General features: G+C 39.1%; 6 protein-coding genes and 1 long non-coding RNA gene across 13 annotated transcripts; 3 read left to right on the top strand and 4 right to left on the bottom strand.

Annotated features, from left to right (window-relative positions):
• Positions 1-700: 700 nt before the first annotated feature.
• Positions 701-4,054, bottom strand: mylpfa (myosin light chain, phosphorylatable, fast skeletal muscle a). Its single transcript, XM_039686133.2, has 7 exons — positions 4,001-4,054; positions 3,125-3,223; positions 1,851-1,926; positions 1,664-1,768; positions 1,501-1,579; positions 1,372-1,420; positions 701-1,077 (listed from the first exon to the last, which is right to left on the bottom strand). The coding sequence occupies exons 1-7, from the start codon at positions 4,001-4,003 to the stop codon at positions 973-975; spliced, it is 516 nt and encodes a 171-aa protein (XP_039542067.2). The 5' UTR covers positions 4,004-4,054; the 3' UTR covers positions 701-972.
• A 4,436-nt stretch (positions 4,055-8,490) lies between these two features.
• pheta2 (PH domain containing endocytic trafficking adaptor 2) lies at positions 8,491-11,108 on the bottom strand. Of its 2 annotated transcripts, none has more exons than XM_039686130.2 (5): positions 10,977-11,108; positions 10,852-10,897; positions 10,382-10,504; positions 9,256-9,559; positions 8,491-9,146 (listed from the first exon to the last, which is right to left on the bottom strand). In XM_039686130.2, exons 3-5 carry the CDS (start codon positions 10,460-10,462, stop codon positions 8,683-8,685), a joined length of 849 nt encoding a protein of 282 aa, XP_039542064.2. In that variant the 5' UTR covers positions 10,463-10,504; positions 10,852-10,897; positions 10,977-11,108; the 3' UTR covers positions 8,491-8,682. The 2 variants fall into 2 exon arrangements, with proteins under 2 accessions (XP_039542064.2, XP_039542066.2); XM_039686132.2 differs by having other exon boundaries at positions 10,382-10,563.
• Positions 11,109-11,523: 415 nt separating this feature from the next.
• cd2bp2 (CD2 cytoplasmic tail binding protein 2) lies at positions 11,524-15,688 on the top strand. Its single transcript, XM_039686129.2, has 7 exons — positions 11,524-11,651; positions 12,272-12,347; positions 12,496-12,628; positions 13,875-14,032; positions 14,126-14,693; positions 14,961-15,046; positions 15,400-15,688. The coding sequence occupies exons 2-7, from the start codon at positions 12,273-12,275 to the stop codon at positions 15,508-15,510; spliced, it is 1,131 nt and encodes a 376-aa protein (XP_039542063.2). The 5' UTR covers positions 11,524-11,651; position 12,272; the 3' UTR covers positions 15,511-15,688.
• A 2,144-nt stretch (positions 15,689-17,832) lies between these two features.
• On the top strand, positions 17,833-24,971 carry prr14 (proline rich 14). The gene is made up of 7 exons (XM_089128585.1): positions 17,833-17,961; positions 18,890-18,933; positions 19,025-21,580; positions 22,675-22,810; positions 22,895-23,004; positions 23,133-23,201; positions 24,081-24,971. Exons 1-7 carry the CDS (start codon positions 17,953-17,955, stop codon positions 24,391-24,393), a joined length of 3,237 nt encoding a protein of 1,078 aa, XP_088984711.1. The 5' UTR covers positions 17,833-17,952; the 3' UTR covers positions 24,394-24,971.
• A 1,051-nt stretch (positions 24,972-26,022) lies between these two features.
• LOC148982017 (uncharacterized) lies at positions 26,023-27,643 on the bottom strand. The gene is made up of 3 exons (XR_016155124.1): positions 27,489-27,643; positions 26,647-26,804; positions 26,023-26,049 (listed from the first exon to the last, which is right to left on the bottom strand). It is a non-coding gene; the product is annotated as an uncharacterized LOC148982017 (long non-coding RNA).
• A 444-nt stretch (positions 27,644-28,087) lies between these two features.
• Positions 28,088-34,150, top strand: rusf1 (RUS family member 1). 5 transcript variants are annotated; one of them, XM_039686787.2, is made up of 15 exons: positions 28,088-28,106; positions 30,576-30,731; positions 30,828-30,905; positions 31,840-31,954; positions 32,028-32,073; positions 32,144-32,176; positions 32,270-32,375; positions 32,485-32,586; positions 32,748-32,818; positions 32,892-33,076; positions 33,182-33,239; positions 33,349-33,413; positions 33,535-33,675; positions 33,761-33,826; positions 33,927-34,150. In XM_039686787.2, exons 2-15 carry the CDS (start codon positions 30,576-30,578, stop codon positions 34,010-34,012), a joined length of 1,308 nt encoding a protein of 435 aa, XP_039542721.2. In that variant the 5' UTR covers positions 28,088-28,106; the 3' UTR covers positions 34,013-34,150. The 5 variants fall into 5 exon arrangements, with proteins under 5 accessions (XP_039542721.2, XP_039542718.2, XP_039542720.2 ...); XM_039686784.2 differs by lacking the exon at positions 28,088-28,106 and adding an exon at positions 30,185-30,314; XM_039686786.2 differs by lacking the exon at positions 28,088-28,106 and adding an exon at positions 30,254-30,319.
• A 679-nt stretch (positions 34,151-34,829) lies between these two features.
• LOC120489731 (uncharacterized) lies at positions 34,830-37,344 on the bottom strand. 2 transcript variants are annotated; one of them, XM_089128588.1, is made up of 4 exons: positions 37,164-37,303; positions 36,551-36,748; positions 35,750-35,841; positions 35,487-35,618 (listed from the first exon to the last, which is right to left on the bottom strand). In XM_089128588.1, the coding sequence occupies exons 2-4, from the start codon at positions 36,735-36,737 to the stop codon at positions 35,613-35,615; spliced, it is 285 nt and encodes a 94-aa protein (XP_088984714.1). In that variant the 5' UTR covers positions 36,738-36,748; positions 37,164-37,303; the 3' UTR covers positions 35,487-35,612. The 2 variants fall into 2 exon arrangements, with proteins under 2 accessions (XP_088984713.1, XP_088984714.1); XM_089128587.1 differs by having other exon boundaries at positions 34,830-35,841; positions 37,164-37,344.
• Between the last annotated feature and the right edge of the window lie 32,280 nt (positions 37,345-69,624).

Consider the following 69,624-nt stretch of genomic DNA (forward strand, 5'->3'; position numbering starts at 1 on the left):
TATGCTGGTGATTTACTGCACCATAATCCTGCAGTCTTATGCAGTCTTCCCTTCCCTATCTCACAGTATCATCTTTATGCTCTATAATTGCACCTAAAACAGACTTGTCCACCTATCACACACAGCCAGCAGACATAGCAGTACAAAAAGATGTTTTATTCACAGTTTGTGTCTTTTATTGGTTACAGAAGAGTTTCTGACAGAGCAAAGCAGGCCGAGATGCAGAAAGCAAAAAAAAAAAAAACATGGACAGAGAAATAGTGAGGAGGAGGGGAGAGGGGGAGTGAAGAGGATATGTTTTCTTTCAGTCCCCTCTCACCTCTCTTCCTTGGATGGTCTGTCTCTCTTACTCCCTCCGTGATGAGCTTGGCATCGCTTTTAGGAGGCCCAACTCTCTCGGTACAAAACCCTCATTTTCTCTTTCTCTTTAGTCAACCATCAGGGGAAGAAGCGAGAATGATGATTGGTTCCTCTATTATAGAGCGAGATCACTTCATCTTGCTTCTTCCCCCCACAGAGTGAGCTATCTTCCAGATCTATCTAGAGACGTATTTCAGCCCAAAGCTATAGATGCCTTCATTTCAACCCTCTAGACAGCAGCATAAAATGCAACTTTCATGCATGCTTGATTGTAACGAAAGAGAGGTGGTCATGGGTAATGAGTGAGAAACAGAGAGAAAGAGAGAGTATGTGAGAGATATAGAAATGATCTTCATTTTATTGAAAACAATCCCATGTCCTCACTTGACAGACACTGTGGTCATGAGCCTCTCCACCCTCCCAATTCAGTCTCAGCGAGACAAGTCTTTGGAGAGATAGAGAGAGTAAGTGCTTGAAAGTAACAAAGATGATGGAAAGGAAGAAAGGGGGGAAGAAACACAAAGAGAAGGAGGACAAAGAACAGCCTGGGAGAGTTAAGCAGAGAGATAAACGCGCTCATCTCTTCATTTTCTGTCTTGTTTCCACGGCCGTTTACTCCTCCTCCTTCTCCTCTCCGTGTGTGATGACGTAGCAGATGTTCTTGTAGTCAACATTGCCAGCCACATCTGGGGGGAAGGCGGCAAACAGATTCTTCATCTAATGGAGGAAGAACAAAGAAATTAGGCTTAAACAAACATTAAAATGCTTTCCGAGATTTTAACTAATCTGTGAAAATAGTTGCGATGAAACTCAAGTAGTATCTGTTTTCTGTATTGTTGTGACGGATTTTCCAGACATCCGAGTGAAATGGATTGTCGAAAAAGAAAAAAAGTTCGACAAAAAAAAAAAACGTACATGGATCAAGCGTTTACAATAAGATAACCTGCATTTAGAAAATAGTGTGAATTCTCTTTTCATGCCGACTTAAAGACAAGCAACATCTGATCTCACCTCCTCTGCAGTGAACCTGTCGCACTGAGTGGTCAGAAGCTCCTCGAGGCTGGAGTGAAAGAGAGAGTAGCAGTCAGATATGCATTCTTTCTTTTTTCTGGATTAACATGTCAGTGAATATAGACTCACAATTCCTTCTTGATGGTGCCAGTGCCCTCTGGGTCCAGCACCTTGAAGGCAGACACAATGACGTCTTCGGGGTCCGCACCTTTCAGAGACACAGAGAGTGAATTATGCTAACTGAATTTACAATGATTGGAAAACCAAAGGGGAAAAAGGGACTTTTGCATACCCTTCAGCTTCTCTCCAAACATGGTGAGGAAAACGGTGAAGTTGATTGGGCCGCTGGCTTCCTTGATCATAGCCTCCAACTCCTCATTCTTCACGTTCAGCTGACCTATACAGAGAGATGAGGATGGTCAGCACAGATTCATGGATGTATTCGCAAAGTACACAACTGACACAAATCATAAACGCACCCATTGAGGCCAACACGTCCCTAAGGTCGTCTTTGCTGATGATACCGTCCCTGTTCTGGTCAATGATTGTGAAAGCCTATACAGAAAAAATACAAGAACATTGTTAATGGAGTAGTGACGAAAAATGAGGCTGTTACCAGTTGCTGGTAATCTTCCCCTTGCAGGCTTTCTTTCTTGCCTGACATTAGTAAAATGTCCTTCTGAATCACGTGAAACTCAAGAAGGGGCTTGAATGCTTCACGGCAGCTGTTGCTTCCACCCGGCCCCCATAGAGACCCTCACTGATCCTTCTTTCCATCTGGGAGACGTGTTAAGTCAATCCCAACTGTAATGTCAGACATTCCTGAAGAGGAACTTGAGATGGCTGGATCACTTACTAATAAACTACTCGAACCATTTCACATCCTTACTTAGCTCAATCGCACACTAGCCTGACGCTAATTCCAGTGTGCTCACGTACTCTTTTACTTTTACTCGAGATAATCATGCTAATTTAGATGAATCATGTTTGAGAACCATAACAAGAGACAACTACTGTTAAATATCAAATTCTCTCCAGGTTTTTATTTTGTGCGTGGTTTTATATGTCATTTCTGGGTCCATTTTCTTCAATCACCCTTAAACATGAGCCTTATTAATAATATGGTTTTTTTTTTAACTCACACTTTCCTTGAGTCCAAGATAGAGGGCTGTTATTATTTGTATTTATTAATCTTAATCTCTTTTATCTTGTCTAATATTTCACATACTCTCCTTTCTTTCTGTCTCTCTGGCATGCACTGTGATCTTCAGCTGCTGTCCCATTGGTATCAGAACAGTGTGTGACAGATGGGAGGAGCGTGGAGAGGTAGGCTCTGCTGTTTTTTATAAATATATACAGTATATATAAATTAGCAGACAAGGCAAATTGACTAAGATGATCTGCTGCCCAGTTGCTATACTATACGAGCCTTAATATAGAAACGGCTCGACATTTCTCTTAGTAGGGGTTAAAAATATTAGCCTTTGATCATATTAGCATTAAAAACCAGTTCTAAAGCAACCTTTGTGACAAATCACAGTGGTAATTTATTGCACTGAACTGATGTATGCTGATATTTACCCCCATCAAACTCATTCGACTTTGATAATCCACAATAAAGTGAAAGAATGCAACTTCTAAAATAACGTATAGACTAATGATCTCAAAATATGATGTTTGTGGACCAATGTATCTGACATGACTGAATTAGCGTGCTTTTTGTATTGACAAGAAGATCTGAAAAAATATTTACCTCCTTGTACTCCTGAATCTGGCTCTGCTCAAACATGGAGAAGACGTTGGAGGAACCCTCTCCTCCTCCACCTGCCCTCCTCTTAGCCTTCTTGGGTGCCTACATATGCAAAATAACTTTTTAATAATAAAGTTTTTTAACGGTTAACACAGCAGTGCATGCAAACAGAATAGATGTAGTGCTAATTTTCGACAATAATCCATATCAACATCATTTAAAAATCAGAAAAAAAACAAACTCGCGTAGCAGTGCCACACAAAGCGTAGAGACACCAGACTCTCATTCATAAGACATTTTAACACATTTATTGAAAATAAAAGAGTATGAACAGCTAATGAAACAGACTTATATGAGTGATATAGCCTACATCCAAAAAACTATCTTTGCATAAGTTTACATTGATTATTGACACTTTATTCCGTATTTTTGTAGCTTCAAGGGCATCATAGTCAGCTACTGGAAACTTGGATTGTGTATTGAATTTGTTCCAAAGTACGTTAGAATTATGATTTCGGAAACTATGCTGAAACTTACAACTTTCTATATACAAACATATAATCTTTGTCCACTCAGTACCTTTTTAATAAATTACAAAAAACTGCAGGTTATGGGAAGTGAAAGCAAAACCACTTAGTTTTGCAGCTTAAGTATTAACTTCCTGGTTCCAGTAACACAGGTTCAGAAAACATGCCCAATTGATCACATCCTGTTAAAAGTATTGTAAGTCCACAGTTCAATTATCCAAGAATCAGATGCTGATTCAAAACGCAAGCTCTCATCCACGTGACCCTGCTGAGAGTGAGGCTTATGTCCTTGGTTCCTATGTGTCCAGCTAGATGTTGTGGCCAGGTAACAGCTAAAGTACTGGTTACTCACCATGCTGTGACGGTGTGAAGTCTAAGAAGCTCAAGAAGTGAAGACTGAAGCCGCATTGTGACCTTTTCCTGCAAGCCTTATATACGGCCGAAGGCCCCTTGCTAATTATAGATCCAACCTTAAGTGTGGCTTGGGAAACAGCAGACAGATAGAGGGAAACTATGAAAGGGGCGAGAGATGAGGTAGGGGTAAAGTGATGAAGGAACACAGGGTGGGATGCCCTATCATCTTACAGTGCTTAGAAATAGCTATTAGAGTCTTGGAATGGGATGAATCTGATACTAATGGCAGCAGTCTGCGTGTCACACGTAGACTAATAAGGACATGGAGACGTAAGGGACTGTTTGAGCTTCTCACAATCGCATAACTCAGTTTGAAATGAATGAGCTGTAACCATAGACACTGAGGAGGACACAACTCCCACCACTATATTTAGATTAGCGGCACATCAATATTGGGAGGTTGCAATAATATATACTGATTGATTTAAGTCCAGAGACTTTTTGAGCCAATGATAAACTTGTGCACACGCCCCCATCTGATTTCTAAGAGGTAGTTCTGGCGTCAAATCATAACCCTTCCCATCCCCTCTTTCCAAGTCAGCCCTAATTGAAAATAGGGTTTTAATGCCTTTCCTAGTATAGTGATGCCATTAGATTTGGGCCCATGTCCCCATGCCTCACCCTGCCACATGGCCATGCCTATATTCAGCACTCTCTCTCCCCTTTGCGCTCTTTCACCTCACTTGGCCACTCTACAGTCACTTTGAGGTGCAATTTGTGGTGGCAAATGGGAAGCTGTTCTGTGAATGGGCACATAATTAATCTCTTTTCTTTTAGTCTAAGATGATCAGCACAATGCAGTACAGTGGGGTTGGTAGTGGACACATGAAGATAGGCTTAAAGGGATAGTTCACCCAAAAATGAAAATTCTGTAAGTAATTACTCGTCCCTCATGTTGTTCCGATAAATTAAGATAATTTGGATGAAATCTGAGAGCTGGATCTCTCCTCCATATGCTTCTAAGGGATTGAAACTTGCCGGCCCAGAAAAGTTATAAAAGACATTGACTACGTTTACATGCACCCAAGAACCTGTTCAAAACCGGGATATTAGCAATAACCCGGTCGCGAATGGCCATGTAAACACTGGCAAAAACCAGAATATTGCTCATATCCTGGATTTTAAAAACCGGGATATTATACCTGGGGTACCCCTTTTCTAACACGATTTTTTGGTCATCTAAACGCGTATCGACGTATCCCCTAGTGATTTGTGTTCTGCACATGTTCTATTCGAAAGGAATCTTGGTCTTTTGAGTAGAGAAACTTCTCGGCGCATACAAAAATCCGCATGCAGTATACCGGAAGTAAACATGGCGAGACCGGGCAAGACACAGCAGAGCATACTTTTGGAGTGAACTCAGTAACGTTACCAGCATTAAAGCGCAAACAAAGGCGATCGCTATCTGCCCCGAACTATTCATTATCCGCGTGCTGTTGTTGTTGTTGTCTTTGGATACAGGAAGAAGAATCGGATATGACGCATATTGCATCTTAAGATTGTCCGTACCTCTAGACGCTAACCGTGCGTCGCCGTTTACATCGGGATATTGCAATTCCATACAGGAGAAACTCTCTCTGCTCAAGCATGTAAACGGGTTATTCCTAATGTTTCAGAAACCCGAATAGTGACCTTAACCTGACCATAACCCGAAAATTGGCTGCATGTAAACGTAGTCATTGTTAAAATAGTCCAAGTGACTAGTGGCTCAATCTTAAGTTTATCAAGCAACGAGAATCATTTTTGTGTGCAAAAACAAAACAAAAATAACAACTTTGTTCAACTATTAATATCCTTCTCTGTGGGCCTCGAGTGAGTTCACGTAGTGTAACAGCGCAGCGCTTCTGTGTTATACGTCACACACATCACACACATGCCTGGGGTTAGCCAATAGTGAGCCTACGTGTGACGGACAACACAGAAGCGCTGCTCTGAATTAAAATTTTGGGGTGAACTATCCCTTTAAAACAGGTTCTTTTGGGAAGGCGGAGGCAATGGACAGCTGAGAGTGACCAAAATAGCACAACGAACTTGCTTCTTGTGCTTGCCTTTTCTTCTCTGTTTAATCCATCAGTCATTTCCTCGACCTCTTCTGGAAACTCCACAGCTTGTTGTGCGTTCCTTTCCACTTTTAGTTTCATTTGATATCTTGTGAGTCTGTCCTTTACTTGTGTTCCATGTCTAGATCTTTCATTGTTTTATTTCAGCAATCTTTTCTAATAGAATAGCTCAGCTGTAATTATTTATGTTGCATTTTTAAGAGGTGAATTTTAAGTGTTTTAAAATCAGAAAGTCATGTAAGTAGTGCATTTGTATCATTGATAAATATTTGATAAATTATATATATGCATTAAATGATTACATATAATTATTAAAAATATACTAAATTATAATATTGTTCATTATTAATTATCTTGAAAAGGAAATACATAGCCTACATATACACATAAAGTATTTAATTTTTCTGCATTTCCTGTAAATAACTGTGTGTGCATATATATATATATATATATATATATATATAGAGAGAGAGAGAGAGAGAGAGAGAGAGAGAGAGAGAGAGTAACATTGATAAATAATAATTGAATTATTGATACAGCTTAATGACTAGACAAGTTCTCAAATTAGATATGTATAGCATATGCTATATTAACACCCCTCATATAACTATATATGGTGGAACAGCTTTCAAAGTGTGTGTATGAGAGAGTGACTGGGAGGGAATGAGGTTTCTGGGTCAGAGGATGTGTGGACCTTTATTTGAGATATTTTATATCATAGTAGAATGATTTGGATCTTCATTTTAGGCCTGTTAAGTATGTTAGCTTTATGATTGACATGGTTGTACACATCTGTGATTGAGTATTTTCATAGGCTAGCCTGTAGGCCACTGTTACGCATCTTTGTTTTGTTTTTAGCCTGTCAAAGTGTACATGTCTATACGTACAGTTCGAGTTATGTGCAACGTGATCTGATATGTTTCTTCAGAGCTGTTTATCATGACAGAGATGACTGGAATCCGGATGAGGTGAAAGAGACCACACCATCACTATAGGGGTTAGACATACCTTAGGTCTGCAATGTGCAGAGGTTATGGTTGAAATGAGGATCTTCGTGTAGCATCCAGCACTGAAGGCATTGGTAATTTTGTTTCTGTTCTTAGAGCTCTAATGTCATAACCTGATTTTATTAATCATTACTCTAACCACAGTATCTGCCTATAATGAATGTTTACATCTACTCACCATATTAAAATATAATTTCTCACATGTTGACAATTACACACACACATACTGTATGCACAATCTTATTTATACAACCACTGATTAAAAAAATGTCCTTATTGTTGGCTGCTGTGAAATTTGCTGTTGAAATACATGCACTCAAAATGTTAAAAACAGATATTTACAGGATTTATTACAGTGTACATCAGAGGATTAATACTTAAAAACATTCAATTAACACATTTTAATTACTGTAAAATAAATATAACAAAATTGATCTATATTAATTTAAGACAATGTGTTGTGGACGCAGTTCATAGAAACTGAATATATAAAACATGTATACAATAAAATACATCCAAAATTACTTATATATATATATATATATAATTTGGTGCATTATATAATAAAATATCACTTTTTCAAGCTAAATATATAGTAGTACTGTTAGTGAGGTGCAGTGCCCTCTGTTAACCCTATGAAGAGCTACACCTCAGAAAAGATGAATGCATACAAACTGTACAGTTTATTTTTAATATTGACTAATATGACTGTCACACTTATAAAAACGTTTACTAATATGTTGACTGTTCCAGATGTGTAAAATAAGCAAAAAACTCAAAGAAAAAAGACACATCTACATCCCCAGAGATTTGAGGTGATGAGAAAGAGGAAGTATAGGCCAGTATTTCAGTTTGTTTGTGAAACCTCCTGAACTGAGTGAAGCATGTTTTGTTTTGTAACGTAGAACTTAACAGTCACTTGTTCTTTAGAAAGTCACATACGTTCATTTACATCCTTCTGTCAAATAAAAGATGAACATTGAGTACAAATCCTGAACTATTAACATACACAACACAATTACATTAATTTAGGCTCCCTCAGTCCATAATTTAGAAGATGTAACAAGAAATGAAATATTAACAATTGTTATAGAGCTCTAAAACTAACATGTAATCTTAAATAAAGCAAATTCTCAATCCCTTCACTGAACATGCATGACATCTGACCTCATTTGACAGTATTTGAATTGCTATGAGTGCAATATTAGTTTTTGCAGTTATGACCGCACATAAATGCTGGTAAAACTACTTGTGGTTTGGGTCTGTTTTATGACAGTCGAAGCAAGGAAATAGGCTCGGATGGGGGCTGAGACGTATAGGCTGACCACAGAGGGGAAATGAGAAACCTTTTACTAGAAATGCCATCAAGATCAGCAGTCAGTGCTAATCTACATACCTTCATAAAATTAAGAAGACAGCAGGATTGTTCAATACATTTCATGAATCCTTAATACATTCATTAATCCGTTGTTTCAGAACAGGATTTACTATTTTGATGACAGCCTGAACACATGCATATGAATATGCATCTGCACAAACCAACAGAGGTCACTCTAGCCTAGATCAATGAGGTCCTCCTCAACGTATCCCACTTCCTCATGCTTCTTCTTCAGCCAGTCAGCTCTTAGTTTCTTAATCTCGTTTCCATAGTACTCATGCAGTTTACTAAATTCTTCCAAAGGATCAAAGCCAACAACTGGCCACTCCCCGTAAGATGGTGCCGGACCATTTAAGGGGGTGACGTGGGCATTTCTCTTGGGCCAGAGCTTTGGAGATCTCTTACTGGTAGTTTTTAACTGAATAGGAGGAGCATGAAGACTGTAGCTGATGGGTCTGTTCGGCATAGATGGAGGTGGTGCTGAACTAGCGCTGTAGCTTCGCCCGTCTCTGGGCACTATGGAAGTCCCATGTACGAAATAGGGTTGTCCTGTATTCCAGGAAGCCATTATCTTATTGGGTGTAGAAGTCACTGCTGAGGTCTGGGTGGAATCAATAAGGCCTTTGTCTCTTCTAGCTTCTGTTTTATTGAGAGCATAAACAAATATAATTTAGACAAGATGATTGCATTCAAGCTAATACAGCCACACGACACAAAACATATACAGTATGCAAGCACATAAACACACCTTGGTAACGTCTCTCCAGGTCTCTGACAATCACAGAAAGGTAGATGTGGCTAGCGCAGAACAGAGCGCCAATCCAGCTCTCCTGGCTGTTATGATCGTCAGCGGCTAGTCTGTAAGTGCGGAGGCCTGGTCCGGTGAACACCAAAGAGAAACAGAACTGACCGTCCGTCTCACATGCCTGGACCATGCAGCCCTCCAGGACGATAACACCCAACAGGTTACGATCGCCTGGACGCTCCTGATAAAACAACAGATTCCCCTTCAACACAAACCAGCGACGCAGGTAAGTGGTGTTCCTCTCTCTCTGTGGAGCAGAAATGTGGTAATAGTTTAAACACAGGTAGGACAAGGAAGTCATTTCAAGTACGACTTGTTTAAAGAGAAAGAAAATGATTCTAGAGTAAACAGAACAGAGAAATGCTGGATAAGAGAAAAATAGACGTCTTAGTGTCACTAATTAAGAAATAGGCCAATGGCATGGTTTTAATAAGTGTCTATCGAATAATAAGTGTAACAGGCTGTTTCTCAAGTACTAGTACCATTTACAGATATTGAGGTGGTTTCTTTTTAGTCTGTTCAGAAATATTGGTATTTGAACAATGTTATTATTGGAGATAATTTACAATAACTATTTCCTTATTAAATCATATAGTTCTGCTTGTCACCATCGATTTTACTTTAACCATTTATTGTCACCTTTGGGGGCACTGTGTTTTACAGCAGTGGAGAACAGGTGCATACAAAACACCATAGAACATTAAAAATGAATAAATATTTCAGATGTACAATAACCTAAACATGCACTTCTATTTGAATTGAGCAGGGAAATAGCACATAGGCTATAACAAATGGAAATTTAATTAATTAATTTATTTTTTTGCCAAAGGACTATACAAGGATACCGAATGTAATTAGATGTGTCAGATATAATGTAGTTCGCTTTCCCAAGCATAGTAAAGAAATCCGACAGCATTGGCAGTTTCAATCCCAACACTTTGATACACGTAGATAGAGCACTCGCCAGTGCATTTTACGTTTTAAAAAAGATTTAGAGTCCGCTTTTTAAAAGTAGCATTCAAGGTTAATTTAATAATATCTGGGTAAACTGACAAATCCAGGTCCTTACCTTTTTGTAGAGGTAACCTTCCTTATCTACAGGTGAAGTGCAGGACAGGTAATGGGTTAGAATCTTCTCATGGATCTTCATTACAACGCCACCTGGCGTTCAGCCGTGTCCTCAGGGAGCGAGCTTTACAGTCAGCAAAAGAAATTACAGCCCATGGACAAATCGAATTGGCTATCGTCATTCTTTTAAACAGAATAACAATAAAATGAAAAATAAATAAATAGTGATATTTTTTTTTAGAAAAAGGAAACGTGCAAATCTAATCATGAGTAAGCATTAAATCATACGTGAACAACCTGTCTATCCAGTTCAGGCGGAGTGAAAGCACTGCCACGTAAATATTATGTATCCATCTTAAAGCATCTATATACGCCTTGTACAAGGATAAACAAGGAAGCAAACGGTAAAAAAGGAATTGTGAACTGAACTGTGACAGACCGCCTTAATATTTGTCAGGTGCACCAACTTACTTCTGTCAATGCCTTTCCGTTGATTTTTCGAGGGTATCCATACGATCTTAGGGGGAAAACATAACTTTAAAACAAGCGCCTCAATCCTAGCAAAGACCAATATAATTATTTAAGTTTCGTGTTACCAGTGCGAGCTCTCGCGCCGGTTAAGTGTTGAAATATAAATAACTCGACCCACTTCCTGGAAACAAAAGCCGATGCCCTATTCTCTTTTGACTTAATAGTGAAACTGCAGTGGCATGTTCGCTTTCACATCCACAACACATATGCATGATAGGCAAATAATAGGGGAACTAAATAATTATTAATAAATAATAAAACGCATATAAGCTACAATGCGTATTGTTGATTCATGTTTCTAATTTAGGCTCTCATTAAATATTTACTAGATAGATTATGTAAGAACTGTGCCTTTGCATAGAGGTGGCTTTTGCACACAGTCGCTGCTGTTTTTAGTTCATAAAGAGACACATAGATTTCCAGAGACAAATGTTCCCACAAAGCGTACAAGCCAAATGACCAGATTCCTGTTTGAAAATAACAAAACAATAATTGCTCGTTTGGAAACGTAAATCAAGAGGTTATTGTTGTAAAAAAGAAAAAAAGAAAAAAAAAGAAAAAGAAAATCCAAACATATAAAGTGGTGGACGTGAGGTCACACAGAAGTGAATTAATCGCAATTGACGTCATTCAACCTGTTCTCCTGTAGGCGGCGATAGAGATTCGACCAGAATCACACGAATGACGTTGTTCCGGTTTTAGTTTTGCTTGAATGGCGCAGCGGGGAGAATAACATCCAGGTAACTATTATTACACAGTGTGTTTTACACTTTATTTGTACTGGTTTATAGCTGACTAGTCTGTTAAGCGTGTGTATAAGTCAATTTAAAGTTAATTTTATATGACTTTTGAACTCGTTAGCTAACTGACACACGCTCCGAACGGACGCCCGCAGCATTAGCTTAAGTTAAGCATTGCCCTGCAGTGTTGCACATTTTAAACAATTAAATGTGATCGCCTACTTCATTCAATTTAGTTTGCAATAATCCCTCAGAATCACCAATCAAATGCACTCCATAAGTTACATGTTTATGTAAGGTTTTGTAAATATTAATGAATCAGGCCTATAAGTTACTTTATACACATCTCATTAGATGTTACGTCAGTTTATGTGTAGGAGCGCAATTAGGGTTAAATGTCTTCTAACAGTCAACTGCAGCAAGTTTGCTTGTCTATGAAGTGTCTTTTAAGCTTTTAAATCTTAAACAATATTTACAGGTTTCATTTATTCAACCTGTTATGGAGTCCCAGCATCCTGTTAAGAATATAACATTTTCCATGTATACTAGACGTGTATACACACACACACACACAACAAAAACACAATGTTGTCTGATGTAGTGTCTTATACCTCTTTTAGCATGTCGAAAAGGAAAGTGACCTTTCAGGATGGAGATGGAGAGATTACTTTGGAAGAAGTTGTTCCAAAGAAAAAGGTTGGCCTCATATAACTCTTTATATTTAATTATACTATGTGTCCTGTTATTTTCCATGCATGTTGGTTTGCTGATTAAAGGGATTGTACAGTATTGTGATTGTGAATGCCCATGCTCTTTCTGCTCTATCCAATGTCTTTTTTTACAGATTGTTGATGTTGTAAGTGGCCCAGGATCCAGATTCAAGGAGAAACACTCATTGGACAGTGATGAGGAAGATGAAGGAGGGGATGGAGAAAATACCAGCAAATATGACATCCTTGCCAATGATGACGTGGAAGGTCTGTGAATAATGTGTTCTTATGCAGATTATCAAATAAATTAAGCGCATTGCAGAATGATGTCTCTCCTTCCTGTTGAGCTTAGTAATGCTTTCTTTTTAAATTGTTAATGAGGCTCTGGGATGTGAATAATGTATACATGAACAATTTTTATGTAATAAATGGAGCAAAAAGTTGACAAACGGCAGTATTTTGGTGCACAAGGTTCCTTATGTTTTTGTTATGGTTATAGTGTTAATTTAGTCTTGTGCCAAATGTCTTGTTCATCTTAGTCATTCACAAATCTTTTTTTGTCAGTCATGTCTTATAAATCATTTCTGAGATTATTTCTCATAACAATTTCATTCATCTCAAATAATGGTTAAATGTCATCATTACCTGACAAAATGCACTTGTTGAATGATTTTTGTTGAATGCAACTTTGTGAAACATGTATGTTTTTCTGATTTAAGAGACACATCACAAATGATGAACTTGTTCTGAAGAGTATTTTATTTTGAACCAACACAATTCAAAAGCTGCGGCCCAACAGAGTCTGACTGACAAGGTTACAAAGGTTTTTAAAACTGTTTTTGGATATCTCATGTCTCTGATATTTTTATGTTCAGAGACTGTCATTTGATTGTACTGTAGGTCCACAGCCACTTCATCAAAGCGCTTGATGTTCTTAAATCCGAGTTGAGTGGAAGAATGGAAAGCGCTTCAGATGAATCGATGCGTGCAGGAAACTGAACAGATCATTCAAACTGATTCGCAAACTGATTTAGACAGGTCTGCCAACTTATTTGAAGAAGTCTTTGTACATAACCGACTCAAAAGAGTGATTAATTTGTGAATTGAGCATCGCTCCTGCCCAGTTGCAGCGTGCTTTGAATAAACTACGCATTTAACAACATTGCATTAAAATAAAGTAAAGAGAGGAACGCCTCCCAACGTAACAAAGTAAAAGTACCGTTTTTTTCTTCTACCTATTATGCCGTCTATCTCGTGATGAAAAAGTAGTGATTGTTGATGAAAATGAAGTGAGATAATATCTTATTTTTTATTTTATGCAAAACTCTTCTTTTTCGTCAACAATAATGCATGTAAATTTAGTCTTAGTCAGAGTTTTTGGACATTGGTGCAGTCTCGTCTTTGTCATGGAAAAAAAGGCAGTTGACGAACATATTTAGTCTCGTCTGACGTAATTAACACTATATGGTTAATAGTACTTAACATTTGTCTCCCACATTCTTTGTGTTTACAGGCCAGGAAATGGCAACCATTGACTATGATGAGGGTGTACGCATCACCCCTTTTAACCTCGATGAGGAAATGCAAGAGGGTTACTTTGATTCAGAGGGAAACTATTTTGTCAACAAAGAGGAAGATATCAGGGACAACTGGCTGGACAATATTGACTGGGTACATTGTCATATTCAATACATTTAATAAATTCTGATAAATAATTTGGATTCAAAACTTAAGCTCAAAGTTCCAATGTTTTTTCTCACACAGGTGAAGATAAAGGAGCAACCTGTGAAAAAGAAGAAAGGCCTTTCAGCGAAGCGTAAGAGAAGGGTTGGTGATGAAGATGAAGCAGAGGAGGAGATAAAACGAGAGGAGGAGCAGAAAGACACTGAGGAAGAGGAGATAGAGGAGGAGAAAGTGCCAGCAGAAGACCCTCTGGCTACTTACAGCCATTATCAACTCACAGAAGCCATCATTCAGCTGCTGCTTCCTGGAGAAACAGTGGCTGCTGCTCTGAGAAGACTTGGTGGTCTTGGAGGACAGAAGAAGAAAGGGAAACTGAGAGGAGGAGAGGAGGAAAATACTTTGAACAGAGACGCTGATAAACTTGACAAACTGACAGCGTTGGCAGATAGACTGGTGGGCATTGGAGAGTTTGAAATTTATCAGCAGACGTATGAAAAACTGGCCTACAAGCTGAAGGGTTTGACTCACGGAAAGGCAGCCAAAACGCTTGAGGATAAAAAAGAGGAAGAAGATGAGCTAGACATGTTCGCTGATGAGTTTGACGATAAGCATGGTGCAGAAAAAGACAAGGATAAAGACAACAGCTTAGGTCAGTGATTGGATAAGAATGTTATTTTTTTTTTTGTTGTGGTGTAATTAGATAAATCTTCAATGAACCTGTATTTGTAGTAGTTATTGCAACTTTTTTTGTTGTGGTCACAAATAATCCAGTCTAGTTCAGATGCAAACAAGTGAACTTGATCCAACATCAGTGAAAATGTACATTTTAAACATGTTTGTAATTTTATTGTCTCTCTTCATTTATGATTATTTGATTCATGGCTAATCCCTCAGTAATAGCAGTGTTTCTCTCCAGTGAGTGATGAGGTCATGTGGGAGTACAAATGGGACAATGAGGAAAACTCTGAGCTCTATGGGCCCTTCAGCAGCCAACAGATGCAGGTAAGCAAACGCACCCGAACTAGCACAATTTTTTTACAACTAATTTTCCTTTATTTCGATGTTAAATTTGATATTAAAATGTAAAAACTGTGGCAGATGCAATATTGCACTGTTTTTTAGAGCGTCTGGCATTAGCTTAACCAATGATGTGACCAGCGAGTAATAGACAGGCAGAGTGTTGGCAAAAGAATTATATGACCATTGAGAAATATTCAGTATTACCTACATTTGTTGCAATGTCACACAATGATTTTGATTTATACTAAAGACAGACACTTTTTTTTGGTGAAAGTTTAGGTATTGTGAACAAGAGTGGTGCATTATATACTGTATTGCTGTATCTTTTATTCCAGGACTGGGTGGATGAGGGCTACTTCAAGGATGGAGTATACTGCAGAAGGATTGACCAAGGAGGCGCCCCATTCTACAACTCAAAGAGAATAGACTTTGAACTTTACACATGATCTGTCCATGAGCCATGTTACTGATTTTATTTGATTTCTTCTGCCCTTCTGAGAGGGCTTCTCTGACAAATAGTTTACTCATCAGTAATTGTGTTTTTCTTATGTACACACATACACTAGTATGTGCATCTGTGTTTGGTACATGACGTGTTTTAAAATAAAGACTTTTATGGCTGGATCCAACCTAATGTTCTGGTTAATATTATATAGCTATTATGACTCATGCACTTCTGTAATAGCACGTTTATTGGATTTTCATTGTCCATTTTTTTACAAGCCGTTGCTATTTTGCAACGCACGAGATTCAATATACAAACCGCGGTACATAAACCAACGAGAGCTTTTAAGTTTACATTGGAACAAAGACGACTGTTTACGGCATTGCTATTGGTTGCATTTCTCCCTCCTGAAACCTAATTGGCCAATACGTTGACACTACACATTTTTAATTGGTCGCGATTTTAGAGTCTAGCCGAGGGGCGGGAGATGTTTTACCATGCAAGATTCTGATTGGCTCATTGACTGACCGGGAACACGCTCGCAACGAATGATAGGTCTGAAACTCGCAGTGGTAAAACTCGGGCGCCGTCCGGCGTGGAAATGTCACAGAAACGTCGGTGTTTTACAAACAACGCCTAAAGGAGATGTTTTCACAGCACGTTTGCCCTCAGAAGATTTTAGGTTAGTTTGCAATTTATTTACATAATTCACATCTGTTTTTAAAGTACGAGCTGGTAAAATACTATTTTAATACACTGCATTTGACTGGTTTATGTGTAGATAGCAGCATAGCTCAGTTAGCCGCGACGACGTACACAAAAACCACACCAGTGTCTGAAAACTAATACTATTAATAAAGCCGCTGCTGAGCAACACAACTCATGAGCGATGAGGAATTGATATAGTTAACGTTATGTCTTGAGATTTTATGAAGGAATCTGTTTGTCTACTATTATTGTATGTATATTATTCTCTGCTGAAGTGAATATGTCTCCGATGTGAAACTGCTGTCATTTGATCTTCTCTCTGGACAATAGTGCTGAATGTCGAGTAGTTTAGCTGCACAGGCACAGCTAAATATTACACAATGTTATAATTTGTCTAATAATATTTCAAAATGCATATTAACTTGCTCTCCGAACAAAATATTGGGGACCAAATTGTACCGAACGCTGCGGAGACTCCTAATAAACTTCCCGTTATGATGTTTAGTTTGGAAGTTAATTAATTATGTTTTTATTTTTTTATGAAAATGTCGCGCAAGCATTAGTTAACACGTTTACCGGACAACAGAACTGTTTAATCAAATACAGACAATATAATATTCTCACCGTACACATCATCAGTATGTGATGATAACTAGGAGAACCTTTGGTCTAATAAATAAAACTTTGGTACCTATTCGACCGTTCTCTGAGATTTGTTTTCATGATAATTGAATGTACAGAGTTTTATCTCTAAAAACTGTTTAGTGTATAACGCTAATGGGGGCATTTAATAAGTAAAAAGAAATCACTAGCATCACTAATGGCTCAAAATAGCCTCACACTAACGCAGTAACATAATGAGGGTCCAACATGCAAAACGAAGCATTCCGAACTTTGTGAGTGTATAGAGCGTTTAATAAGAAGATACTTTATAAAGACAGTGCACTTCATGTATACAGGCAGGAGCCATCTTTGGAAAACAGTCTCATAAGTCGAACCACTAACGATGTGCCAAGTGAGCTGAAGTGTATGAAGACAGCGAACTTCTGAACTGTATGCACGGCGTTCGTGGTTCGACTTGTAAGTCACCATGAAATCAAAATTGACAATTCTTTTTTTTTTTTTTTTGTATGGCATATTGCAATGTTTATTATTTAATATGTATATATATATATATATATATTGAATGTGCCCTTTTAATCTGTTATCAAAGTAACTTCCCCTCCCTCTTGCTATGACATATTTTCTCTGAGGTGTTACTGGCATGAGGGCTGGGCAAACTGTTACTCACATGACCCACAGCAATTGCTATCCAGCGATCCAATCAATTCCCGATGGACAAATCATGTCTTGCCCTAAATTTTTTTTTCTTAGAGAGTAAGGCTTTTGCAACTTCCTTTTCATGCTGACTTTAAAATGTTTTAAAATTTCATACTATCGGCCAAGGTTTTTTCATCATTTCCTTTTATCCTTTTGTTCATCCTTAGTGAATTCTAATGACCATACATTTTGTTTATGTATTGAATGAGAGCTTAATAATAACTTGGTAAAAGCATCAGTGTAAACTAAAATAGGAGTGAAACTAGCTAACCAACCAGTGACATGCTTGTTCCACAGTTGTGGTGATTTGGGAATAAGTTTGTCAAACAGAAAAAGTGGACTGCACCGTGGGACCAGGAAAGAGACTCAAAGATGAGGCTCAATCATCACAACCTCAACACTTGAGGTCATCCCCATGCGAGAGGTGAAAACAGCATGGTAACGTCATGTTTGTCATCCCTCAACTTTCAAATTTCTCCTTTTTCATTGCAATGTAATTAGCTGGTAGATTCTTCCTGATGACTTCCAGACATAAGTCACAACTTAATGAATTCACACAAGCTGATACAAGTAATAGAGATGTAGTCAAGAATAGGCTGCTCACAGCATACAGTTTACCGAGGCATTACTCATATCATACTCACGATTTGTTACTGTTGTAAGAGTCACCAACCCATGCCTTGCTCTGATTGGCTGTAGCTCATGACATCACATGAGGTTGAGTCGTGTGACAGCTCTGGATATCTAGCTTGCTAGATATTTTTCTGGACTCTGCAACGCATCTGCAAGCATCTTTGATGCGTTAGTCATTTAGTTCTGCCACTGTCGACGCACTGATTCTGTGAATCGCATGACTTCAGTTATGCTTGTTTTCTACGTGGCTGTCTGCCATGTCACTTATGTTGTTTGTCTAAGAACCTGCAACAACTAAATTAGTTTAAAATTACGCAAAAGTAAACCCAGATATGAGCAATGTAAGTTTAGTAATCTATATTCACATTTAATAAAAGTCCGTTAATTGTCAGATGCTATTTGGCTGTTGTTTTTGTTCATATCGTGTGCAACAGTCTGGTGGTGATGGAAATAAGACTTCCGTTCATGATACTCCATGATACATAACCATGATACTCGGATGTATGCTTTTGTTTTTCCCCCAGCTTTATTTGAAGAAAAATGTTTAATAGTTAAATTCTTGGTGAATAGCTACACTTCCTATAGCAGCAACTCCACTCCAGGGAAGCTCTGCATGTCATGTGATTGATCAGTTACTGTAAGACAGTATCTTTACATTGTGTTACATTCTTAATTTCTTTGTCTTTTATCCTAACCTACTTTTTTGTTCTTGTTTTTAGACAAGCATTGGAGTTGAAGCTGAGATGGAGGAGCAATATTCAGAGTGAGTGTTACTGGGTCAGAAGGACAATATGGATCTGTAACCCTTAGCCAGCAAACATCTTTTAAATATGTCTTTTGTCTCTTTATTTTAGAGATGAAAGCAACAAACCGGTAGCACCCTGTGTGATCTCAGGGTTAGGAGATGGCTGCCCTGCAAAGGATCAAAGCCATGACCAGAAGCCAATGGAGACGGATTCCCCAGAGAGCCCTTCACCAATAAAACGATGGGAGATAGGTCCGCTTCTACAGTCATTCAAATCCAAGATGGCTAGCTTCACTGAGATCGTCATGACCCCTGTTCGGCTTTTTAAGCCCAGTGAAGCTTTGTCCTCAATCGTACATCCTGAACAGCATGAACCATTAATAACTGAGTCAAATGTTGAAGATTCAACCCGGATAGAGGAGGGCGAGACAAATGATGATAATTGTAGAAATGGATTGTTTCCAAAAAGGCCTTCTTCTGAAAAACTGCAGTACCACACTGCTCCAAAACGCCACAGAGTTGCACAGAGACTGAATTTTTGTACAAATTCAACTAGAAACAACCACAAACCAGTACTGGATCATATTCAAATGCACAATGAGGTTGCACCAGATGAAGAAAATCAGATAGACTGTCCTTCAAGCCAGTCACAACAAGCCGTCCTTCAGGATGTGACTCATGTTGCCAGTCCTTGTAAAGCATTGAGTCCTTTCTACAGAACTAGACCAAATCTGTCCACAGACAAACCTTTGAATTCTACAAGTGCCATGCATGTGTCTAGTCAAGCAGATGTTCTACCGGATACCGTTGTTGTTCTGCATCGGCTGTCAGGTGAGAGTCAGACCCCTAGCAGTGACACAGCCTGTGGACATAGTCATAAGCCCTGCTTTTTAGAAGAGGGATCAAACTTGTTGTCAAACAGGAGCACAAACAAAACTTGCTTAAACAAGCCTGATCCTGGAGCCTCCTTTTTTAGCACTTCCTCTAATTTTGACTTGATCGATAAAGACACTTTGTTTGGCAACAAAGAATCCTATACAAGGGTGGCCACCAGGAAAAGCCCTAGAAAGATACATCTGTCATGGATGGCTGAGCCCACATCAAAGCCTTTGGATTTGGGTATGAAGGAATCACAGTCTGGAAACGTTATGGAGCAGACGCACCACTCAGCGAAAGGATCAGACCCTCCAATGAGTACTACTGTCGGGGAAGTGAAGCAGAGAAGCAGAGAAGTTCCTCGGTCAAAGAAAGACTCGCAGGCATGGAAGAAATGTGACGCTAAAAAAGGAAGATGTGTGAGGAATAAAAAATTAAAAGACAATGGCGTCACTCTGGAAATAAACCAGGAGGATGAAACCTATATTGAGGTTAGGAAAAAGAAAGAGGTTTCAAAGATGCACAATCACCTAGATTTAGATCTACCCATCTGTAGTAGTAAAACAGCAGATGTTGAGATGAGAAATTCTGTAGAGACCTCAGAAGAAATGGGACAGGACAAGAGGATGAGAAGTCGGTTGAGAAAAAATGTGAAACGTAGGACGTTACTGACCCCTAGCAATGAAGGTGATGCCACTGATGCAACATCCTCTCAAAACTGCGCACACAATTTCTCAAACAAGAGTGTGCACAGCAATAATATAAATATCATGAATGGTCAATCGGAATCTCCAGGATTTCAGCAACCTACGCAGCCACAAGAGCCTGAGCGGACCAATGAAGCTCGAAAAACAAGACGGCATCTTAAAGGTTCAAGTGATGCTTTGCAGAGGAGAAACATTCGTCCACCCAAGCATAAGTTTGAGGACTACAGGGAGACTTCAATGGTTGATCCAGCAGGACCAAGTAAACCTTCAAAAATACCACTAGTGCACTGCCAACAGTCTATTACTGTGTCTGAGGAGCAGGTGACATCTCTTTCTGGTCTTGCATCAAGAGAAGAAATAAAGGAGCGTTTGTCACCGGATTCAGCAGATCTGGTGCATTTAGAAAGAAAACTAAGCAGACCCACAAATAATGTAAAACAACCAAGAAGAAAAGATGTTTCTGTTCCAAAAAGAAAAGGAAGCAAGGATGAAGCAGAAGCCGTTCCAGTTGTGTCGTTGTCAGGTAGCGGCTCCAACCGCCTCCTGCGCAGCTACTCCTGCCCTGAAATCCCGTCCCTATTATCCAGCGACTGTCATTTACCCCGGTCCCACACGCATGACACCAGCACTACCTCACCCAGCAGAAAGAGCTCACCCACTCAACTTCCCATCCACTATCACTCTCCGTCCAAGCGCACTCGCCGACACACTGTATGCAGTGTAGAGATTGAGCGAGAGATCGCCCCTTTGTGTCTTCGTAAAGAGGTGTACCCTGCTAGTCGGGGTGGCCCTTTGTGCCCCTCTTCCCCTTATTCTCCTTCCACCTCTCTCTCAGCCCTTGCCTCGTGTTTTTTGTCCAGTCCTTTAGCGTTCTTGTCTAAAAGCTCAAGCCAAGGGCGTGGTCATGCTAGTGATGCCAGCACTGGCAGCATTTCAGCTGCCTCCAGTTTTGTTACATCATCATCGCCCTCCTTCAGTTCCCCCTTTTCCACCCACACTTCCTGTCATGCTTTAACCGGCCTCTCCTCTGTTGTCACTCCCAGTCCTGAGACACCTTCTGCCTCTGTGTCATCACTCTGCAGGTAATTTATCAGATTCCCATCCACGCTATCCGAGTATACTCGCTTTTTATTACCCGTTATTATGCATGTACATTATTATGTAATGTAGCAAGTTGATGATTAGTGGTGCTCCGATCATATTAAAAGTGCGATTGGTCAATAATTGCTGCTTATGACTGACATGCTAACGTTGCAAAAAGACACGTGTCTGCCGTGAGAGGTATGGTATCTATGACATGCTTGTGGCGGTGCCATCTCAATCTCTGTCTGGTGTGAATAAATTAGTAATAAGGCTGATTACATGGTGAGGTACAATTCATTACTACATCTTTAATAACTCTTGACCAATCGGCTGTAACAGTAGCAGCTATTCAGTCGGAATACATTCCGACTGAACTAGAAAGTACATCATTTTGGAAACTGTATAAGGGAAAATTAGCCTCCCCAAAACCACAATAAAATAAGCAGACATTGCAACACTGCACCAGAAAAACTTATATTATCAGTGTCAAACAAATTAAAAAGTCAGGAAATGTAATTAAAAAAATGAATATTTTGCATATTTAGAAATTATTGAATCAAATATAACTAAATGACAATAAATATTAATAATTAACAAATCCCTGGGTTATACATCAGTCTGGCGTTAAACATTGTAGGCTCTTTTTCCTCAAAAGCCTATTTTTGTGTAAGCCTTTCTTTTAAAAATATTTACAATACCATTCAAAAGTTTGAAATCAGTGTTTTTTTGTTTTTAAAATAACTGTTTTTTATTTTGATATATTATAAAATGTAATTTATTGCTCTGATGTAAAGCTGAATTTTCTGCATCATTCTTCAAGCCTTAACTGTCACTTTTGATCAATTTAATGCATTCTTGCTGAATGTAGTAATGTATTAGTGTTCTATAAATAATGCTTCATGGTAAAGCGACTTCAAATAAGACCCCGTGATCAAAGATCGGTATCGGCCGATACTGCTTCCAGTGATCGACCCCAACAATCCTGATCGGAGCACCGTTATTGATGATCTCAGACGTTTTCATCTTAAGAAGCAACACCTTTTAAAAAAAATGCATGTCATTTGTTAAAATCCAACTTTTTCTTCCCTCAAAGTTCTTTGGAGGGGGACCATGGAGTGCTTCAGATGGAGTGTGAGGAGGCAAGAAATGAAGAAGAGGGCTCCAACTTTGACTTAAAACTCTCTGCAGCCATCTCAGAGGAGAAAGCATTATCAGATTCTGAAATCAAGGTGTGAGTTTTCTCTTAACTTTGGTTTGTGCTTAATAAATGTATCATTATTCTAAATCATTTTATTCACTTTCTGTGTGAACAGACAGACATAAAGGATGGTCAAGGAGGAAAGGTTTCCTCTATTCGTATCCGTAAAAAGATTCCAAAGCCCCAGAATAATCTTACCCCTATGGGCCTTCCAAAGGTCATCAGGTGTGTATGCATAGAGAAGGTCATGTACTTGGTCATATTTTTCTTTTCTCTTTCTTCCTAGCTGAAGCTAATGTGTGTTTACATTTACCTCATCGCAGCAAAGATGCATTTCTTTTTGTTTTTTACAGAATAAAGAAGAAGGATTTTAGCTTGGAGGAAATCTATACCAACAAAAACTTCAGCAAACCTCCTGATGGGTGAGACGTTTTACCAATGCGTTTTATTTTCTGGGTAGTTGAGCTTAATAACTCATTTATCCACTTAGTAGGTCTCTCAAAGTTTTCTGGCCAGGCACCACATCTGATCAAATCAGACCATCCAAATACCACCTGTATTTATCAATAATTGCACAGACCTCTTTGACTGCAACCTTAAGAACATTAACACTATGCAATTACAGTGTGTGTGACATGAGTCTATTTCAAAACCATGAAAACTAAATGTTTTGGAATCATTTTTATGTAAAAACATAGAAACTTTTGTTAAAACACCCCTCAGACTGGTTGTATTTATTGATTTGTGTTGTTTATTTATTTGTCTGCTACTAATTTTCAGGATTTCTAGTACATGCAGACTCGCTGGAGGGTAGACAGAATAGCCCCGTTTTAGTACCTTTTAGCTCAAAGTGTTCTTGTACTGTGTTCTTTAAAAAAAGGTATTAAATCATAAAAACATAAAATTAAAACTACTTTAAAAAAACCTAATCCCCGCCAATATTTTTAATTATGTATCTGCATGTAATTTATAACCAAGAACATGTGAATGTGTTGTTAAATTGAATAAAAACCTCAGTGGTTACTTCAAGTTAATATTTTAAATTAAAGGGGTTCAGTTGTCAAAAATCAGGTTTGGGAATCCCGGTCTATTGCATTATTTTTATTATTATTCCATAGTTGTATTTTATATCACATTTTGACAACCACTTACTTAGTCAATCATCTACCGCCTTAAATACAAATGGCTAAGTAAAATAATTTTATGTAGCATATTAGGACTTGCATGCAGTTACATTTTGAGATTTAATTTTTTCACTTTTAACTTCTGGTCAATTAAGCTACTATTGCAAACTTTTTCAGACGTTTGGAAACCATATTTGAGGTGCCTCTTAACCGGCGAGATGGCTCTCTGGCTGTCGTGGGACAAAAAAAGGTGAAGCGCTTTTTTGAATTCCCTGAACTGGGTGTCACCAGGAAGCCCAAGAAGCCTCTGGTGGGTGTAATGGTGGGGGGTGGAGCCCAGAGGAAGGCAGGAGGGAACTCTGGGATCGCTAGAACCAGACGAGGTGTCGGGGGCTCTTCCAAAGTGCAGGATGGCCTCACCTTGCAGGAACTGGAGTCACTCCTTTGCTCTAAGCTTGAGGAGCTGGACACCTGGATGGCACTTCAGTAGATAGCAGGCTGAAGCAGAGGTCTTGTTTGATCTGTACCAAACAATGAGCTTTGCATGTAGAAATTTACTGTAAATTCATTAAAGCAACAAAGCTGTAAAATCTGTTTTTTGATCACTAGTGTACTGTAAAGATCTTGCAAATACATCACATTCTTTATATATTTTGCTAGGTATTTTGTAAATTGGTCTGATAAACAAGAAACCCCCTTCAAGGAGTTACTGTGTTTTTTGTCCTTTTGTAAATGTTCAAAGGTAGAGCACTTGTTTACATTAATCTGTGGGCACACACACACACATATATATATATATATATATATATATATATATCATAACATGACATGACAAATAATTCCTGTTTGGCACAACTCAGTATCAAAAAGTGTTTCACATTAGGAGTAGCCAGATCATTCATAAGCAATTCCTCCCTCCATATCTTCCACATTTTAAAACATATAAACTTCATTGGTTCAATTGAATGCCGTATTAATACACTCTCAGTATGGCCTGTGTGTAAAGGAGAGACAGCACAAAGACTTTTATAAAGTGATAGCGGCAGCATTAAATACAGTGAGTTACCAGCGGGACAAAAGTTTGCATTGTTCAGTTTTAAATTATGCCTTTTGAGCATAAAGGATTTAAAGAGTTCAATGCATTCTGTGCCTTTACTCAGGTACTCTGAACATGGTCCATTCACTTAATTTACACTTTTGTTCCTCTTTGATGTAGTGACTTATAATACTGCGTATGGTGTTTGAAGATGTTGAATGGTTTGTGTGTAAAATTGTTTGATATGTATAGATGTCTGGGTTCTGTATTTCTAACAGAATACAATTGAGCTGTGTTTTGTATATTAGACACAATAGACTGTTTGACTGTTACACATTTTATTACAAATCCTGTAAGACATTCAATGTACAAAACATCAAAAGCACAACATATTGAAATAACTTATTTACAAGAACAGAAAGTTGTAACCACAAGATCTCAACATTTGACTGCCATGCTCTCGGTGAGTGTATCAATGTTTAATTTCCAATTTTCATTTAGACCCTAAATAAAAAACAGCTTGTTGAAATGTAAAAGTAGTTTTGGTCAGGGTTGTGTATGTGTGTGTCTCTCCATCTGCTGCATGTAACAAATTCCTGAAAGATTCTGTAATGTTTTTTTTTTTAACTGCATTAAAACAATGGCATTGATTTAATTTCTACTAAAAGCATACATATTTAAAATATTTAGCAAAAATTGAGCTGTTGAATTCTGTATTAAATACCAGGCAGCAAGTTTTGGACTTTTGATCCAGACTAATGGCAAGCACCATTCTAAACCCACAATAAATTTAAATAATGACTATTAATGACCAGTTTTTTGTTATCAGGTAAAAATTTGGGACTGTCTAGAGGATGCACAGCCCAATGTGAACTGTAAGACTTGTTTCTACATTCTTGCAGTTCATGTATCTGTAGAAAAGCTTTTCCGGTGTCAATCTATGAAGGTTAGAATATAGGACAGAAAGACAATCAGTAATGGAAAGATGAGAATTAAAACCACCCAGGCCACAATGGACCCAATTCCCCATCTACAAGCTTTTTGGGAGTATTTCTCAACCTTTTCCCATTTTTCCGGACAATCTTCAAGTCTTTTTCTTGTCTCTCGGGCCTTGAAAACAGTAGGAAAGAAAGTGTCAGATTTCCAGGTATTTTTTTTAGATTCTTGGGTTGTATTTCATAACCGATTACAGTTCTCAAGTTTCATGTTTTATGTTTTGCCAACAGTATCTATGCCTTTGGCAACAGCCAAGCGTCTTTTTACAGAAACTTAACAATGAAATAGGATTGTCTTACAAAATTCCAGGAAGCCATTTGAATCATTTTTTTCTACACTCTTAATCTTTCTCTCAGACTGCATGGGTCGGTTACTAAATGAAGAGTTCAGATGCAAAAGCCTCTTAAGTGCCATTTGAAATTTTCTCCTAGAATGATCATTTTTATCAAGCTTGTATATTTAAGTTCAGTAATTTCACTTAAATAACAATTAATAGGTAGTCATCATTGCCATTTAAGTGAAATCACTGAACTTAAATATACAAGCTTGATAAAAATGATCATTCTAGAAGAAAATTTCAAATGGCACTTAGAGGCTTTTGCATCTGAACTCAAGTGCAATTTTGCACAGAGATGAGTGATACTTATTACAGTGTTAGTGCTGTAATACAACGGTACATTAATGACATTTCAATAATTCTGTTTTTATTACCTTGACAGAGTACATAAAGGACATAATTCCACAGCACGAAATGCCACATATGATACTGCATATGGCTAATTTCCGGTGGTCTGGATCCTTACAGATGCCGTGTACACCATGCGGGTCAGTTTCAACCTTCACTTCTACTTGTTCTTTCGCACTCATCTCTGTTTGGAGTAACAAATTACAAAGTATAAATGTAGGTAAGTCAGCATAGAAGTAATGGCACATTACTGTATTTTGATGATTTTGTATAATATAGTGTAGTGATGGCTAAGTTCTGTTAAAAGCTTACATGGGAATTAATGAGACGAGCAGTGATTTAAAACAAGATGAACAGGTTCTTGACACTGTTTTTTTTTTTTTGCCCTCAGTTTTAATAAGCAACGATACATTTAAATATATATATATATCCTGATGCCTATTTATAAAAGTCAGATAACCAGAGTGAGATGAAGGATAAATATATATTAGAAGAAATTAACAGCATTTCAGTTTTGATTATTTCTTATTGTTGTCCATGGGGCTTGAAAAACAGGTATAGTCATGGTATGACAGAAACTGGCATTGTATGTATTGTAAGACAGTGATGACAGATCTCACTGATAGTTGTGGTTATGAGCCTAACAAGCGTTATTTGGCAATCACTGTTGTTTAACATTTTGGTAACAAGCCCTTTATTTAACACTCTCAAAGTTTCTGAAGGAACAAATGCATAGACTGAATAGCCATGAGTCTAAAATCGTAGCAATGTAAAATCTGCATCCAAAAATTATAATCTTTGAAGAAAGCAGCAAATGAAAAGCATGCCAGATGAAACAGTTGCTTAAACTATTGCCTCCAGTACTTACAGACTCGCCCAGGCTTGATCTTGAGGGAAGAAGGGTCTACAATTCCTCAGGTCGACCAGAGATCCAAAGGTACTTAATAACCAACTCTGTCTTTGCTTTGAAAAATATGTCTGTGACTAATAATTTGCTAATGATTCTTTGAGTGTAGACGTTCTAGAGTCCTGTGACAAAACTGTCACATGTCGTTGTCACAGCTTGATTCCAGATGACTTCCCATCCAAACTTCCTCTTATTGTCAGTTATACGTGTGAAATATTTAGGGCAGCTTCTTAAACTCCAGTTTAGACATTTGATAAGGCAGGCAGAGTGTGAGAGAAATGCTTTGAACCTACAACAGAATAAAAAAAAACACACACCTCCTTTTTTTTCAGTGTTCCCTCCCACTTTTTCTTATTCACTCCCACACAGCTTGAAATACTACTGCCCCTCACATTCTTAAAGGCTTACGTTTATCAGTCTGTTTACCGCACCTTGTTTCTCCCGTGAATCATGAGTAGCTCCTGCAGACTTTGTAACAGAGAAGCTCTGACTTCATGATGACACACTGATACTCATTCTCTCTCACCTTTTCTTTCTCTTTCTTTTTACTCAGCCTCACAAGATTCAAGTTTCTGACATGTAAGCTGAGTTCCGTATGCTGTGTGATAATTGCATAAATGTTGGACAGCTGAATGATTTACAGCCTGTCATATTTCATGATAATTCCTTGACAGAGAGAGTAATGTTTCTAAACTTCTTCCTTTTGCAAAAACATCAGGCGTGTTGTTTTTTAATAGACAGGAGTTAGAATTTAAGTCTGCATAGTTCAGATGCCATGTTCAAGACCAGACATGCATATATCTCTTGAAACATGCACTCATTCCATGTATGTATATGAAGGAATTAAGTTGATAATACCTAACATCAAAATCGACTGCCGGCGGTAGATCCTTTTCCTATTTAGCACCAAAAGTATGGAACAATCTTCCTAACATTGTCCGGGAAGCAGACACACTCTGTCAGTTCAAAGCTAGACTAAAAACACATCTCTACAATTCAATGTTAGGCTGCATAGATTAGGTCAGATGGAACCGGGAACACTTCCCATGAATCCTGATGTACTAGTTACATCATAAGAAGAATGGTTAATAACTAAGTTAATAACTAATGATCGTTGCGACGGAAGTGAATCATTTACAACTAACTTTAGTTGGAAAATAACTCTCTGTTACTTTACAATCTCTGTTACTTTAATTTCCTATTATCACTGTAAAGCAGCTTTGGAACAATCTACCTTGTTAAAAGTGCTATATAAATGAAGATGACTTGACTTGAGTCCTATGACTTGAGTAAAGATCCTATGACTTTTCCAGTTGTTTGTGATTTCCTTAAAGATTTGTGTACAAATATTTTTTTACCTGATAAAACCTTTAAGAGCTTGGCTAGAAACATACACTACTGTTCAAAAGTTGTATCATTTTTAATGTTTTTAAAAGAAGTCTCTTGTGCTCACCAAGGCTGCTATTGGATGTAAAATACAGCAAAAACAGTAATATTGAGAAATATGTTTACAGTTTAGAATAACTGTCTTCTACAGTATTTGAATATATTTTAAAATGTAATTTATTCCTGTGGTGGCAAAGCTGATTATCCAGTATCATTACTCCAGTATTCAGTGTCACATGATCCTTCATAAATCATTCTAATGTGATGATTTGCTGTGCTCAGTTATTATTGTTGAAAACTGTTTTTGAAAACAGCAGGATTCTGTGATTAATAGAAAGTAAAAAAAAAAACACCATTTATCTGAAATAGAAAGCTGTTTTAACATTACACACTACGGTATAAAAGTTTAGTGTTGGTAAGATTTTGTTTAAAGAAATTAAGACTACTACTTTTATTCATCAATCATGCATTAAATTGATCAAATGTGACTGTAAGGACATTAATAAAGTTACAAATTATTTCATGTGGATCATGTTAAAAGGATCATGTGACCGTGAAGACTGGAGTAATGGTGCTGAAAATTCAGCTTTGCATCTCAAGAATAAATATCATCAAAAACAGTTAAATTGTAATACTATTTCGCAATATTATTGTTTTTCTTGTATTTTGGATCAAATAAATGCAGCCTTGGTGAGCATAAGAGACATCTTTTACAAACAAAAAATCTTTCAGATTTAAAACCTTTGAACAATAGTGTATATTCAAAAATACCTAATTGGAATTGTAAGATTTTATTAATTTCAAAACTGTGGAATCCTGGTTGAGGGAAATAAAGCAATAAAATAATTTTTAGTTCTTTTTGCATATTTTAATTCTTGTTTTGTCTTATTTTAAAGCCATCTGGGGTCCACTTAGGTCCTGTCCCACTGGTTGAGAACCACTGTTTTAAAAAGCTTGTTTTGAGCTGTAATAAAAGTTGCAGTAACAAATAGTAAAATTGCCACTTAATTTGAAATATTTAAAACAGATTCTCTGATGCTTCAATATTTTTCGGCGCAAGTCTGCCAATGCTGGCCTGACCTGTTCTGTAATGGTCTCTATCAAACACACACACACACACACGAACACTGGCTCTGTTCGCCTGTGTGTGTGAAGGTTGGCTGCTGTTCTGGGTTGAGCTGACATTAATACATTAATTTACAAACAAAATTAAATAAAATATATTGTGTATGACAACCACACAAATGAAGAAATTAAGTGAATAAAACTACTAAGTTACAGCACAGTCATAACAAGGAAATAATCTTCTCTTGCGCCAACGTAAAATTCCACGAGCCAATCCGAAGCCGCGACATGCTCGTGACGTGGCGATACAGTCTAAACACGGAAGAGTGATACATGGTGAGGTGGGCGATTCTAAGTAATAACAACTGAATCGCATGGAAAAATTGTTGTTATTGTATTTTAAATAGCATTTTAAACTGCTCTACGCGCCAACATATAAAGCACCATTGTATTTAACCATATAATTTGTTAAATGTTGTGCATGAGCTGCAATGTGTGAGACTGGTTACAGCTGAGTGTGAATTCAAAGTTGTTGTTTTTTTATTTCTCTTATTAGCTCGATTGTTTTTAAATAAACTCGTGCTAACTGATGTGCAGATGGCAGAGATGGAGGACTGTGAAGGAGTGATTGCGACAGAGCGTTATGGCTCACAGGAGTCTTGGAAATACCTGTTGAAGGATAGGAGGATAAAGAGACAGAAGGAAGCAATGGACGGCAGACTTGCGGGAAATTCAATGTCTGGCGTGTTTAAAGTGCGTGACTCGTTCAGAAAAGCACGAAAGTCTTTCAGAACATATACAAAAACAAAAACTTTGTTAGACGTCACTAACTGATCTCTCCTCTCCCAGAGTGTTTTCCTGCCACAGGGATATCCTGAGAGTGTCAGTGAGGATTACTTACAGTATCAGCTCTGGGACACTGTGCAGGTACATTTCATATGGATCTCATCTCACACTAGTATGTCTTTTTTCCCTCCCCATTAGCCAAACATCTAATCATACAATCATTGTTCAGTATCAAATCCTTAAAGAGTCCCTGTGGTGAAAAACAAGTATTTAATGTTGTTCATTTGTTTATGTTGTGTTATAATACGCTTTAAGACAAACCAACACCATTGCTGAGAGTTTTCACTTTAAAATTGCAGTGAAAAGAAAAGTTTGAAATCGTCTGTGTTTCTGACGTCACAAACTTACCAATCCCCTCACGACTTAACTGTCTTTTGGACCTTGAACCGTTTGGTGCCCAGTAAAGTGCATTATTAACTGCTGCAACCGTGAAGTCTCAAGAGAAGTCTGATATGAAAAATCGGGTACATTTAAAGGAGTAGTTCACTTTTCAAAAAAACTTTTGCTGATAATTTACTCACCCCCGTGTCATCCAAGATGTCCATGTCTTTCTTTCTTCAGTCGAAAAGAAATTAAGGTTTTTGATAAAAAAACATTATTGGATTTTTCTCCATATAATGCACTTCAGTGGGAACCAAACGGTTCAAGGTCCAAAAGACATTTTCAGTACAAACTGCAAACTGTCCAAATGGTTTTAAACGATTCCAGACGATGAACAAGGGTCTTATCAAGCGAAACAATCACTCATTTAAAAAAATAACAAATTTTAAGTTTTATAAGCTCAAATGGTCACCTTGCTCTGTTCTGTGATGCACATTCATGACTCCTTTTCGAACTCGTTCATCAAAATGAACAAATCTTTTTCTGAGTCAATTCGTTCGTTTCGTTCGTTGAATGAACCAAATGACTCGGAAAAATATATATATTTAATATATTTTATATTATATATTTTATATAATTATATAAAATATATTCACACACACTAGCATAATAGCACTGTCATTTGTTTTCCAAGGCATTTTCCAGCTCTCTGTCTGGTACACTCGCTACTCAGGCTTCACTGAGGGGTGTTGGGGTTGGAAATCAAGAAGCAACGGTTGCAGCAGCTACAGTAACATGGCTGCTTAGGGGTATGTGCATGATGTACTGATGTTTATTTCTCGAATGCTTACTTTTCTGACCATTCTCTCTCTCATTGTTCAGATGGAACAGGGATGCTGGGAAGAATACTTTTTGCCTGGCTCAAAGGGTAATATTTCGTCAGACATTTCAGATTGTGAATTTGTTTTATAGTATTTAATTGTTGCCCTGTGTTTCAGGAACAAGTTAGATTCTGAAGCCAAAAAATGGAGGTACAATATACTAAGGACTTTAGTTTTCGTTTTGCTAAGTTTTAGTTTGAATAACCATTTTATTGTAATATAAAATTGTTTTATTCTTTTCAGGCTCTTCGCTGACATTCTTAATGATGTGGCAATGTTCATGGAGATTGCAGCCCCTCATTTCCCTCCTTTTTTTATTCTGATCGTCTGCATTGCTGGAATATTTAAGGTAAAATATTAACAACATCTTTCTCTAAATGTTAACATGACTGTGCCTAAATCATCATTTGATAATGAATATTTATGGTTACTCATAGAAACTATTCCTGTCATTCCAGTCAATTGTAGGAGTTGCTGGTGGAGCAACAAGAGCTGCGTTAACTGTCCATCAAGCTCGCAGAAACAACATGGCTGATATCTCTGCTAAAGATGGGAGCCAGGTTATTACTCAATTTCTCTCATTTGCTAAATAATTATTTGGTAATTTCTTTCTTGATTTTCCCAGCAAATTTCCCTCTTAGTCTGTGAAATTGATGTCATCATGTGTGTCAGTGGTTTCATGTATCAGTGTATCATTTCTCTGCCTTTCTTTCCTAATAAGGAAACCCTGGTGAACCTGGCAGGACTGCTAGTCAGCCTGGTGCTCATCCCACTTGTAACAGATAACCCATTGTGAGTAACACTCCGATATGTGAGTAAATAAGTGTGTGACACATACTGTACTGATTTGTGCTCATTCATGCAGGTTGACATTCATCCTGTTCTTCCTGTTCACTGTTCTCCACCTGTTTGCCAATTACAAAGCTGTTCGTTCGGTTGTTATGGAAACCCTTAACGAGGCTCGCTTGTCCATAGTCCTCCATCGGTACCTGCTGAATGGTCAAGTGCTCAGTCTACTGGAGGCCAATCAGAGGGAGCCCGTGTTCTTGTGTATGGCCTTAAAACCTAATCACCCTTTCTTGGTCATTTATGGATCAAAATGATTTGGGTCAATCATTACGCATCTAATCAACAAAAGGCTCTCTCTTTTTGCAGCACTTGGAAGGACAGTTCCCATCAAGATGGGTGTGAGGCTCGGAGACATTGTTCAAGAGTGTGTTCATCTGCTTTTAAACCCAGTTTTATATCCATTCACTGAATTAGAAGGAATATATATTTTATTGTTCTGAAAACACTGTAAATTATGTCTTTATGATTTAAAGGCCAGGAGAACTGCAGCTGGCGTTGAAGAACAACAGCAAACCGTATCTCATTGGAATCAAAAATGGTACAAAAAACTCAATTAGAGATAGACATAATAACATGGTCTAAAATTATATTTGTCAATTTATGCTTAACTGTTACTCAGGCAAAACAATGACAGATTTATGGGATGTTTTTCTCGCCAGCTACTGTCTGTGTTTGTCTGGGAAGTGATGCATCTGTGCATGATGAAATAATGGCAGCATGTCAGGCCTTGTGTCTCCGTAATGTGCTGCTCAATGATTCCTCTCTGGGTGGTGCACTCAAACAGCTCGCGAACACTAAGGGTGAGCACTTGTTCAATCATGATCTGTTTCTGAATAGCGCTTGTTGATGGTAGCCTCTTTTCTGACACTGGGTTTTATTTTCCAGACCCATGGGAGTTAGTATCGCAGAGTCATAAGATGATTGATCAAATGTTCTACACATTTCTAAAAGGTAAACAAAAAAATAAATGTTTTATTTGCATTCAGAGACGAAATGTTGTGGGAAATTTCTTTCGAAATTTGTAATTGTCTGTTCTGCTTCTCTCTGTTAGAACTGGATCAAGCGAAGTGGCAGACAGACCGGACACTATTGGACTGGAATGAGTGGCGTGTGGAATGGAGGAAGAAGAGAAGCTGAAGCAAATTGTTATAAAAGGAATGGGTATTTTTTTTTTTATTTCCACTGAAATTCACTTTGAAACTTGCCAGAGCTCAGCTGCAGAAAAGAAACATTATATCAGTCTTAGATATTATACTGTAAAAATAAAAACAATGAAAACAACAGGGTTGCAGCAGAAATCATGTGTTCATATATGGTCAACAACAGGACCTCACCAACCCGTGGGGGAAACAAAACCACAAGTAAGAAATTTCTAACAGTTATTTCAAAGGAAAAAAAAACACACGTTTATACTTCTGTTGTTTGTTTTTCTTTTAAAGTAATAATTTTATTCAGCAAAGATATCAAATATGACAATAAAGACTTCTTTTAAAATAAATGCTTTTTTTTTTTTTTTTGTTCACCAAAGAATACTGAAAAAATTTATTACAGAGTCCACAAAAATTTAGTTTTCAATAATAAATGTTATTTCTTTTTTGCTGGAGGTCCTGGACATCTTGTTCAGATACATGGTATCATGGATTCTAGCAAATGTCAACAGACAGAATGCTTATAATGGGTTGTGGTTGGATCTTCCATCAGGACAACTATTTAAAACAAACATCAAATGACGCTTCTGCCATGACAGTCCCAGTTCCCTGACCTGAACCCTATTGAAAATGAGGAGAGGCACCAACATGAACTCGTGAATCTGAAGAGATTCTGTATGAAGGTCTCTGATCTCTTTCGTCATGTGTTCTCCAAACTCGTCAGGCATTATAGAAGAAATCTCAGAGCTGTTATCTTGGCAAAAAGTATTTAATAAAAGTGTGCCAATAATTATGGCCAACATGTTTAGAAGAAACGCATTTATTTCATAATGTGATTTTTTACAGCAATCTCTGATTATATTTACCAGGGGTGGAAATAATTCTAACCACAACTGTATAAATGCCCTAATCACACTACAGCCAGCAAAGATACATGCTGTGAATTTAAAGCTCACCGTGCTGCTCCAAAATGAACCTTCCTCAAGTGTCTTTTGAGATTCTCTGTTCGGTTGAATCGCCGTCCACAGAGAGAACAGTTAAATGGCCTTTCTCCTGTATGAATGCGCTCATGCTTTTTCATATCGGATAAACGACTGAACCTGAAATTACAGTACTTGCAAACATAAGGTCTCTCCTTTGAATGGCATACAAAGTGAGCTCCGAGGCTGGAGGGCGATGCGAACGTCTTACCGCACACGTGGCAGCTGTGCAGAAACTCCCTGCTCTCACTCATGGAGGGGACACTGTGAACATCCCCTGTGTGGACCGTATTCTCTACCCGTGACCTAAGAATGTGTTTAGAAGTAGAATTGAGTAATTTACAAGGTTGGTTATAGTGGACAATGCTGTCAGAAAAGGTGGAGACGGGCTGCTGTTTGTGTTCATTTGCTAGAGGAGCATCCTGCATGGGAAAAACAGGCACTTGTGTTGTCGCATTGTCTGTCTCCTCTGTGACAGCACATTCCAGAAGCTCGGATTTAGATTCCACCTTGACTTTGTTTGAGCCCAATGGGGTCTCAGTGCTGCTGGTTGCTGGAGTCTCTCTGCTGCCAGATGAAGGGTTGGGGATTCTTCTTGGAGGGCTCCTCTTAACCCTGGAGAGGGGTCTTTGATTCGTCAGAGAATAGTCACAGGTCCCTTGTAAAAAATGTTGGTTGTCTATAGTAATATTATCTAAAACTAACTTTAAATGAACAGGATTGTCACTCAGAATCTCCTCACTCACTACTGAATCTCCTCGATGAACGAGATCTTCCTGCACATGATCCTCCCCTAAATGAGGCCCATCTCTGGGAAAAGAGACTTTCAGGACTTTATCTAAAGAATAAAAGAGATTGACTGAGAATTTTTATATGACTGTAGATAGACAAGTTAAAGGAGTAGTTCACTTTTAAAAAAACTTTTGCTGATAATTTACTCGCCCCCATGTCATCCAAGACGTCTTTCTTTCTTCAGTCGAAAAGAAATTAAGGTTTTTGATGAAAACATTCCAGGATTTTCTCCATATAATGGACTGTCCAAGGTCCAAATGAGAGTTTCAGTGCAGCTTCAAAGGGCTTTAAACGACACCAGACGATGAATAAGGGTCTTATCTAGCGAAACGATCGATCATTTAAAAAATAAATAAAAATTTTGTATACGTTTTATAAGCACAAATGCTCGCCTTGCTCTGTTCTGTGATGAGCGTCCGTGACTCTCCTGTTCCTCAAAATGAACAAATCTTTTTTCGAGTCATGACTCAAAGGGTCCTAGATAAGACCCTTATTCATCGTCTGGTGTCGTTTAAAGTCCTCTGAAGCTGCCCTGAAACTTCCATTTGGACCTTGAACTGTTTGGTTCCCAATGAAATCCATTATATGGAGAAAATCCTGGAATGTTTTCATCAAAAACCTTAATTTCTTTTCAACTGAAGAAAGAAAGAAGTGGACATCTTGGATGACATGGGGGTGAGTAAATTATCAGCAAAAGTTTTTTTTTTTAAAAAGTGAACTACTCCTTTAATTCAGCAACTATACTAGAACCTCACCTGAAACCCCAGCCGTCCTCTCCTCGAGTTCTTTTAACTTCTGCTGGAGGTTCTGATTCTCCAGGTGTGTTCTGGCAGACTCCCTCTGATACTCTAGCATAGCCTGACCCATGAGCTGCAACACCTCCTGTACAGCTGCAGTTAGGAGCTCAGCTACATTTGTGACGAGGTGATCCATCTGTGACATTTTGTTAGGACCTACTCATAGAGAAAACAAGATAAAGGGATAGTTCTGCCAAAAACAAAAATTTTGCCATCACTTGCACCCTCATGTCATTCCAAACATGTATGAATTTATTTTGTGGAACATAAAAGAAGATATGCTGACAAGTGTCTTTTTCTGATTGTCCAAAACCGTTTGGTGACCAACATTATTCAAAATAAATTTTATGTTCAGTTGAATACATGACTGGATCGACTCGACTGTGAGAAAATTATGACAGAATTTTCATTTTTGGTTGAACTAGCTATCCCTTTAACGAATCGAGTTTGTTTACAGGTCTGCCTCTAAACCATAACAATGAATATAATAGAATGGCAACTATGTTACATAACAATTTGGTTTCTGTATATTATTAATACATCAACATTAAAATAACAAAATATCACCTACCTTTCTGTTCTCAAGAGCAATCACAGACTATGACGGAAGCTTCAGACTGTCAGCGAGCTAACGTTAAACCGTGAGCTAAGTTAATGTCCGAAAAGTAACTATTTTCTACAGCCTAACGTCGAGACTGACTGTGATAACGATAAAGTTTCTAATGTCCGTGTTTTGAAAACGCTGGTTGGTGGCGTGCTACTACTTCCTTTACAAAGAGCTAATCTGCAGACCCGCAGCACCATAGATATCATATGATGTCTATGCGCAGCACCACCAGTTTCAGAACGTTCAGAACCCCAGCGCCACAACCGGAAGTAAGGGGCGGAGCTTACCTTATAAACCGAATAACGCCACCTAACGTTCTGGAGCGTAATTTGCTTAGACACAAAACGTAGGCCTATGTTATAATGATTATACATTAATTTACAGTACAATAAGCATTTTAAAACGTTGATTTTGTGTAGTATATAATTGTGCTTATCCGTTTCATTGTGTTATGAGTTACTTCCTGATCATGATGGTGAAAAATAATGCTTGAAACTTATGGGCATTTAATGTAGGCCTAGGCTATAACGGTTTAATTATTTTGGCTAAGCAGTTTATACATAAGTGTAGATTTATGAAGGTAAGACCTTTGTTTTTGTTTTTTATGAAGAAGTTAACTCTGTACAAGAAAGCTTTGAAAGATGTAAAAGCAAGACAAGCTTTGGAGGTTTTCAAAACTGATTAGACCTCTCTGATATTTTATGTTCTATTTATTTATTGTATTTACAAAAATCTTAAATTGTTAAAATTTTTAAGAGTATTTTTTATATGATTTTGATTGTTTGATATAAAAAACAATGTAGCCTATGGGCATTTTTAAAATAAAATATACTTTATTTCACAAGAACATGAGCAGCATGCATTTTTCTTTGTGTAAAATAATAATGTTAAAATCTAAAAAAGAGCGAAATTCGCCATTGTTTTAAAAGAAGAAAAATGTGTACAACAACTGACTAATTCAACCATAGGCCCATTTTATCACAGCAATCCTGTATAAATTTAACTTACAATGTATCAAATGAGGAACTCACTCTCAGTTACACTCTAATTAAAACAATAAAAAGAAATAAGAACAGTTTAAAATAAAAAGGAAAAAAATACAGTAAACAGTCGGACGAACAGTGGCACAGTGCTCATTCACTAAATGCACAGCTAAACAGATGTGTTCTCAGTCTGGATTATGAATGTGATGTAGTGAAGTTTTTCTTCCAAAGTGGAGAAAAATTAGAAACATAGGAGACGTTGAGGTATCAACACAGAAGTTCTTTATTGCGTCGCTGTAGTCTCAAAAATCGTCTAACTAAAATTCAAAATACAGAACTGTTCTTATACATTTCAAGGGGGGAGGAATTACAAACAAAGACTCTTGAAACAAAACAAATGTAAATGCATGATTCAGACATTTCCCAACCCTGAACTCATCAGCATAGCAGTTATTAGAGCCTTGAGATGCTAATTCATTCAGCCTGACTAGTTTGCTCAAACCTCAGCAATCTGACTCATTTTATTTACAATGGTGAGAAATAGGACGGGCAGAAAAGAGTTTCAGCAATCTGAAAACAGGATTAGCCAGATATAATCCCCTTCCTCACCTTGAATGCTAAATTCAATATACAGATCTAAATTTGTAGTTGTTAGACCCCTACCGTCAAGGTATACATTCACCTTGAGAACCTCATCTTTGTTTCCAAACACAATGACTTCAATTTTGTCTTTGTTTAACCCACTCAGACCCTGTTTCCATTACAATGGACATCACATGTCAGCCCCCTTTTTTTAACTTCTGGAGCATTTCACAATGGACAAATACGGAATAATAATGCAAAAATGGAGTCACTAGACCCTTCCAGAGCTGATATACTGAGATCCCACGCAACATTTATGCCATGATAAATATCTCAATATCTCAGCTCTGGAAGGGTCTAGAGCCTCCATTTTTGCACTCAGATCTTAGTCTCATGTCCCTCTATCAGAATCCAGAGTTTCAAGAAGATTGGAGAAAATTATTTTTTCGCACCAAAAAAAAAAACGAAAGGGGTACCACTGTCGTTTTTTTTTTGGGTCGAAATTTTGAGTTGCTCTGATCTTCTTGAAACTCTGGATTATGATAGAGGGCCATGAGACTTAGACCTGAGTGCAAAAATGGAGGCTCTAGACCCTTCCAGAGCTGAGATATTGACATCCCACGCATCATTTATGCCATTATAAATATCTCAATATCTCAGCTCTGGAAGGGTCAAGAGCCTCCATTTTTGCTCTCAGATCTTAGTCTCATGGCCCTCTATCAGAATCCAGAGTTTCAAGAAGATTGGAGAAAATTATTTTTTCGCACCAAAAAAAAAAAAACCGAAAGGGGTACCACTGTCGTTTTTTTTTCGGGTCGAAATTTTGAGTTGCTCTGATCTTCTTGAAACTCTGGATTCTGATAGAGGGCCATGAGACTTAGACCTGAGTGCAAAAATGGAGGCTCTAGACCCTTCCAGAGCTGAGATATGGAAACTCAAAATTTCGACCAGAAAAAAAAACGACAGTGTTACCCCTTACGTATTTTTTTTTTTGGGCGACATATTAAGTATCCCCAATCGTCTTGAAACTCTGGATTATGATAGAGGGCCATGAGACTTAGACCTGAGTGCAAAAATGGAGGCTCTAGACCCTTCCAGAGCTGAGATATGGAAACTCAACATTTCGAACAGAAAAAAAAAACGACAGTGTTACCCCTTACGTTTTTTTTGGGGGGGGCGAAAAATTAAGTATCCCCAATTTTCTCGAAACTCTGGATTATGATAGAGGGCCATGAGACTTAGACCTGAGTGCAAAAATGGAGGCTCTAGACCCTTCCAGAGCTGAGATATGGAAACTCAAAATTTCGACCAGAAAAAAAAACGACAGTGTTACCCCTTACGTATTTTTTTTTTGGGCGAAAAATTAAGTATCCCCAATCGTCTTGAAACTCTGGATTATGACAGAGGGCCATGAGACTTAGACCTGAGTGCAAAAATGGAGGTCTAGACCCTTCCAGAGCTGAGATATGGAAACTCAAAATTTCGACCAGAAAAAAAAACGACAGTGTTACCCCTTACGTTTTTTTTTTTGGGCGAAAAATTAAGTATCCCCAATCTTCTTGAAACTCTGGATTATGATAGAGGGCCACGAGACTTAGACCTGAGTGCAAAAATGGAGGCTCTAGACCCTTCCAGAGCTGAGATATGGAAACTCAAAATTTCGACCAGAAAAAAAAACGACAGTGTTACCCCTTACGTTTTTTTTTTTGGGCGAAAAATTAAGTATCCCCAATTTTCTCGAAACTCTGGATTATGATAGAGGGCCATGAGACTTAGACCTGAGTGCAAAAATGGAGGCTCTAGACCCTTCCAGAGCTGAGATATGGAAACTCAAAATTTCGACCAGAAAAAAAAACGACAGTGTTACCCCTTACGTTTTTTTTTTTTGGGCGAAAAATTAAGTATCCCCAATTTTCTCGAAACTCTGGATTATGATAGAGGGCCATGAGACTTAGACCTGAGTGCAAAAATGGAGGCTCTAGACCCTTCCAGAGCTGAGATATGGAAACTCAAAATTTCGACCAGAAAAAAAAACGACAGTGTTACCCCTTACGTTTTTTTTTTTTGGGCGAAAAATTAAGTATCCCCAATTTTCTCGAAACTCTGGATTATGATAGAGGGCCATGAGACTTAGACCTGAGTGCAAAAATGGAGGCTCTAGACCCTTCCAGAGCTGAGATATGGAAACTCAAAATTTCGACCAGAAAAAAAACGACAGTGTTACCCCTTACGTTTTTTTTTTTTGGGCGAAAAATTAAGTATCACCAGTCGTCTTGAAACTCTGGATTATGATAGAGGGCCATGAGACTTAGACCTGAGTGCAAAAATGGAGGCTCTAGACCCTTCCAGAGCTGAGATATGGAAACTCAAAATTTCGACCAGAAAAAAAAACGACAGTGTTACCCCTTACGTTTTTTTTTTTGGGCGAAAAATTAAGTATCCACAATCTTCTTGAAACTCTGGATTATGATAGAGGGCCATGAGACTTAGACCTGAGTGCAAAAATGGAGGCTCTAGACCCTTCCAGAGCTGAGATATGGAAACTCAACATTTCGAACAGAAAAAAAACCGACAGTGTTACCCCTTACGTTTTTTTTGGGGGGGCGAAAAATTAAGTATCCCCAATTTTCTTGAAACTCTGGATTACGATAGAGGGCCATGAGACTTAGACCTGAGTGCAAAAATGGAGGCTCTAGACCCTTCCAGAGCTGAGATATGGAAACTCAAAATTTCGACCAGAAAAAAAAACGACAGTGTTACCCCTTACGTTTTTTTTTTTGGGCGACAAATTAAGTATCCCCAATCGTCTTGAAACTCTGGATTATGATAGAGGGCCATGAGACTTAGACCTGAGTGCAAAAATGGAGGCTCTAGACCCTTCCAGAGCTGAGATATGGAAACTCAAAATTTCGACCAGAAAAAAAAACGACAGTGTTACCCCTTACGTTTTTTTTTTTTGGGCGAAAAATTAAGTATCCCCAATCTTCTTGAAACTCTGGATTATGATAGAGGGCCATGAGACTTAGACCTGAGTGCAAAAATGGAGGCTCTAGACCCTTCCAGAGCTGAGATATGGAAACTCAACATTTCGAACAGAAAAAAAACGACAGTGTTACCCCTTACGTTTTTTTTGGGGGGGCGAAAAATTAAGTATCCCCAATTTTCTCGAAACTCTGGATTATGATAGAGGGCCATGAGACTTAGACCTGAGTGCAAAAATGGAGGCTCTAGACCCTTCCAGAGCTGAGATATGGAAACTCAAAATTTCGACCAGAAAAAAAAACGACAGTGTTACCCCTTACGTTTTTTTTGGGGGGGCGAAAAATTAAGTATCCCCAATTTTCTCGAAACTCTGGATTATGATAGAGGGCCATGAGACTTAGACCTGAGTGCAAAAATGGAGGCTCTAGACCCTTCCAGAGCTGAGATATGGAAACTCAAAATTTCGACCAGAAAAAAAAACGACAGTGTTACCCCTTACGTTTTTTTTTTTGGGCGAAAAATTAAGTATCCCCAATCTTCTTGAAACTCTGGATTATGATAGAGGGCCACGAGACTTAGACCTGAGTGCAAAAATGGAGGCTCTAGACCCTTCCAGAGCTGAGATATGGAAACTCAAAATTTCGAACAGAAAAAAAAATGACAGTGTTACCCCTTACGTTTTTTTTGGGGGGGGGGGGCGAAAAATTAAGTATCCCCAATTTTCTCGAAACTCTGGATTATGATAGAGGGCCATGAGACTTAGACCTGAGTGCAAAAATGGAGGCTCTAGACCCTTCCAGAGCTGAGATATGGAAACTCAAAATTTCGACCAGAAAAAAAAACGACAGTGTTACCCCTTACGTTTTTTTTTTTTTGGGCGAAAAATTAAGTATCCCCAAATTTTCTCGAAACTCCGGATTATGATAGAGGGCCATGAGACTTAGACCTGAGTGCAAAAATGGAGGCTCTAGACCCTTCCAGAGCTGAGATATGGAAACTCAAAATTTCGACCAGAAAAAAAAACGACAGTGTTACCCCTTACGTTTTTTTTTTTTGGGCGAAAAATTAAGTATCCCCAATTTTCTCGAAACTCTGGATTATGATAGAGGGCCATGAGACTTAGACCTGAGTGCAAAAATGGAGGCTCTAGACCCTTCCAGAGCTGAGATATGGAAACTCAAAATTTCGACCAGAAAAAAAAAACGACAGTGTTACCCCTTACGTTTTTTTTTTTTGGGCGAAAAATTAAGTATCCCCAATCGTCTTGAAACTCTGGATTATGATAGAGGGCCATGAGACTTAGACCTGAGTGCAAAAATGGAGGCTCTAGACCCTTCCAGAGCTGAGATATGGAAACTCAAAATTTCGACCAGAAAAAAAAACGACAGTGTTACCCCTTACGTTTTTTTTTTTTGGGCGAAAAATTAAGTATCCCCAATCTTCTTGAAACTCTGGATTATGATAGAGGGCCATGAGACTTAGACCTGAGTGCAAAAATGGAGGCTCTAGACCCTTCCAGAGCTGAGATATGGAAACTCAACATTTCGAACAGAAAAAAAAACGACAGTGTTACCCCTTACGTTTTTTTTGGGGGGGGCGAAAAATTAAGTATCCCCAATTTTCTTGAAACTCTGGATTACGATAGAGGGCCATGAGACTTAGACCTGAGTGCAAAAATGGAGGCTCTAGACCCTTCCAGAGCTGAGATATGGAAACTCAAAATTTCGACCAGAAAAAAAAACGACAGTGTTACCCCTTACGTATTTTTTTTTTGGGCGAAAAATTAAGTATCCCCAATCGTCTTGAAACTCTGGATTATGACAGAGGGCCATGAGACTTAGACCTGAGTGCAAAAATGGAGGCTCTAGACCCTTCCAGAGCTGAGATATGGAAACTCAAAATTTCGACCAGAAAAAAAAACGACAGTGTTACCCCTTACGTATTTTTTTTTTGGGCGAAAAATTAAGTATCCCCAATCTTCTTGAAACTCTGGATTATGATAGAGGGCCACGAGACTTAGACCTGAGTGCAAAAATGGAGGCTCTAGACCCTTCCAGAGCTGAGATATGGAAACTCAAAATTTCGAACAGAAAAAAAAACGACAGTGTTACCCCTTACGTTTTTTTTGGGGGGGGCGAAAAATTAAGTATCCCCAATTTTCTCGAATCTCTGGATTATGATAGAGGGCCATGAGACTTAGACCTGAGTGCAAAAATGGAGGCTCTAGACCCTTCCAGAGCTGAGATATGGAAACTCAACATTTCGAACAGAAAAAAAAAACGACAGTGTTACCCCTTACGTTTTTTTTGGGGGGGGCGAAAAATTAAGTATCCCCAATTTTCTCGAAACTCTGGATTATGATAGAGGGCCATGAGACTTAGACCTGAGTGCAAAAATGGAGGCTCTAGACCCTTCCAGAGCTGAGATATGGAAACTCAAAATTTCGACCAGAAAAAAAAACGACAGTGTTACCCCTTACGTTTTTTTTTTTTTGGGCGAAAAATTAAGTATCCCCAAATTTTCTCGAAACTCCGGATTATGATAGAGGGCCATGAGACTTAGACCTGAGTGCAAAAATGGAGGCTCTAGACCCTTCCAGAGCTGAGATATGGAAACTCAAAATTTCGACCAGAAAAAAAAACGACAGTGTTACCCCTTACGTTTTTTTTTTTTGGGCGAAAAATTAAGTATCCCCAATTTTCTCGAAACTCTGGATTATGATAGAGGGCCATGAGACTTAGACCTGAGTGCAAAAATGGAGGCTCTAGACCCTTCCAGAGCTGAGATATGGAAACTCAAAATTTCGACCAGAAAAAAAAACGACAGTGTTACCCCTTACGTTTTTTTTTTTTTGGGCGAAAAATTAAGTATCCCCAATCGTCTTGAAACTCTGGATTACGATAGAGGGCCATGAGACTTAGACCTGAGTGCAAAAATGGAGGCTCTAGACCCTTCCAGAGCTGAGATATGGAAACTCAAAATTTCGACCAGAAAAAAAAACGACAGTGTTACCCCTTACGTTTTTTTTTTTGGGCGAAAAATTAAGTATCCCCAATCTTCTTGAAACTCTGGATTATGATAGAGGGCCACGAGACTTAGACCTGAGTGCAAAAATGGAGGCTCTAGACCCTTCCAGAGCTGAGATATGGAAACTCAAAATTTCGAACAGAAAAAAAAACGACAGTGTTACCCCTTACGTTTTTTTTGGGGGGGGCGAAAAATTAAGTATCCCCAATTTTCTCGAATCTCTGGATTATGATAGAGGGCCATGAGACTTAGACCTGAGTGCAAAAATGGAGGCTCTAGACCCTTCCAGAGCTGAGATATGGAAACTCAAAATTTCGACCAGAAAAAAAAACGACAGTGTTACCCCTTACGTTTTTTTTTTTGGGCGAAAAATTAAGTATCCCCAATTTTCTCGAAACTCCGGATTATGATAGAGGGCCATGAGACTTAGACCTGAGTGCAAAAATGGAGGCTCTAGACCCTTCCAGAGCTGAGATATGGAAACTCAAAATTTCGACCAGAAAAAAAAAACGACAGTGTTACCCCTTACGGTTTTTTTTTGGGGCGAAAAATTAAGTATCCCCAATCGTCTTGAAACTCTGGATTATGACAGAGGGCCATGAGACTTAGACCTGAGTGCAAAAATGGAGGCTCTAGACCCTTCCAGAGCTGAGATATGGAAACTCAAAATTTCGACCAGAAAAAAAAACGACAGTGTTACCCCTTACGTTTTTTTTTTGGGGCGAAAAATTAAGTATCCCCAATCTTCTTGAAACTCTGGATTATGATAGAGGGCCATGAGACTTAGACCTGAGTTTAAAAATGGAGGCTCTAGACCCTTCCAGAGCTGAGATATGGAAACTCAAAATTTCGAACAGAAAAAAAAACGACAGTGTTACCCCTTACGTTTTTTTGGGGGGGGCGAAAAATTAAGTATCCCCAATTTTCTCGAAACTCTGGATTATGATAGAGGGCCATGAGACTTAGACCTGAGTGCAAAAATGGAGGCTCTAGACCCTTCCAGAGCTGAGATATGGAAACTCAAAATTTCGACCAGAAAAAAAAACGACAGTGTTACCCCTTACGTTTTTTTTTTTGGGCGAAAAATTAAGTATCCCCAATTTTCTCTAAACTCCGGATTATGATAGAGGGCCATGAGACTTAGACCTGAGTGCAAAAATGGAGGCTCTAGACCCTTCCAGAGCTGAGATATGGAAACTCAAAATTTCGACCAGAAAAAAAAAACGACAGTGTTACCCCTTACGTTTTTTTTTGGGGGGCGAAAAATTAAGTATCCCCAATCTTCTTGAAACTCTGGATTATGATAGAGGGCCATGAGACTTAGACCTGAGTGCAAAAATGGAGGCTCTAGACCCTTCCAGAGCTGAGATATGGAAACTCAAAATTTCGAACAGAAAAAAAAAGGACAGTGTTACCCCTTACGTTTTTTTTGGGGGGGCGAAAAATTAAGTATCCCCAATTTTCTCGAAACTCTGGATTATGATAGAGGGCCATGAGACTTAGACCTGAGTGCAAAAATAGAGGCTCTAGACCCTTCCAGAGCTGAGATATGGAAACTCAAAATTTCGACCAGAAAAAAAAAACGACAGTGTTACCCCTTACGTTTTTTTGGGGGGCGAAAAATCAAGTAACCCCAATTTTCTCGAAACTCTGGATTATGATAGAGGGCCATGAGACTTAGACCTGAGTGCAAAAATGGAGGCTCTAGACCCTTCCAGAGCTGAGATATGGAAACTCAAAATTTCGACCAGAAAAAAAAACGACAGTGTTACCCCTTACGTATTTTTTTTTTGGGCGAAAAATTAAGTATCCCCAATCGTCTTGAAACTCTGGATTATGACAGAGGGCCATGAGACTTAGACCTGAGTGCAAAAATGGAGGCTCTAGACCCTTCCAGAGCTGAGATATGGAAACTCAAAATTTCGACCAGAAAAAAAAACGACAGTGTTACCCCTTACGTTTTTTTTTTTGGGCAAACAATTAAGTATCCCCAATCTTCTTGAAACTCTGGATTATGATAGAGGGCCACGAGACTTAGACCTGAGTGCAAAAATGGAGGCTCTAGACCCTTCCAGAGCTGAGATATGGAAACTCAAAATTTCGAACAGAAAAAAAAACGACAGTGTTACCCCTTACGTTTTTTTGGGGGGGGGGGGGGGCGAAAAATTAAGTATCCCCAATTTTCTCGAAACTCTGGATTATGATAGAGGGCCATGAGACTTAGACCTGAGTGCAAAAATGGAGGCTCTAGACCCTTCCAGAGCTGAGATATGGAAACTCAAAATTTCGACCAGAAAAAAAAACGACAGTGTTACCCCTTACGTTTTTTTTTTTTTGGGCGAAAAATTAAGTATCCCCAAATTTTCTCGAAACTCCGGATTATGATAGAGGGCCATGAGACTTAGACCTGAGTGCAAAAATGGAGGCTCTAGACCCTTCCAGAGCTGAGATATGGAAACTCAAAATTTCGACCAGAAAAAAAAACGACAGTGTTACCCCTTACGTTTTTTTTTTTTGGGCGAAAAATTAAGTATCCCCAATTTTCTCGAAACTCTGGATTATGATAGAGGGCCATGAGACTTAGACCTGAGTGCAAAAATGGAGGCTCTAGACCCTTCCAGAGCTGAGATATGGAAACTCAAAATTTCGACCAGAAAAAAAAACGACAGTGTTACCCCTTACGTTTTTTTTTTTTGGGCGAAAAATTAAGTATCCCCAATCGTCTTGAAACTCTGGATTATGATAGAGGGCCATGAGACTTAGACCTGAGTGCAAAAATGGAGGCTCTAGACCCTTCCAGAGCTGAGATATGGAAACTCAAAATTTCGACCAGAAAAAAAAACGACAGTGTTACCCCTTACGTTTTTTTTTTTTGGGCGAAAAATTAAGTATCCCCAATCTTCTTGAAACTCTGGATTATGATAGAGGGCCATGAGACTTAGACCTGAGTGCAAAAATGGAGGCTCTAGACCCTTCCAGAGCTGAGATATGGAAACTCAACATTTCGAACAGAAAAAAAAAACGACAGTGTTACCCCTTACGTTTTTTTTGGGGGGGCGAAAAATTAAGTATCCCCAATTTTCTTGAAACTCTGGATTACGATAGAGGGCAATGAGACTTAGACCTGAGTGCAAAAATGGAGGCTCTAGACCCTTCCAGAGCTGAGATATGGAAACTCAAAATTTCGACCAGAAAAAAAAACGACAGTGTTACCCCTTACGTATTTTTTTTTTGGGCGAAAAATTAAGTATCCCCAATCGTCTTGAAACTCTGGATTATGACAGAGGGCCATGAGACTTAGACCTGAGTGCAAAAATGGAGGCTCTAGACCCTTCCAGAGCTGAGATATGGAAACTCAAAATTTCGACCAGAAAAAAAAACGACAGTGTTACCCCTTACGTTTTTTTTTTTTGGGCGAAAAATTAAGTATCCCCAATCTTCTTGAAACTCTGGATTATGATAGAGGGCCACGAGACTTAGACCTGAGTACAAAAATGGAGGCTCTAGACCCTTCCAGAGCTGAGATATGGAAACTCAAAATTTCGAACAGAAAAAAAAACGACAGTGTTACCCCTTACGTTTTTTTTGGGGGGGGCGAAAAATTAAGTATCCCCAATTTTCTCGAATCTCTGGATTATGATAGAGGGCCATGAGACTTAGACCTGAGTGCAAAAATGGAGGCTCTAGACCCTTCCAGAGCTGAGATATGGAAACTCAAAATTTCGACCAGAAAAAAAAACGACAGTGTTACCCCTTACGTTTTTTTTTTTGGGCGAAAAATTAAGTATCCCCAATTTTCTCGAAACTCCGGATTATGATAGAGGGCCATGAGACTTAGACCTGAGTGCAAAAATGGAGGCTCTAGACCCTTCCAGAGCTGAGATATGGAAACTCAAAATTTCGACCAGAAAAAAAAAACGACAGTGTTACCCCTTACGGTTTTTTTTTGGGGCGAAAAATTAAGTATCCCCAATCGTCTTGAAACTCTGGATTATGACAGAGGGCCATGAGACTTAGACCTGAGTGCAAAAATGGAGGCTCTAGACCCTTCCAGAGCTGAGATATGGAAACTCAAAATTTCGACCAGAAAAAAAAACGACAGTGTTACCCCTTACGTTTTTTTTTTTGGGGCGAAAAATTAAGTATCCCCAATCTTCTTGAAACTCTGGATTATGATAGAGGGCCATGAGACTTAGACCTGAGTGCAAAAATGGAGGCTCTAGACCCTTCCAGAGCTGAGATATGGAAACTCAAAATTTCGAACAGAAAAAAAAACGACAGTGTTACCCCTTACGTTTTTTTGGGGGGGGCGAAAAATTAAGTATCCCCAATTTTCTCGAAACTCTGGATTATGATAGAGGGCCATGAGACTTAGACCTGAGTGCAAAAATGGAGGCTCTAGACCCTTCCAGAGCTGAGATATGGAAACTCAAAATTTCGACCAGAAAAAAAAACGACAGTGTTACCCCTTACGTTTTTTTTTTGGGCGAAAAATTAAGTATCCCCAATTTTCTCTAAACTCCGGATTATGATAGAGGGCCATGAGACTTAGACCTGAGTGCAAAAATGGAGGCTCTAGACCCTTCCAGAGCTGAGATATGGAAACTCAAAATTTCGACCAGAAAAAAAAAACGACAGTGTTACCCCTTACGTTTTTTTTTGGGGGGCGAAAAATTAAGTATCCCCAATCTTCTTGAAACTCTGGATTATGATAGAGGGCCATGAGACTTAGACCTGAGTGCAAAAATGGAGGCTCTAGACCCTTCCAGAGCTGAGATATGGAAACTCAAAATTTCGAACAGAAAAAAAAAGGACAGTGTTACCCCTTACGTTTTTTTTGGGGGGGCGAAAAATTAAGTATCCCCAATTTTCTCGAAACTCTGGATTATGATAGAGGGCCATGAGACTTAGACCTGAGTGCAAAAATAGAGGCTCTAGACCCTTCCAGAGCTGAGATATGGAAACTCAAAATTTCGACCAGAAAAAAAAAACGACAGTGTTACCCCTTACGTTTTTTTTGGGGGGCGAAAAATCAAGTAACCCCAATTTTCTCGAAACTCTGGATTATGATAGAGGGCCATGAGACTTAGACCTGAGTGCAAAAATGGAGGCTCTAGACCCTTCCAGAGCTGAGATATGGAAACTCAAAATTTCGACCAGAAAAAAAAACGACAGTGTTACCCCTTACGTATTTTTTTTTTTGGGCGAAAAATTAAGTATCCCCAATCGTCTTGAAACTCTGGATTATGACAGAGGGCCATGAGACTTAGAACTGAGTGCAAAAATGGAGGCTCTAGACCCTTCCAGAGCTGAGATATGGAAACTCAAAATTTCGACCAGAAAAAAAAACGACAGTGTTACCCCTTACGTTTTTTTTTTTGGGCAAAAAATTAAGTATCCCCAATCTTCTTGAAACTCTGGATTATGATAGAGGGCCACGAGACTTAGACCTGAGTGCAAAAATGGAGGCTCTAGACCCTTCCAGAGCTGAGATATGGAAACTCAAAATTTCGAACAGAAAAAAAAACGACAGTGTTACCCCTTACGTTTTTTTTGGGGGGGGGGGGGGCGAAAAATTAAGTATCCCCAATTTTCTCGAATCTCTGGATTATGATAGAGGGCCATGAGACTTAGACCTGAGTGCAAAAATGGAGGCTCTAGACCCTTCCAGAGCTGAGATATGGAAACTCAAAATTTCGACCAGAAAAAAAAACGACAGTGTTACCCCTTACGTTTTTTTTTTTGGGCGAAAAATTAAGTATCCCCAATTTTCTCGAAACTCTGGATTATGATAGAGGGCCATGAGACTTAGACCTGAGTGCAAAAATGGAGGCTCTAGACCCTTCCAGAGCTGAGATATGGAAACTCAAAATTTCGACCAGAAAAAAAAACGACAGTGTTACCCCTTACGTTTTTTTTGGGGGGGCGAAAAATTAAGTATCCCCAATTTTCTCGAAACTCTGGATTATGATAGAGGGCCATGAGACTTAGACCTGAGTGCAAAAATAGAGGCTCTAGACCCTTCCAGAGCTGAGATATGGAAACTCAAAATTTCGACCAGAAAAAAAAAACGACAGTGTTACCCCTTACGTTTTTTTTGGGGGGCGAAAAATCAAGTAACCCCAATTTTCTCGAAACTCTGGATTATGATAGAGGGCCATGAGACTTAGACCTGAGTGCAAAAATGGAGGCTCTAGACCCTTCCAGAGCTGAGATATGGAAACTCAAAATTTCGACCAGAAAAAAAAACGACAGTGTTACCCCTTACGTATTTTTTTTTGGGGCGAAAAATTAAGTATCCCCAATCGTCTTGAAACTCTGGATTATGACAGAGGGCCATGAGACTTAGACCTGAGTGCAAAAATGGAGGCTCTAGACCCTTCCAGAGCTGAGATATGGAAACTCAAAATTTCGACCAGAAAAAAAAACGACAGTGTTACCCCTTACGTTTTTTTTTTTGGGCGAAAAATTAAGTATCCCCAATCTTCTTGAAACTCTGGATTATGATAGAGGGCCACGAGACTTAGACCTGAGTGCAAAAATGGAGGCTCTAGACCCTTCCAGAGCTGAGATATGGAAACTCAAAATTTCGAACAGAAAAAAAAACGACAGTGTTACCCCTTACGTTTTTTTTGGGGGGGGGGGCGAAAAATTAAGTATCCCCAATTTTCTCGAAACTCTGGATTATGATAGAGGGCCATGAGACTTAGACCTGAGTGCAAAAATGGAGGCTCTAGACCCTTCCAGAGCTGAGATATGGAAACTCAAAATTTCGACCAGAAAAAAAAACGACAGTGTTACCCCTTACGTTTTTTTTTTTTGGGCGAAAAATTAAGTATCCCCAAATTTTCTCGAAACTCCGGATTATGATAGAGGGCCATGAGACTTAGACCTGAGTGCAAAAATGGAGGCTCTAGACCCTTCCAGAGCTGAGATATGGAAACTCAAAATTTGACCAGAAAAAAAAACGACAGTGTTACCCCTTACGTTTTTTTTTTTTGGGCGAAAAATTAAGTATCCCCAATTTTCTCGAAACTCTGGATTATGATAGAGGGCCATGAGACTTAGACCTGAGTGCAAAAATGGAGGCTCTAGACCCTTCCAGAGCTGAGATATGGAAACTCAAAATTTCGACCAGAAAAAAAAACGACAGTGTTACCCCTTACGTTTTTTTTTTTTGGGCGAAAAATTAAGTATCCCCAATCGTCTTGAAACTCTGGATTATGATAGAGGGCCATGAGACTTAGACCTGAGTGCAAAAATGGAGGCTCTAGACCCTTCCAGAGCTGAGATATGGAAACTCAAAATTTCGACCAGAAAAAAAAACGACAGTGTTACCCCTTACGTTTTTTTTTTTTGGGCGAAAAATTAAGTATCCCCAAATTTTCTCGAAACTCCGGATTATGATAGAGGGCCATGAGACTTAGACCTGAGTGCAAAAATGGAGGCTCTAGACCCTTCCAGAGCTGAGATATGGAAACTCAAAATTTGACCAGAAAAAAAAACGACAGTGTTACCCCTTACGTTTTTTTTTTTTGGGCGAAAAATTAAGTATCCCCAATTTTCTCGAAACTCTGGATTATGATAGAGGGCCATGAGACTTAGACCTGAGTGCAAAAATGGAGGCTCTAGACCCTTCCAGAGCTGAGATATGGAAACTCAAAATTTCGACCAGAAAAAAAAACGACAGTGTTACCCCTTACGTTTTTTTTTTTTTGGGCGAAAAATTAAGTATCCCCAATCGTCTTGAAACTCTGGATTATGATAGAGGGCCATGAGACTTAGACCTGAGTGCAAAAATGGAGGCTCTAGACCCTTCCAGAGCTGAGATATGGAAACTCAAAATTTCGACCAGAAAAAAAAACGACAGTGTTACCCCTTACGTTTTTTTTTTTTGGGCGAAAAATTAAGTATCCCCAATCTTCTTGAAACTCTGGATTATGATAGAGGGCCATGAGACTTAGACCTGAGTGCAAAAATGGAGGCTCTAGACCCTTCCAGAGCTGAGATATGGAAACTCAACATTTCGAACAGAAAAAAAAAACGACAGTGTTACCCCTTACGTTTTTTTTGGGGGGGCGAAAAATTAAGTATCCCCAATTTTCTTGAAACTCTGGATTACGATAGAGGGCCATGAGACTTAGACCTGAGTGCAAAAATGGAGGCTCTAGACCCTTCCAGAGCTGAGATATGGAAACTCAAAATTTCGACCAGAAAAAAAAACGACAGTGTTACCCCTTACGTATTTTTTTTTTGGGCGAAAAATTAAGTATCCCCAATCGTCTTGAAACTCTGGATTATGACAGAGGGCCATGAGACTTAGACCTGAGTGCAAAAATGGAGGCTCTAGACCCTTCCAGAGCTGAGATATGGAAACTCAAAATTTCGACCAGAAAAAAAAACGACAGTGTTACCCCTTACGTTTTTTTTTTTTGGGCGAAAAATTAAGTATCCCCAATCTTCTTGAAACTCTGGATTATGATAGAGGGCCACGAGACTTAGACCTGAGTGCAAAAATGGAGGCTCTAGACCCTTCCAGAGCTGAGATATGGAAACTCAAAATTTCGAACAGAAAAAAAAACGACAGTGTTACCCCTTACGTTTTTTTTGGGGGGGGGCGAAAAATTAAGTATCCCCAATTTTCTCGAATCTCTGGATTATGATAGAGGGCCATGAGACTTAGACCTGAGTGCAAAAATGGAGGCTCTAGACCCTTCCAGAGCTGAGATATGGAAACTCAAAATTTCGACCAGAAAAAAAAACGACAGTGTTACCCCTTACGTTTTTTTTTTGGGCGAAAAATTAAGTATCCCCAATTTTCTCGAAACTCCGGATTATGATAGAGGGCCATGAGACTTAGACCTGAGTGCAAAAATGGAGGCTCTAGACCCTTCCAGAGCTGAGATATGGAAACTCAAAATTTCGACCAGAAAAAAAAAACGACAGTGTTACCCCTTACGGTTTTTTTTTGGGGCGAAAAATTAAGTATCCCCAATCGTCTTGAAACTCTGGATTATGACAGAGGGCCATGAGACTTAGACCTGAGTGCAAAAATGGAGGCTCTAGACCCTTCCAGAGCTGAGATATGGAAACTCAAAATTTCGACCAGAAAAAAAAACGACAGTGTTACCCCTTACGTTTTTTTTTTTGGGGCGAAAAATTAAGTATCCCCAATCTTCTTGAAACTCTGGATTATGATAGAGGGCCATGAGACTTAGACCTGAGTGCAAAAATGGAGGCTCTAGACCCTTCCAGAGCTGAGATATGGAAACTCAAAATTTCGAACAGAAAAAAAAACGACAGTGTTACCCCTTACGTTTTTTTGGGGGGGGCGAAAAATTAAGTATCCCCAATTTTCTCGAAACTCTGGATTATGATAGAGGGCCATGAGACTTAGACCTGAGTGCAAAAATGGAGGCTCTAGACCCTTCCAGAGCTGAGATATGGAAACTCAAAATTTCGACCAGAAAAAAAAACGACAGTGTTACCCCTTACGTTTTTTTTTTGGGCGAAAAATTAAGTATCCCCAATTTTCTCTAAACTCCGGATTATGATAGAGGGCCATGAGACTTAGACCTGAGTGCAAAAATGGAGGCTCTAGACCCTTCCAGAGCTGAGATATGGAAACTCAAAATTTCGACCAGAAAAAAAAAACGACAGTGTTACCCCTTACGTTTTTTTTTGGGGGGCGAAAAATTAAGTATCCCCAATCTTCTTGAAACTCTGGATTATGATAGAGGGCCATGAGACTTAGACCTGAGTGCAAAAATGGAGGCTCTAGACCCTTCCAGAGCTGAGATATGGAAACTCAAAATTTCGAACAGAAAAAAAAAGGACAGTGTTACCCCTTACGTTTTTTTTGGGGGGGCGAAAAATTAAGTATCCCCAATTTTCTCGAAACTCTGGATTATGATAGAGGGCCATGAGACTTAGACCTGAGTGCAAAAATAGAGGCTCTAGACCCTTCCAGAGCTGAGATATGGAAACTCAAAATTTCGACCAGAAAAAAAAAACGACAGTGTTACCCCTTACGTTTTTTTTGGGGGGCGAAAAATCAAGTAACCCCAATTTTCTCGAAACTCTGGATTATGATAGAGGGCCATGAGACTTAGACCTGAGTGCAAAAATGGAGGCTCTAGACCCTTCCAGAGCTGAGATATGGAAACTCAAAATTTCGACCAGAAAAAAAAACGACAGTGTTACCCCTTACGTATTTTTTTTTTGGGCGAAAAATTAAGTATCCCCAATCGTCTTGAAACTCTGGATTATGACAGAGGGCCATGAGACTTAGACCTGAGTGCAAAAATGGAGGCTCTAGACCCTTCCAGAGCTGAGATATGGAAACTCAAAATTTCGACCAGAAAAAAAAACGACAGTGTTACCCCTTACGTTTTTTTTTTTGGGCAAAAAATTAAGTATCCCCAATCTTCTTGAAACTCTGGATTATGATAGAGGGCCACGAGACTTAGACCTGAGTGCAAAAATGGAGGCTCTAGACCCTTCCAGAGCTGAGATATGGAAACTCAAAATTTCGAACAGAAAAAAAAACGACAGTGTTACCCCTTACGTTTTTTTTGGGGGGGGGGGGGGGGCGAAAAATTAAGTATCCCCAATTTTCTCGAATCTCTGGATTATGATAGAGGGCCATGAGACTTAGACCTGAGTGCAAAAATGGAGGCTCTAGACCCTTCCAGAGCTGAGATATGGAAACTCAAAATTTCGACCAGAAAAAAAAACGACAGTGTTACCCCTTACGTTTTTTTTTTTGGGCGAAAAATTAAGTATCCCCAATTTTCTCGAAACTCTGGATTATGATAGAGGGCCATGAGACTTAGACCTGAGTGCAAAAATGGAGGCTCTAGACCCTTCCAGAGCTGAGATATGGAAACTCAAAATTTCGACCAGAAAAAAAAACGACAGTGTTACCCCTTACGTTTTTTTTGGGGGGGCGAAAAATTAAGTATCCCCAATTTTCTCGAAACTCTGGATTATGATAGAGGGCCATGAGACTTAGACCTGAGTGCAAAAATAGAGGCTCTAGACCCTTCCAGAGCTGAGATATGGAAACTCAAAATTTCGACCAGAAAAAAAAAACGACAGTGTTACCCCTTACGTTTTTTTTGGGGGGCGAAAAATCAAGTAACCCCAATTTTCTCGAAACTCTGGATTATGATAGAGGGCCATGAGACTTAGACCTGAGTGCAAAAATGGAGGCTCTAGACCCTTCCAGAGCTGAGATATGGAAACTCAAAATTTCGACCAGAAAAAAAAACGACAGTGTTACCCCTTACGTATTTTTTTTTGGGGCGAAAAATTAAGTATCCCCAATCGTCTTGAAACTCTGGATTATGACAGAGGGCCATGAGACTTAGACCTGAGTGCAAAAATGGAGGCTCTAGACCCTTCCAGAGCTGAGATATGGAAACTCAAAATTTCGAACAGAAAAAAAAACGACAGTGTTACCCCTTACGTTTTTTTTGGGGGGGGGGGCGAAAAATTAAGTATCCCCAATTTTCTCGAAACTCTGGATTATGATAGAGGGCCATGAGACTTAGACCTGAGTGCAAAAATGGAGGCTCTAGACCCTTCCAGAGCTGAGATATGGAAACTCAAAATTTCGACCAGAAAAAAAAACGACAGTGTTACCCCTTACGTTTTTTTTTTTTGGGCGAAAAATTAAGTATCCCCAAATTTTCTCGAAACTCCGGATTATGATAGAGGGCCATGAGACTTAGACCTGAGTGCAAAAATGGAGGCTCTAGACCCTTCCAGAGCTGAGATATGGAAACTCAAAATTTGACCAGAAAAAAAAACGACAGTGTTACCCCTTACGTTTTTTTTTTTTGGGCGAAAAATTAAGTATCCCCAATTTTCTCGAAACTCTGGATTATGATAGAGGGCCATGAGACTTAGACCTGAGTGCAAAAATGGAGGCTCTAGACCCTTCCAGAGCTGAGATATGGAAACTCAAAATTTCGACCAGAAAAAAAAACGACAGTGTTACCCCTTACGTTTTTTTTTTTTGGGCGAAAAATTAAGTATCCCCAATCGTCTTGAAACTCTGGATTATGATAGAGGGCCATGAGACTTAGACCTGAGTGCAAAAATGGAGGCTCTAGACCCTTCCAGAGCTGAGATATGGAAACTCAAAATTTCGACCAGAAAAAAAAACGACAGTGTTACCCCTTACGTTTTTTTTTTTTTGGGCGAAAAATTAAGTATCCCCAAATTTTCTCGAAACTCCGGATTATGATAGAGGGCCATGAGACTTAGACCTGAGTGCAAAAATGGAGGCTCTAGACCCTTCCAGAGCTGAGATATGGAAACTCAAAATTTGACCAGAAAAAAAAACGACAGTGTTACCCCTTACGTTTTTTTTTTTTGGGCGAAAAATTAAGTATCCCCAATTTTCTCGAAACTCTGGATTATGATAGAGGGCCATGAGACTTAGACCTGAGTGCAAAAATGGAGGCTCTAGACCCTTCCAGAGCTGAGATATGGAAACTCAAAATTTCGACCAGAAAAAAAAACGACAGTGTTACCCCTTACGTTTTTTTTTTTTTGGGCGAAAAATTAAGTATCCCCAATCGTCTTGAAACTCTGGATTATGATAGAGGGCCATGAGACTTAGACCTGAGTGCAAAAATGGAGGCTCTAGACCCTTCCAGAGCTGAGATATGGAAACTCAAAATTTCGACCAGAAAAAAAAACGACAGTGTTACCCCTTACGTTTTTTTTTTTTGGGCGAAAAATTAAGTATCCCCAATCTTCTTGAAACTCTGGATTATGATAGAGGGCCATGAGACTTAGACCTGAGTGCAAAAATGGAGGCTCTAGACCCTTCCAGAGCTGAGATATGGAAACTCAACATTTCGAACAGAAAAAAAAAACGACAGTGTTACCCCTTACGTTTTTTTTGGGGGGGCGAAAAATTAAGTATCCCCAATTTTCTTGAAACTCTGGATTACGATAGAGGGCCATGAGACTTAGACCTGAGTGCAAAAATGGAGGCTCTAGACCCTTCCAGAGCTGAGATATGGAAACTCAAAATTTCGACCAGAAAAAAAAACGACAGTGTTACCCCTTACGTATTTTTTTTTTGGGCGAAAAATTAAGTATCCCCAATCGTCTTGAAACTCTGGATTATGACAGAGGGCCATGAGACTTAGACCTGAGTGCAAAAATGGAGGCTCTAGACCCTTCCAGAGCTGAGATATGGAAACTCAAAATTTCGACCAGAAAAAAAAACGACAGTGTTACCCCTTACGTTTTTTTTTTTTGGGCGAAAAATTAAGTATCCCCAATCTTCTTGAAACTCTGGATTATGATAGAGGGCCACGAGACTTAGACCTGAGTGCAAAAATGGAGGCTCTAGACCCTTCCAGAGCTGAGATATGGAAACTCAAAATTTCGAACAGAAAAAAAAACGACAGTGTTACCCCTTACGTTTTTTTTGGGGGGGGGCGAAAAATTAAGTATCCCCAATTTTCTCGAATCTCTGGATTATGATAGAGGGCCATGAGACTTAGACCTGAGTGCAAAAATGGAGGCTCTAGACCCTTCCAGAGCTGAGATATGGAAACTCAAAATTTCGACCAGAAAAAAAAACGACAGTGTTACCCCTTACGTTTTTTTTTTTGGGCGAAAAATTAAGTATCCCCAATTTTCTCGAAACTCCGGATTATGATAGAGGGCCATGAGACTTAGACCTGAGTGCAAAAATGGAGGCTCTAGACCCTTCCAGAGCTGAGATATGGAAACTCAAAATTTCGACCAGAAAAAAAAAACGACAGTGTTACCCCTTACGGTTTTTTTTGGGGGCGAAAAATTAAGTATCCCCAATCGTCTTGAAACTCTGGATTATGACAGAGGGCCATGAGACTTAGACCTGAGTGCAAAAATGGAGGCTCTAGACCCTTCCAGAGCTGAGATATGGAAACTCAAAATTTCGACCAGAAAAAAAAACGACAGTGTTACCCCTTACGTTTTTTTTTTTGGGGCGAAAAATTAAGTATCCCCAATCTTCTTGAAACTCTGGATTATGATAGAGGGCCATGAGACTTAGACCTGAGTGCAAAAATGGAGGCTCTAGACCCTTCCAGAGCTGAGATATGGAAACTCAAAATTTCGAACAGAAAAAAAAACGACAGTGTTACCCCTTACGTTTTTTTGGGGGGGGCGAAAAATTAAGTATCCCCAATTTTCTCGAAACTCTGGATTATGATAGAGGGCCATGAGACTTAGACCTGAGTGCAAAAATGGAGGCTCTAGACCCTTCCAGAGCTGAGATATGGAAACTCAAAATTTCGACCAGAAAAAAAAACGACAGTGTTACCCCTTACGTTTTTTTTTTTTGGGCGAAAAATTAAGTATCCCCAATTTTCTCTAAACTCCGGATTATGATAGAGGGCCATGAGACTTAGACCTGAGTGCAAAAATGGAGGCTCTAGACCCTTCCAGAGCTGAGATATGGAAACTCAAAATTTCGACCAGAAAAAAAAAACGACAGTGTTACCCCTTACGTTTTTTTTTGGGGGGCGAAAAATTAAGTATCCCCAATCTTCTTGAAACTCTGGATTATGATAGAGGGCCATGAGACTTAGACCTGAGTGCAAAAATGGAGGCTCTAGACCCTTCCAGAGCTGAGATATGGAAACTCAAAATTTCGAACAGAAAAAAAAACGACAGTGTTACCCCTTACGTTTTTTTTTTTGGGCGAAAAATTAAGTATCCCCAATCTTCTTGAAACTCTGGATTATGATAGAGGGCCACGAGACTTAGACCTGAGTGCAAAAATGGAGGCTCTAGACCCTTCCAGAGCTGAGATATGGAAACTCAAAATTTCGAACAGAAAAAAAAAACGACAGTGTTACCCCTTACGTTTTTTTTGGGGGGGGCGAAAAATTAAGTATCCCCAATTTTCTCGAATCTCTGGATTATGATAGAGGGCCATGAGACTTAGACCTGAGTGCAAAAATGGAGGCTCTAGACCCTTCCAGAGCTGAGATATGGAAACTCAAAATTTCGACCAGAAAAAAAAACGACAGTGTTACCCCTTACGTTTTTTTTTTTGGGCGAAAAATTAAGTATCCCCAATTTTCTCGAAACTCCGGATTATGATAGAGGGCCATGAGACTTAGACCTGAGTGCAAAAATGGAGGCTCTAGACCCTTCCAGAGCTGAGATATGGAAACTCAAAATTTCGACCAGAAAAAAAAAACGACAGTGTTACCCCTTACGGTTTTTTTTTGGGGCGAAAAATTAAGTATCCCCAATCGTCTTGAAACTCTGGATTATGACAGAGGGCCATGAGACTTAGACCTGAGTGCAAAAATGGAGGCTCTAGACCCTTCCAGAGCTGAGATATGGAAACTCAAAATTTCGACCAGAAAAAAAAACGACAGTGTTACCCCTTACGTTTTTTTTTTTGGGGCGAAAAATTAAGTATCCCCAATCTTCTTGAAACTCTGGATTATGATAGAGGGCCATGAGACTTAGACCTGAGTGCAAAAATGGAGGCTCTAGACCCTTCCAGAGCTGAGATATGGAAACTCAAAATTTCGAACAGAAAAAAAAAACGACAGTGTTACCCCTTACGTTTTTTTGGGGGGGGCGAAAAATTAAGTATCCCCAATTTTCTCGAAACTCTGGATTATGATAGAGGGCCATGAGACTTAGACCTGAGTGCAAAAATGGAGGCTCTAGACCCTTCCAGAGCTGAGATATGGAAACTCAAAATTTCGACCAGAAAAAAAAACGACAGTGTTACCCCTTACGTTTTTTTTTTTTGGGCGAAAAATTAAGTATCCCCAATTTTCTCTAAACTCCGGATTATGATAGAGGGCCATGAGACTTAGACCTGAGTGCAAAAATGGAGGCTCTAGACCCTTCCAGAGCTGAGATATGGAAACTCAAAATTTCGACCAGAAAAAAAAAACGACAGTGTTACCCCTTACGTTTTTTTTGGGGGGCGAAAAATTAAGTATCCCCAATCTTCTTGAAACTCTGGATTATGATAGAGGGCCATGAGACTTAGACCTGAGTGCAAAAATGGAGGCTCTAGACCCTTCCAGAGCTGAGATATGGAAACTCAAAATTTCGACCAGAAAAAAAAAACGACAGTGTTACCCCTTACGTTTTTTTTTGGGGGGCGAAAAATTAAGTATCCCCAATCTTCTTGAAACTCTGGATTATGATAGAGGGCCATGAGACTTAGACCTGAGTGCAAAAATGGAGGCTCTAGACCCTTCCAGAGCTGAGATATGGAAACTCAAAATTTCGAACAGAAAAAAAAAGGACAGTGTTACCCCTTACGTTTTTTTTGGGGGGGCGAAAAATTAAGTATCCCCAATTTTCTCGAAACTCTGGATTATGATAGAGGGCCATGAGACTTAGACCTGAGTGCAAAAATAGAGGCTCTAGACCCTTCCAGAGCTGAGATATGGAAACTCAAAATTTCGACCAGAAAAAAAAAACGACAGTGTTACCCCTTACGTTTTTTTTGGGGGGCGAAAAATCAAGTAACCCCAATTTTCTCGAAACTCTGGATTATGATAGAGGGCCATGAGACTTAGACCTGAGTGCAAAAATGGAGGCTCTAGACCCTTCCAGAGCTGAGATATGGAAACTCAAAATTTCGACCAGAAAAAAAAACGACAGTGTTACCCCTTACGTATTTTTTTTTTGGGCGAAAAATTAAGTATCCCCAATCGTCTTGAAACTCTGGATTATGACAGAGGGCCATGAGACTTAGACCTGAGTGCAAAAATGGAGGCTCTAGACCCTTCCAGAGCTGAGATATGGAAACTCAAAATTTCGACCAGAAAAAAAAACGACAGTGTTACCCCTTACGTTTTTTTTTTTGGGCAAAAAATTAAGTATCCCCAATCTTCTTGAAACTCTGGATTATGATAGAGGGCCACGAGACTTAGACCTGAGTGCAAAAATGGAGGCTCTAGACCCTTCCAGAGCTGAGATATGGAAACTCAAAATTTCGAACAGAAAAAAAAACGACAGTGTTACCCCTTACGTTTTTTTTGGGGGGGGGGGGGGGGGCGAAAAATTAAGTATCCCCAATTTTCTCGAATCTCTGGATTATGATAGAGGGCCATGAGACTTAGACCTGAGTGCAAAAATGGAGGCTCTAGACCCTTCCAGAGCTGAGATATGGAAACTCAAAATTTCGACCAGAAAAAAAAACGACAGTGTTACCCCTTACGTTTTTTTTTTTTGGGCGAAAAATTAAGTATCCCCAATTTTCTCGAAACTCTGGATTATGATAGAGGGCCATGAGACTTAGACCTGAGTGCAAAAATAGAGGCTCTAGACCCTTCCAGAGCTGAGATATGGAAACTCAAAATTTCGACCAGAAAAAAAAAACGACAGTGTTACCCCTTACGTTTTTTTTGGGGGGCGAAAAATCAAGTAACCCCAATTTTCTCGAAACTCTGGATTATGATAGAGGGCCATGAGACTTAGACCTGAGTGCAAAAATGGAGGCTCTAGACCCTTCCAGAGCTGAGATATGGAAACTCAAAATTTCGACCAGAAAAAAAAACGACAGTGTTACCCCTTACGTATTTTTTTTTGGGGCGAAAAATTAAGTATCCCCAATCGTCTTGAAACTCTGGATTATGACAGAGGGCCATGAGACTTAGACCTGAGTGCAAAAATGGAGGCTCTAGACCCTTCCAGAGCTGAGATATGGAAACTCAAAATTTCGACCAGAAAAAAAAACGACAGTGTTACCCCTTACGTTTTTTTTTTTTGGGCGAAAAATTAAGTATCCCCAATCTTCTTGAAACTCTGGATTATGATAGAGGGCCACGAGACTTAGACCTGAGTGCAAAAATGGAGGCTCTAGACCCTTCCAGAGCTGAGATATGGAAACTCAAAATTTCGAACAGAAAAAAAAACGACAGTGTTACCCCTTACGTTTTTTTTGGGGGGGGGGGCGAAAAATTAAGTATCCCCAATTTTCTCGAAACTCTGGATTATGATAGAGGGCCATGAGACTTAGACCTGAGTGCAAAAATGGAGGCTCTAGACCCTTCCAGAGCTGAGATATGGAAACTCAAAATTTCGACCAGAAAAAAAAACGACAGTGTTACCCCTTACGTTTTTTTTTTTTGGGCGAAAAATTAAGTATCCCCAAATTTTCTCGAAACTCCGGATTATGATAGAGGGCCATGAGACTTAGACCTGAGTGCAAAAATGGAGGCTCTAGACCCTTCCAGAGCTGAGATATGGAAACTCAAAATTTGACCAGAAAAAAAAACGACAGTGTTACCCCTTACGTTTTTTTTTTTTGGGCGAAAAATTAAGTATCCCCAATTTTCTCGAAACTCTGGATTATGATAGAGGGCCATGAGACTTAGACCTGAGTGCAAAAATGGAGGCTCTAGACCCTTCCAGAGCTGAGATATGGAAACTCAAAATTTCGACCAGAAAAAAAAACGACAGTGTTACCCCTTACGTTTTTTTTTTTTTGGGCGAAAAATTAAGTATCCCCAATCGTCTTGAAACTCTGGATTATGATAGAGGGCCATGAGACTTAGACCTGAGTGCAAAAATGGAGGCTCTAGACCCTTCCAGAGCTGAGATATGGAAACTCAAAATTTCGACCAGAAAAAAAAACGACAGTGTTACCCCTTACGTTTTTTTTTTTTTGGGCGAAAAATTAAGTATCCCCAAATTTTCTCGAAACTCCGGATTATGATAGAGGGCCATGAGACTTAGACCTGAGTGCAAAAATGGAGGCTCTAGACCCTTCCAGAGCTGAGATATGGAAACTCAAAATTTGACCAGAAAAAAAAACGACAGTGTTACCCCTTACGTTTTTTTTTTTTGGGCGAAAAATTAAGTATCCCCAATTTTCTCGAAACTCTGGATTATGATAGAGGGCCATGAGACTTAGACCTGAGTGCAAAAATGGAGGCTCTAGACCCTTCCAGAGCTGAGATATGGAAACTCAAAATTTCGACCAGAAAAAAAAACGACAGTGTTACCCCTTACGTTTTTTTTTTTTGGGCGAAAAATTAAGTATCCCCAATCGTCTTGAAACTCTGGATTATGATAGAGGGCCATGAGACTTAGACCTGAGTGCAAAAATGGAGGCTCTAGACCCTTCCAGAGCTGAGATATGGAAACTCAAAATTTCGACCAGAAAAAAAAACGACAGTGTTACCCCTTACGTTTTTTTTTTTTGGGCGAAAAATTAAGTATCCCCAATCTTCTTGAAACTCTGGATTATGATAGAGGGCCATGAGACTTAGACCTGAGTGCAAAAATGGAGGCTCTAGACCCTTCCAGAGCTGAGATATGGAAACTCAACATTTCGAACAGAAAAAAAAAACGACAGTGTTACCCCTTACGTTTTTTTTGGGGGGGCGAAAAATTAAGTATCCCCAATTTTCTTGAAACTCTGGATTACGATAGAGGGCCATGAGACTTAGACCTGAGTGCAAAAATGGAGGCTCTAGACCCTTCCAGAGCTGAGATATGGAAACTCAAAATTTCGACCAGAAAAAAAAACGACAGTGTTACCCCTTACGTATTTTTTTTTTGGGCGAAAAATTAAGTATCCCCAATCGTCTTGAAACTCTGGATTATGACAGAGGGCCATGAGACTTAGACCTGAGTGCAAAAATGGAGGCTCTAGACCCTTCCAGAGCTGAGATATGGAAACTCAAAATTTCGACCAGAAAAAAAAACGACAGTGTTACCCCTTACGTTTTTTTTTTTTGGGCGAAAAATTAAGTATCCCCAATCTTCTTGAAACTCTGGATTATGATAGAGGGCCACGAGACTTAGACCTGAGTGCAAAAATGGAGGCTCTAGACCCTTCCAGAGCTGAGATATGGAAACTCAAAATTTCGAACAGAAAAAAAAACGACAGTGTTACCCCTTACGTTTTTTTTGGGGGGGGGCGAAAAATTAAGTATCCCCAATTTTCTCGAATCTCTGGATTATGATAGAGGGCCATGAGACTTAGACCTGAGTGCAAAAATGGAGGCTCTAGACCCTTCCAGAGCTGAGATATGGAAACTCAAAATTTCGACCAGAAAAAAAAACGACAGTGTTACCCCTTACATTTTTTTTTTGGGCGAAAAATTAAGTATCCCCAATTTTCTCGAAACTCCGGATTATGATAGAGGGCCATGAGACTTAGACCTGAGTGCAAAAATGGAGGCTCTAGACCCTTCCAGAGCTGAGATATGGAAACTCAAAATTTCGACCAGAAAAAAAAAACGACAGTGTTACCCCTTACGGTTTTTTTTTGGGGCGAAAAATTAAGTATCCCCAATCGTCTTGAAACTCTGGATTATGACAGAGGGCCATGAGACTTAGACCTGAGTGCAAAAATGGAGGCTCTAGACCCTTCCAGAGCTGAGATATGGAAACTCAAAATTTCGACCAGAAAAAAAAACGACAGTGTTACCCCTTACGTTTTTTTTTTTGGGGCGAAAAATTAAGTATCCCCAATCTTCTTGAAACTCTGGATTATGATAGAGGGCCATGAGACTTAGACCTGAGTGCAAAAATGGAGGCTCTAGACCCTTCCAGAGCTGAGATATGGAAACTCAAAATTTCGAACAGAAAAAAAAACGACAGTGTTACCCCTTACGTTTTTTTGGGGGGGGCGAAAAATTAAGTATCCCCAATTTTCTCGAAACTCTGGATTATGATAGAGGGCCATGAGACTTAGACCTGAGTGCAAAAATGGAGGCTCTAGACCCTTCCAGAGCTGAGATATGGAAACTCAAAATTTCGACCAGAAAAAAAAACGACAGTGTTACCCCTTACGTTTTTTTTTTGGGCGAAAAATTAAGTATCCCCAATTTTCTCTAAACTCCGGATTATGATAGAGGGCCATGAGACTTAGACCTGAGTGCAAAAATGGAGGCTCTAGACCCTTCCAGAGCTGAGATATGGAAACTCAAAATTTCGACCAGAAAAAAAAAACGACAGTGTTACCCCTTACGTTTTTTTTTGGGGGGCGAAAAATTAAGTATCCCCAATCTTCTTGAAACTCTGGATTATGATAGAGGGCCATGAGACTTAGACCTGAGTGCAAAAATGGAGGCTCTAGACCCTTCCAGAGCTGAGATATGGAAACTCAAAATTTCGAACAGAAAAAAAAAGGACAGTGTTACCCCTTACGTTTTTTTTGGGGGGGCGAAAAATTAAGTATCCCCAATTTTCTCGAAACTCTGGATTATGATAGAGGGCCATGAGACTTAGACCTGAGTGCAAAAATAGAGGCTCTAGACCCTTCCAGAGCTGAGATATGGAAACTCAAAATTTCGACCAGAAAAAAAAAACGACAGTGTTACCCCTTACGTTTTTTTTGGGGGGCGAAAAATCAAGTAACCCCAATTTTCTCGAAACTCTGGATTATGATAGAGGGCCATGAGACTTAGACCTGAGTGCAAAAATGGAGGCTCTAGACCCTTCCAGAGCTGAGATATGGAAACTCAAAATTTCGACCAGAAAAAAAAACGACAGTGTTACCCCTTACGTATTTTTTTTTTGGGCGAAAAATTAAGTATCCCCAATCGTCTTGAAACTCTGGATTATGACAGAGGGCCATGAGACTTAGACCTGAGTGCAAAAATGGAGGCTCTAGACCCTTCCAGAGCTGAGATATGGAAACTCAAAATTTCGACCAGAAAAAAAAACGACAGTGTTACCCCTTACGTTTTTTTTTTTGGGCAAAAAATTAAGTATCCCCAATCTTCTTGAAACTCTGGATTATGATAGAGGGCCACGAGACTTAGACCTGAGTGCAAAAATGGAGGCTCTAGACCCTTCCAGAGCTGAGATATGGAAACTCAAAATTTCGAACAGAAAAAAAAACGACAGTGTTACCCCTTACGTTTTTTTTTGGGGGGGGGGGGGGGCGAAAAATTAAGTATCCCCAATTTTCTCGAATCTCTGGATTATGATAGAGGGCCATGAGACTTAGACCTGAGTGCAAAAATGGAGGCTCTAGACCCTTCCAGAGCTGAGATATGGAAACTCAAAATTTCGACCAGAAAAAAAAACGACAGTGTTACCCCTTACGTTTTTTTTTTTGGGCGAAAAATTAAGTATCCCCAATTTTCTCGAAACTCTGGATTATGATAGAGGGCCATGAGACTTAGACCTGAGTGCAAAAATGGAGGCTCTAGACCCTTCCAGAGCTGAGATATGGAAACTCAAAATTTCGACCAGAAAAAAAAACGACAGTGTTACCCCTTACGTTTTTTTTGGGGGGGCGAAAAATTAAGTATCCCCAATTTTCTCGAAACTCTGGATTATGATAGAGGGCCATGAGACTTAGACCTGAGTGCAAAAATAGAGGCTCTAGACCCTTCCAGAGCTGAGATATGGAAACTCAAAATTTCGACCAGAAAAAAAAAACGACAGTGTTACCCCTTACGTTTTTTTTGGGGGGCGAAAAATCAAGTAACCCCAATTTTCTCGAAACTCTGGATTATGATAGAGGGCCATGAGACTTAGACCTGAGTGCAAAAATGGAGGCTCTAGACCCTTCCAGAGCTGAGATATGGAAACTCAAAATTTCGACCAGAAAAAAAAACGACAGTGTTACCCCTTACGTATTTTTTTTTGGGGCGAAAAATTAAGTATCCCCAATCGTCTTGAAACTCTGGATTATGACAGAGGGCCATGAGACTTAGACCTGAGTGCAAAAATGGAGGCTCTAGACCCTTCCAGAGCTGAGATATGGAAACTCAAAATTTCGAACAGAAAAAAAAACGACAGTGTTACCCCTTACGTTTTTTTTGGGGGGGGGGGCGAAAAATTAAGTATCCCCAATTTTCTCGAAACTCTGGATTATGATAGAGGGCCATGAGACTTAGACCTGAGTGCAAAAATGGAGGCTCTAGACCCTTCCAGAGCTGAGATATGGAAACTCAAAATTTCGACCAGAAAAAAAAACGACAGTGTTACCCCTTACGTTTTTTTTTTTTGGGCGAAAAATTAAGTATCCCCAAATTTTCTCGAAACTCCGGATTATGATAGAGGGCCATGAGACTTAGACCTGAGTGCAAAAATGGAGGCTCTAGACCCTTCCAGAGCTGAGATATGGAAACTCAAAATTTGACCAGAAAAAAAAACGACAGTGTTACCCCTTACGTTTTTTTTTTTTGGGCGAAAAATTAAGTATCCCCAATTTTCTCGAAACTCTGGATTATGATAGAGGGCCATGAGACTTAGACCTGAGTGCAAAAATGGAGGCTCTAGACCCTTCCAGAGCTGAGATATGGAAACTCAAAATTTCGACCAGAAAAAAAAACGACAGTGTTACCCCTTACGTTTTTTTTTTTTGGGCGAAAAATTAAGTATCCCCAATCGTCTTGAAACTCTGGATTATGATAGAGGGCCATGAGACTTAGACCTGAGTGCAAAAATGGAGGCTCTAGACCCTTCCAGAGCTGAGATATGGAAACTCAAAATTTCGACCAGAAAAAAAAACGACAGTGTTACCCCTTACGTTTTTTTTTTTTGGGCGAAAAATTAAGTATCCCCAAATTTTCTCGAAACTCCGGATTATGATAGAGGGCCATGAGACTTAGACCTGAGTGCAAAAATGGAGGCTCTAGACCCTTCCAGAGCTGAGATATGGAAACTCAAAATTTGACCAGAAAAAAAAACGACAGTGTTACCCCTTACGTTTTTTTTTTTTGGGCGAAAAATTAAGTATCCCCAATTTTCTCGAAACTCTGGATTATGATAGAGGGCCATGAGACTTAGACCTGAGTGCAAAAATGGAGGCTCTAGACCCTTCCAGAGCTGAGATATGGAAACTCAAAATTTCGACCAGAAAAAAAAACGACAGTGTTACCCCTTACGTTTTTTTTTTTTGGGCGAAAAATTAAGTATCCCCAATCGTCTTGAAACTCTGGATTATGATAGAGGGCCATGAGACTTAGACCTGAGTGCAAAAATGGAGGCTCTAGACCCTTCCAGAGCTGAGATATGGAAACTCAAAATTTCGACCAGAAAAAAAAACGACAGTGTTACCCCTTACGTTTTTTTTTTTTGGGCGAAAAATTAAGTATCCCCAATCTTCTTGAAACTCTGGATTATGATAGAGGGCCATGAGACTTAGACCTGAGTGCAAAAATGGAGGCTCTAGACCCTTCCAGAGCTGAGATATGGAAACTCAAAATTTCGAACAGAAAAAAAAAACGACAGTGTTACCCCTTACGTTTTTTTTGGGGGGGCGAAAAATTAAGTATCCCCAATTTTCTTGAAACTCTGGATTACGATAGAGGGCCATGAGACTTAGACCTGAGTGCAAAAATGGAGGCTCTAGACCCTTCCAGAGCTGAGATATGGAAACTCAAAATTTCGACCAGAAAAAAAAACGACAGTGTTACCCCTTACGTATTTTTTTTTGGGCGAAAAATTAAGTATCCCCAATCGTCTTGAAACTCTGGATTATGACAGAGGGCCATGAGACTTAGACCTGAGTGCAAAAATGGAGGCTCTAGACCCTTCCAGAGCTGAGATATGGAAACTCAAAATTTCGACCAGAAAAAAAAACGACAGTGTTACCCCTTACGTTTTTTTTTTTTGGGCGAAAAATTAAGTATCCCCAATCTTCTTGAAACTCTGGATTATGATAGAGGGCCACGAGACTTAGACCTGAGTGCAAAAATGGAGGCTCTAGACCCTTCCAGAGCTGAGATATGGAAACTCAAAATTTCGAACAGAAAAAAAAACGACAGTGTTACCCCTTACGTTTTTTTTGGGGGGGGCGAAAAATTAAGTATCCCCAATTTTCTCGAATCTCTGGATTATGATAGAGGGCCATGAGACTTAGACCTGAGTGCAAAAAT

This window comes from Pimephales promelas, chromosome 3, assembly GCF_988280905.1.
Source record: "Pimephales promelas chromosome 3, fPimPro1.hap1.1, whole genome shotgun sequence".
NCBI lineage: Eukaryota > Metazoa > Chordata > Actinopteri > Cypriniformes > Leuciscidae > Pimephales > Pimephales promelas.

Bases quoted from the DNA above. Each gene is read 5' to 3' on its own strand.
- rusf1 (XM_039686784.2), top strand. The intron at 33,240-33,348 runs GTGTGTTCATCT...TATGATTTAAAG, and splicing joins CTCGGAGACATTGTTCAAGA to GCCAGGAGAACTGCAGCTGG. The intron at 33,414-33,534 runs GTACAAAAAACT...TTTTCTCGCCAG, and splicing joins TCTCATTGGAATCAAAAATG to CTACTGTCTGTGTTTGTCTG.
- mylpfa (XM_039686133.2), bottom strand. The intron at 1,769-1,850 runs GTGCGTTTATGA...CTCTCTGTATAG, and splicing joins GGACGTGTTGGCCTCAATGG to GTCAGCTGAACGTGAAGAAT. The intron at 1,078-1,371 runs GTGAGATCAGAT...TTCCTCCATTAG, and splicing joins ACAGGTTCACTGCAGAGGAG to ATGAAGAATCTGTTTGCCGC.
- LOC120489731 (XM_089128587.1), bottom strand. From the start codon at position 36,737: ATGTCACAGATGGATCACCTCGTCACAAATGTAGCTGAGCTCCTAACT. The intron at 35,842-36,550 runs GTGAGGTTCTAG...TTTATTCTTTAG, and splicing joins GAGGACGGCTGGGGTTTCAG to ATAAAGTCCTGAAAGTCTCT.
- cd2bp2 (XM_039686129.2), top strand. From the start codon at position 12,273: ATGTCGAAAAGGAAAGTGACCTTTCAGGATGGAGATGGAGAGATTACT. The intron at 14,033-14,125 runs GTACATTGTCAT...TTTCTCACACAG, and splicing joins GGCTGGACAATATTGACTGG to GTGAAGATAAAGGAGCAACC. The intron at 15,047-15,399 runs GTAAGCAAACGC...CTTTTATTCCAG, and splicing joins TCAGCAGCCAACAGATGCAG to GACTGGGTGGATGAGGGCTA.
- pheta2 (XM_039686130.2), bottom strand. From the start codon at position 10,462: ATGAAGATCCATGAGAAGATTCTAACCCATTACCTGTCCTGCACTTCA. The intron at 9,560-10,381 runs GTAAGGACCTGG...TCTGCTCCACAG, and splicing joins AAGGTTACCTCTACAAAAAG to AGAGAGAGGAACACCACTTA. The intron at 9,147-9,255 runs GTGTGTTTATGT...TCAATAAAACAG, and splicing joins CCTGGAGAGACGTTACCAAG to AAGCTAGAAGAGACAAAGGC.
- prr14 (XM_089128585.1), top strand. The intron at 21,581-22,674 runs GTAATTTATCAG...CTTCCCTCAAAG, and splicing joins TCTGTGTCATCACTCTGCAG to TTCTTTGGAGGGGGACCATG. The intron at 22,811-22,894 runs GTGTGAGTTTTC...CTGTGTGAACAG, and splicing joins TATCAGATTCTGAAATCAAG to ACAGACATAAAGGATGGTCA.